At 50.4% G+C, this 60,948-nt stretch overlaps 7 non-coding genes and 4 pseudogenes across 7 annotated transcripts; 8 read left to right on the top strand and 3 right to left on the bottom strand.

Moving 5' to 3' along the window:
* Positions 1-295: 295 nt before the first annotated feature.
* On the top strand, positions 296-470 carry LOC119955350 (annotated as a pseudogene).
* Positions 471-3,481: 3,011 nt separating this feature from the next.
* On the top strand, positions 3,482-3,672 carry LOC119955335. The gene has a single exon (XR_005458436.1). It is a non-coding gene; the product is annotated as a U2 spliceosomal RNA (small nuclear RNA).
* Positions 3,673-7,575: 3,903 nt separating this feature from the next.
* LOC119955334 lies at positions 7,576-7,766 on the top strand. Its single transcript, XR_005458435.1, has one exon. It is a non-coding gene; the product is annotated as a U2 spliceosomal RNA (small nuclear RNA).
* A 3,893-nt stretch (positions 7,767-11,659) lies between these two features.
* On the top strand, positions 11,660-11,850 carry LOC119955333. Its single transcript, XR_005458434.1, has one exon. It is a non-coding gene; the product is annotated as a U2 spliceosomal RNA (small nuclear RNA).
* Positions 11,851-15,742: 3,892 nt separating this feature from the next.
* LOC119955337 lies at positions 15,743-15,933 on the top strand. The gene has a single exon (XR_005458438.1). It is a non-coding gene; the product is annotated as a U2 spliceosomal RNA (small nuclear RNA).
* A 9,382-nt stretch (positions 15,934-25,315) lies between these two features.
* On the top strand, positions 25,316-25,490 carry LOC119955352 (annotated as a pseudogene).
* A 3,022-nt stretch (positions 25,491-28,512) lies between these two features.
* On the top strand, positions 28,513-28,703 carry LOC119955346. Its single transcript, XR_005458448.1, has one exon. It is a non-coding gene; the product is annotated as a U2 spliceosomal RNA (small nuclear RNA).
* Positions 28,704-33,908: 5,205 nt separating this feature from the next.
* LOC119955348 lies at positions 33,909-34,085 on the top strand (annotated as a pseudogene).
* Positions 34,086-36,117: 2,032 nt separating this feature from the next.
* LOC119955364 lies at positions 36,118-36,308 on the bottom strand. Its single transcript, XR_005458453.1, has one exon. It is a non-coding gene; the product is annotated as a U2 spliceosomal RNA (small nuclear RNA).
* A 13,351-nt stretch (positions 36,309-49,659) lies between these two features.
* On the bottom strand, positions 49,660-49,840 carry LOC119955354 (annotated as a pseudogene).
* A 6,598-nt stretch (positions 49,841-56,438) lies between these two features.
* Positions 56,439-56,629, bottom strand: LOC119955338. The gene has a single exon (XR_005458439.1). It is a non-coding gene; the product is annotated as a U2 spliceosomal RNA (small nuclear RNA).
* Between the last annotated feature and the right edge of the window lie 4,319 nt (positions 56,630-60,948).

Raw genomic sequence — 60,948 nt, 5'->3', positions numbered from 1 at the left:
TGCCGCCAAGGCGCAATGGGGAAAGACCACTGTGTAAGGTCTTACCAGCAAATGTACACCGAGGGGTTGGTAACAGTGTAAAGCCCCTCGACCCGGATCTTCAATACCACAATTTATGAAAGAAACAAAGCAATGTAAATAATTAAGAAAGAACTGTAAATTAAAGTAGGATATGTGTGTAACGTTATCCCAAATGAATTGAAGAAAGACAAATGAATGTAACTCAGATGGAAATGAACAGACAAGACAATTTGAAATGTTCTGTAAAGTTTATGATAAATTTTATGAATAAAGTATATTATTTGGAAAAAAAAAACTCTGTTCTTTTCAGTTTAATATCTGGAATGTCCCTGATCTGGGGACCATATATTAAATTGATTTTTAGAGCAGGGAAATGGAATAGGGGCTTGCTCCGTCCATTCCACGCATCAACCTGGTATTGCAGTACCTCCTCGAATGGTGCACACCACCCCTCCATGGGGAATTTCAAACTCAAAAAATAGATTGCACATATCAGTTGGAACTTTGTCTTTTTTCACTTATGCTCCCATTGGTGCATCTCTATGCTGCTCTCAGCTTCTGCTTTACGCCTAACGCCAGTATACTTTACGCTCAACCTTTCACCTATGGCTGCAGCGGCATCCCCACCACCAGGCCACCAACTGGCAATCACAGTCCCACTTACACTCAACAAGTCGCAATGACACTCGCCTGTCCACAATTTCTTCCAACCTCTGATCGATGGGAATAGCAATGTGACCAACGGCCACCAAATGCCGCGTATTGAAAACAAGGTCACAGTCCAGCCAAAGAAACAAAGAAGCAGCAACAACACAAGCGGAAACCGGCCTGCAACCCCAACACACACTGACCGCCACGACGGTCAGCAGGGCTACAATACCGCCCCCCCCCCCCCCCCCCCCAATGCACATCCATCAAGTTCACGGGCACACTGTGGACCAGGACAGCTTCCTCAGCCCTGCAACTGTGCAAAAGTTTGCGAGCACCACCGCATGCTGGCGAACATTGAACAGCTCGAACACCCAACTGTATAGACTCTGGACTCTGAGACTGGTAAATCTACCTTTTTAAAATGGGATTTTAAATTGCAGCCATTAATCTGCGAAGCATTAAAGATACTTTGCGGTGGGTAGCCACACTCGGCTACTTAGCAAATGTGAGAACCGTCCTACTGTTCCTGCAGGAGTGTGGGATTCTACACCTCAGCAACTACAGGCGCTGGTTGAGCTGGTAGTCCCATGGGCCATCCAGCTGGTCAGGAGGAAACAATTGTCGTTCCTCTGGCCTGGGTAGTCTGCTGCGGGAGGCAACTTCACCATCTCCGGCGTTAAGGAGGTGGTGGGCGGACGCCTCCTCGTAGAAGACATCAACTACAAAAACGCCCCACTCAGACTCATTAATGTGTATGCCCCAGCCGTAAAGAGTGAGCGGCTGGCAGTACTTCAGCAACTCCCACTGCTGTTGGCCACTTCCAAGCCGGTCATTCTGGGTGGTGACTTCAACTGGATCATCGATGCAGCTGGATGATCTGGCAGAGCCAACAGCAAACTAGACGCTACGTGCAGACTCCTGATGGAAACGGTAAAAGACGACAAGCTGCTCGACGTCTTCAGCAATCCTGCAGACGGAGCGCAGCGTAGCTACACATGGTCCGCTCCAGGGTAGACTTCTTCTTTGTGTCCTGTGCTTTCACGGTCAGGTCCACCGATGTCAAGCCGGTGTTCTTCTCTGACCACTGTCTCCTACTGGCCGACTGCCACCTGCAGAAAAGTCAGGCGCGGTCAGGGGGACATGGAAGCTTAATGTGAAACTGTTGACTCCAGAGAACCTCGAGGAACTGAAAGAAAAGTATGGAGAATTTGCTCCGCTGCAGTCGATGGGGGTTGATGTCAAGGAGGATCTCCAAGAGGTTAAGAGCCAGCGAGCCTTGCTCTATACCTCAGAGGCCTGCAAGGTTATCTTCCGTTCCAGAGTCTGCTCCGCGCTTGCTCTTCTTTTTCCAAAAGGTGCACAGAGAGACCTCTGTGATCAGCAGCCTGAAGGAAGAAGATGGCTCTGTAAAGTCATCGGCAGTCTGGCATCCTGAGGATCAGCAAATTATTTTCTGCCGGACTGTATGAAGAATTGGAGTTCATGTGACCCTTCTACAGAACTGACGAGGGATAGAAATGTAATAATTATATAGTTGCAGAGGTGGGTGGGGCAGAATGGAAGGTCAGGGGTAGGCAGAGCTAAGGAGAGATTGACAAAGATGTCATGGTCATGAGACAAGTGGGGTGTTCATGGTGCCATCGAGGACTGGGGAAGTGTTTTAGCTGTACAAAGTTGAGAGATATCAGAATGTATCAATAGGAGAACAGAGGTCAGTGCTCAGTGAGAGCACTGTGGGAGAGGGGTGGGGTTGTATTGGGACAAGTAAAGGGAACCAAGAAAACACAAAAAACGTATTTTGAAAAGTTGGGAGGAAGTGATATTTGTGAATGGCAGGCACGCATCATCATCAGGGAAAAGGCATGCAAAGTAATTGAGAGAGGTAGAAAAAAATCAGTCAAAAGAAGGACATGAAATAAACATTCCAGAATGGAGGTGCAGGAAACAGACAAAGTAGAAATAAAGAGAAAATAACTTGGTAGAATTCTGAATGATCAGAGAAAATGCTGGAAACACACAGCAGACGCAAAAGGAACAAAACAACCCACACTCTGCAGTGTCCCTATACCTCCATTCCTCCTTCCAGAAGCTGGCAGGACTGCCAAATACATCCCCAGCACTCCTATTTTTAAGAGCACAGCACGTGTGGCTAGAATCTGCAATGCACTGCCTGAGAGTTTCAACAATAAGAAGTCTTCCAACACCAGGTTAAAGTCCAACAGGTTTGTTTCAAATGACTAGCTTTCGGAACACTGCTCCTTCCTAAGATGCTCCGAAAGCTCGTGGTTTGAAACAAACCTATTGGATTTGAACCTGGTGTTGTAATACTTCTTACTGTGCTCACCCCGGTTCAACGCCCGCATCTCCACATCATGAGAGAGTTTCAAGCCGGCCTTTCAAAAGACAATGGGATAATTATCAGAAGGGAAAATATTTGCAGGGCTATGGGAAAAGGCAGGGCGAGTGGCACCAGGCGAGTTGGTTGCTGCTGCTGCTGCAGGCAAGTGTTTTCAAAAGCTTGCTCAGCAGCAACCGCCTGTGACAGTGACGTGCCTGTGGCTAGGCTCCGCCCTCTCCCATCTGATTGGTGGCGACCTGGTCATCTACATAACTGTCATGTAGTCGGGCTGAAAAAGGAGGAGAGAGACAAGTTCTGTCAATATGAATCGCGTGTCCCAATAAGAACGGCCAAGAGCAATAATTCAAGAGTGAAAGTGTCAGTGTTTACATCGAAAAGGCTTTGAATGGCGTCAGCCTGCTGTAAAAGAGGGAAGGCATACGGCACTTGGGCAACTCAAAACTATAGGGCATCGCTTCTCGGCCTTTTGGCTAAGATCAAGTGTAGTTTCTGTTCTTTTCAGTTTAATATCTGGAATGTCCCTGATCTGGGGACCATATATTAAATTGATTTTTAGAGCAGGGAAATGGAATAGGGGCTTGCTCCGTCCATTCCACGCATCAACCTGGTATTGCAGTACCTCCTCGAATGGTGCACATCACCCCTTCATGGGCAATTTCAAAATCAAAAAGTAGATTGCACAAACCAATTCCCATTTTGGACTGCTACCTTTTTTTGCACTTATCCTCCCATTGCTGCATCTCTATGCTGCTGTAAGTCTCTACTTTACGCCTAACGCCAGTACGCTTTACGCTCAACCTTTCACCTATGGCTGCAGCGGCATCCCCACCACCAGGCCACAAACTGACAAACACTGTCCCACTTACACTCATCAAGTCACAACCCCCACGTCCCCGTGTCTGATGTGCTTACGTACCTCGCCAGGTACGTCGACTTGAAAAGTGACAGCATACAACTAAAGGACACCTTTGGCATCTGGACATGCGAGCACCAGGTCAAGGTAATCCTGAGAAAGAACGCCAATGGAACCATCTTGCACCCACCCTCCAGTTTCGCCATTGGAGGAAACCGAGGCTTCCTCTACTACGGGGGGCAGCCACGAGTATGTCACACCTGTGGCAAAGCGGGGCATATGGCCGCCAACTGCAACGTCACCTTCTGCAAAAACTGCAAGCAGGAGGGGCACATGACAAAGGACTGTAAGCAAGACAAGAACTGCAACCTGTGTGGGGAGGCCGGCCATCTTTACAGGGACTGCCCAAAACGTGGGGCAACCTATGCGCAAATCATCAGCGGAGGAGTCAAAAAGGCAACCACACAGGAGGTACAGGCACCCTCCATCGACAAAGACACCACACCACAGAATGCCGAAACTCTACAGCAAGGCCCTCAACAGAATGTGGAGGCCCCAGCACAGCCTGACAAAACAACCCCACTCCCATCTGGTGAGGAACACGAGACAACCGAGGATGGGACAAAGAGTGAAGAGCGCTGGGAAACGGCAGGCACAAGAAAAGCAAAGAGGAAAATGAAAAATGAAACAAAGAAACCCCTGACGGTGAATAGTAAAAAGCGGCAACTCAATAGTGCCGACAACTCCTGCGATGAAGGCGAACAATCAAAGAATAGGCCTCAATTAAAGAGGCAAAGCACCAATGTGGAAGGGGATGCACAGAACCCCCAGACCACAGACAGGAACGAAAACAAAACTCGCCCAGAGCACCAACCTCTGGACGATGGGAACCGGCCTGCAACCCCAACACCCGCTGACTGCCACGCCGGGCACAACGGCTACACCCCCACCCCCTCTACAATGCACATCCATCAGGTTCAAGGCCACACTGAGGACAATGGCAGCTTCCTAAACCATGAAACGGTGAAGCATTTTGAGAACACCACCGGCATGACGGGGAACTTTGAACAGCTGGAACAACCAACTGGAATGGACTCTAAAATCTGAGACTGGTAAATCTACTCTTTTTAAAATGGGTTTTAAAATTGCATTAATTAATGTGCGAAGTATTAAAGATACTTCGCGGTGTGTAGCCACACTCGGCTACTTAGAAAATGTAAGAGCCGACCTACTGTTCCTGCAGGAGTGTGGAATTCTACACCTCAGCAACTACAGGCGCTGGTCGAGCTGGTGGTCCCACGGGCCATCCATCTGGTCAGGAGGAAACGACTGTTGTTCCTCCGGCCTGGGTATTCTGCTACGGGGAGGCAATTTCACCATCTCCGACGTTAAGGAGGTGGTGGGGGGACGCCTCCTAGTAGCAGACGTAAAATACAAAAACACCCCTATCAGACTTATTAACGTGTATGCCCCAGCCGTAAAAACTGAGCGACTGGCTGTCCTTCAGCAACTACCACTGCTGTTGGCCACCTCCAAGCCGGTCATCCTGGGCGGTGACTTCAACTGCATCATCGATGCGGATGGACGATCCGGCAGAGCAGGCAGCAAACTAGACGCTACGTCCAGACTCCTGATGGAAATGGTAAAAGACGCAAAGCTGCTCGACGTCTTCAGCAACCCTGCAGACGGAGCGCAGCGTAGATACACATGGTCACGGCCAGATGGGTCCGTCCGTTCCAGAATAGATTTCTTTTTTGTGTCCCGTGCTTTCACGGTCAGGCCCACCGACGTCAAGCCGGTGTTCTTCTCTGACCACTGCCTCCTACTGGCTGACTGCCACCTGCAGGAAAACCAGGGGTTGGGCAGGGGGACATGGAAGCTAAATGTAAAGCTGTTGACCCCAGAGAACCTCCAGGAACTCAAAAGGGATTACAAAGGTTGGAGAACCGTGAAACCCCTCTTTGAGTCTCCACATCTCTGGTGGGAAGCAATCAAGGGGAACATCAAAAGGTTCTTCATCCTCAAGGGCGTACAAAAGATGAGAGAGAGACGAGCGGTCACAACCAGGCTCCAGAAAAGTATGCAAAACTTGCTCCAGCTGCAGTCGAAGGGGGTTGATGTCAAGGAGGATCTCCAAGAGGTTAAGAGCCAGCGAGCCTCGCTCTATACCTCAGAGGCCTGCAAGGTTATCTTCCGTTCCAGAGTCTGCTCCGCGCTTGCTCTTCTTTTTCCAAAAGGTGCACAGAGAGACCTCTGTGATCAGCAGCCTGAAGGAAGAAGATGGCTCTGTAAAGTCATCGGCAGTCTGGCATCCTGAGGATCAGCAAATTATTTTCTGCCGGACTGTATGAAGAATTGGAGTTCATGTGACCCTTCTACAGAACTGACGAGGGATAGAAATGTAATAATTATATAGTTGCAGAGGTGGGTGGGGCAGAATGGAAGGTCAGGGGTAGGCAGAGCTAAGGAGAGATTGACAAAGATGTCATGGTCATGAGACAAGTGGGGTGTTCATGGTGCCATCGAGGACTGGGGAAGTGTTTTAGCTGTACAAAGTTGAGAGATATCAGAATGTATTAATAGGAGAACAGAGGTCAGTGCTCAGTGAGAGCACTGTGGGAGAGGGGTGGGGTTGTATTGGGACAAGTAAAGGGAACCAAGAAAACACAAAAAACGTATTTTGAAAAGTTGGGAGGAAGTGATATTTGTGAATGGCAGGCACGCATCATCATCAGGGAAAAGGCATGCAAAGTAATTGAGAGAGGTAGAAAAAAATCAGTCAAAAGAAGGACATGAAATAAACATTCCAGAATGGAGGTGCAGGAAACAGACAAAGTAGAAATAAAGAGAAAATAACTTGGTAGAATTCTGAATGATCAGAGAAAATGCTGGAAACACACAGCAGACGCAAAAGGAACAAAACAACCCACACTCTGCAGTGTCCCTATACCTCCATTCCTCCTTCCAGAAGCTGGCAGGACTGCCAAATACATCCCCAGCACTCCTATTTTTAAGAGCACAGCACGTGTGGCTAGAATCTGCAATGCACTGCCTGAGAGTTTCAACAATAAGAAGTCTTCCAACACCAGGTTAAAGTCCAACAGGTTTGTTTCAAATGACTAGCTTTCGGAACACTGCTCCTTCCTAAGATGCTCCGAAAGCTCGTGGTTTGAAACAAACCTATTGGATTTGAACCTGGTGTTGTAATACTTCTTACTGTGCTCACCCCGGTTCAACGCCCGCATCTCCACATCATGAGAGAGTTTCAAGCCGGCCTTTCAAAAGACAATGGGATAATTATCAGAAGGGAAAATATTTGCAGGGCTATGGGAAAAGGCAGGGCGAGTGGCACCAGGCGAGTTGGTTGCTGCTGCTGCTGCAGGCAAGTGTTTTCAAAAGCTTGCTCAGCAGCAACCGCCTGTGACAGTGACGTGCATGTGGCTAGGCTCCGCCCTCTCCCATCTGATTGGTGGCGACCTGCTCATCTACATAACTGTCATGTAGTCGGGCTGAAAAAGGAGGAGAGAGACAAGTTCTGTCAATATGAATCACGTGTCCCAATAAGAACGGCCAAGAGCAATAATTCAAGAGTGAAAGTGTCAGTGTTTACATCGAAAAGGCTTTGAATGGCGTCAGCCTGCTGTAAAAGAGGGAAGGCATACGGCACTTGGGCAACTCAAAACTATAGGGCATCGCTTCTCGGCCTTTTGGCTAAGATCAAGTGTAGTTTCTGTTCTTTTCAGTTTAATATCTGGAATGTCCCTGATCTGGGGACCATATATTAAATTGATTTTTAGAGCAGGGAAATGGAATAGGGGCTTGCTCCGTCCATTCCACGCATCAACCTGGTATTGCAGTACCTCCTCGAATGGTGCACATCACCCCTTCATGGGGAATTTCAAAATCAAAAAGTAGATTGCACAAACCAATTCCCATTTTGGACTGCTACCTTTTTTTGCACTTATCCTCCCATTGCTGCATCTCTATGCTGCTGTAAGTCTCTACTTTACGCCTAATGCCAGTACGCTTTACGCTCAACCTTTCACCTATGGCTGCAGCGGCATCCCCACCACCAGGCCACCAACTGACAAACACTGTCCCACTTACACTCATCAAGTCACAACCCCCACGTCCCCGTGTCTGATGTGCTTACGTTCCTCGCCAGGTACGTCGACTTGAAAAGTGACAGCATACAACTAAAGGACACCTTTGGCATCTGGACATGCGAGCACCAGGTCAAGGTAATCCTGAGAAAGAACGCCAATGGAACCATCTTGCACCCACCCTCCAGTTTCGCCATTGGAGGAAACCGAGGCTTCCTCTACTACGGGGGGCAGCCACAAGTATGTCACACCTGTGGCAAAGCGGCGCACATGGCCGCCAACTGCAACGTCACCTTCTGCAAAAACTGCAAGCAGGAGGGGCACATGACAAAGGACTGTAAGCAAGACAAGAACTGCAACCTGTGTGGGGAGGCCGGCCATCTTTACAGGGACTGCCCAAAACGTGGGGCAACCTATGCGCAAATCATCAGCGGTGGAGTCAAAAAGCAACCACACAGGAGGTACAGGCACCCTCCATCGACAAAGACACCACACCACAGAATGCCGAAACTCTACAGCAAGGCCCTCAACAGAATGTGGAGGCCCCAGCACAGCCTGACAAAACAACCCCACTCCCATCTGGTGAGGAACACGAGACAACCGAGGATGGGACAAAGAGTGAAGAGCGCTGGGAAACGGCAGGCACAAGAAAAGCAAAGAGGAAAATGAAAAATGAAACAAAGAAACCCCTGACGGTGAATAGTAAAAAGTGGCAACTCAATAGTGCCGACAACTCCTGCGATGAAGGCGAACGATCAAAGAATAGGCCTCAATTAAAGAGGCAAAGCACCAATGTGGAAGGGGATGCACAGAACCCCCAGACCACAGACAGGAACGAAAACAAAACTCGCCCAGAGCACCAACCTCTGGACGATGGGAACCGGCCTGCAACCCCAACACCCGCTGACTGCCACGCCGGGCACAACGGCTACACCCCCACCCCCTCTACAATGCACATCCATCAGGTTCAAGGCCACACTGAGGACAATGGCAGCTTCCTAAACCATGAAACGGTGAAGCATTTTGAGAACACCACCGGCATGACGGGGAACTTTGAACAGCTGGAACAACCAACTGGAATGGACTCTGAAATCTGAGACTGGTAAATCTACTCTTTTTAAAATGGGTTTTAAAATTGCATCAATTAATGTGCGAAGTATTAAAGATACTTCACGGTGTGTAGCCACACTCGGCTACTTAGAAAATGTAAGAGCCGACCTACTGTTCCTGCAGGAGTGTGGAATTCTACACCTCAGCAACTACAGGCGCTGGTCGAGCTGGTGGTCCCACGGGCCATCCATCTGGTCAGGAGGAAACGACTGTCGTTCCTCCGGCCTGGGTATTCTGCTACGGGGAGGCAATTTCACCATCTCCGACGTTAAGGAGGTGGTGGGGGGACGCCTCCTAGTAGCAGACGTCAAATACAAAAACACCCCTATCAGACTTATTAACGTGTATGCCCCAGCCGTAAAAACTGAGCGACTGGCTGTCCTTCAGCAACTACCACTGCTGTTGGCCACCTCCAAGCCGGTCATCCTGGGCGGTGACTTCAACTGCATCATCGATGCGGATGGACGATCCGGCAGAGCAGGCAGCAAACTAGACGCTACGTCCAGACTCCTGATGGAAATGGTAAAAGACGCAAAGCTGCTCGACGTCTTCAGCAACCCTGCAGACGGAGCGCAGCGTAGATACACATGGTCACGGCCAGATGGGTCCGTCCGTTCCAGAATAGATTTCTTTTTTGTGTCCCGTGCTTTCACGGTCAGGCCCACCGACGTCAAGCCGGTGTTCTTCTCTGACCACTGCCTCCTACTGGCTGACTGCCACCTGCAGGAAAACCAGGGGTTGGGCAGGGGGACATGGAAGCTAAATGTAAAGCTGTTGACCCCAGAGAACCTCCAGGAACTCAAAAGGGATTACAAAGGTTGGAGAACCGTGAAACCCCTCTTTGAGTCTCCACATCTCTGGTGGGAAGCAATCAAGGGGAACATCAAAAGGTTCTTCATCCTCAAGGGCGTACAAAAGATGAGAGAGAGACGAGCGGTCACAACCAGGCTCCAGAAAAGTATGCAAAACTTGCTCCAGCTGCAGTCGAAGGGGGTTGATGTCAAGGAGGATCTCCAAGAGGTTAAGAGCCAGCGAGCCTCGCTCTATACCTCAGAGGCCTGCAAGGTTATCTTCCGTTCCAGAGTCTGCTCCGCGCTTGCTCTTCTTTTTCCAAAAGGTGCACAGAGAGACCTCTGTGATCAGCAGCCTGAAGGAAGAAGATGGCTCTGTAAAGTCATCGGCAGTCTGGCATCCTGAGGATCAGCAAATTATTTTCTGCCGGACTGTATGAAGAATTGGAGTTCATGTGACCCTTCTACAGAACTGACGAGGGATAGAAATGTAATAATTATATAGTTGCAGAGGTGGGTGGGGCAGAATGGAAGGTCAGGGGTAGGCAGAGCTAAGGAGAGATTGACAAAGATGTCATGGTCATGAGACAAGTGGGGTGTTCATGGTGCCATCGAGGACTGGGGAAGTGTTTTAGCTGTACAAAGTTGAGAGATATCAGAATGTATTAATAGGAGAACAGAGGTCAGTGCTCAGTGAGAGCCCTGTGGGAGAGGGGTGGGGTTGTATTGGGACAAGTAAAGGGAACCAAGAAAACACAAAAAACGTATTTTGAAAAGTTGGGAGGAAGTGATATTTGTGAATGGCAGGCACGCATCATCATCAGGGAAAAGGCATGCAAAGTAATTGAGAGAGGTAGAAAAAAATCAGTCAAAAGAAGGACATGAAATAAACATTCCAGAATGGAGGTGCAGGAAACAGACAAAGTAGAAATAAAGAGAAAATAACTTGGTAGAATTCTGAATGATCAGAGAAAATGCTGGAAACACACAGCAAAAGGAACAAAACAACCCACACTCTGCAGTGTCCCTATACCTCCATTCCTCCTTCCAGAAGCTGGCAGGACTGCCAAATACATCCCCAGCACTCCTATTTTTAAGAGCACAGCACGAGTGGCTAGAATCTGCAATGCACTGCCTGAGAGTTTCAACAATAAGAAGTCTTCCAACACCAGGTTAAAGTCCAACAGGTTTGTTTCAAATGACTAGCTTTCGGAACACTGCTCCTTCCTAAGATGCTCCGAAAGCTCGTGGTTTGAAACAAACCTATTGGATTTGAACCTGGTGTTGTAATACTTCTTACTGTGCTCACCCCGGTTCAACGCCCGCATCTCCACATCATGAGAGAGTTTCAAGCCGGCCTTTCAAAAGACAATGGGATAATTATCAGAAGGGAAAATATTTGCAGGGCTATGGGAAAAGGCAGGGCGAGTGGCACCAGGCGAGTTGGTTGCTGCTGCTGCAGGCAAGTGTTTTCAAAAGCTTGCTCAGCAGCAACCGCCTGTGACAGTGACGTGCATGTGGCTAGGCTCCGCCCTCTCCCATCTGATTGGTGGCGACCTGGTCATCTACATAACTGTCATGTAGTCGGGCTGAAAAAGGAGGAGAGAGACAAGTTCTGTCAATATGAATCGCGTGTCCCAATAAGAACGGCCAAGAGCAATAATTCAAGAGTGAAAGTGTCAGTGTTTACATCGAAAAGGCTTTGAATGGCGTCAGCCTGCTGTAAAAGAGGGAAGGCATACGGCACTTGGGCAACTCAAAACTATAGGGCATCGCTTCTCGGCCTTTTGGCTAAGATCAAGTGTAGTTTCTGTTCTTTTCAGTTTAATATCTGGAATGTCCCTGATCTGGGGACCATATATTAAATTGATTTTTAGAGCAGGGAAATGGAATAGGGGCTTGCTCCGTCCATTCCACGCATCAACCTGGTATTGCAGTACCTCCTCGAATGGTGCACATCACCCCTTCATGGGGAATTTCAAAATCAAAAAGTAGATTGCACAAACCAATTCCCATTTTGGACTGCTACCTTTTTTTGCACTTATGCTCCCATTGCTGCATCTCTATGCTGCTGTAAGTCTCTACTTTACGCCTAACGCCAGTATGCTTTACGCTCAACCTTTCACCTATGGCTGCAGCGGCATCCCCACCACCAGGCCACAAACTGACAAACACTGTCCCACTTACACTCATCAAGTCACAACCCCCACGTCCCCGTGTCTGATGTGCTTACGTACCTCGCCAGGTACGTCGACTTGAAAAGTGACAGCATACAACTAAAGGACACCTTTGGCATCTGGACATGCGAGCACCAGGTCAAGGTAATCCTGAGAAAGAACGCCAATGGAACCATCTTGCACCCACCCTCCAGTTTCGCCATTGGAGGAAACCGAGGCTTCCTCTACTACGGGGGGCAGCCACGAGTATGTCACACCTGTGGCAAAGCGGGGCATATGGCCGCCAACTGCAACGTCACCTTCTGCAAAAACTGCAAGCAGGAGGGGCACATGACAAAGGACTGTAAGCAAGACAAGAACTGCAACCTGTGTGGGGAGGCCGGCCATCTTTACAGGGACTGCCCAAAACGTGGGGCAACCTATGCGCAAATCATCAGCGGTGGAGTCAAAAAGCAACCACACAGGAGGTACAGGCACCCTCCATCGACAAAGACACCACACCACAGAATGCCGAAACTCTACAGCAAGGCCCTCAACAGAATGTGGAGGCCCCAGCACAGCCTGACAAAACAACCCCACTCCCATCTGGTGAGGAACACGAGACAACCGAGGATGGGACAAAGAGTGAAGAGCGCTGGGAAACGGCAGGCACAAGAAAAGCAAAGAGGAAAATGAAAAATGAAACAAAGAAACCCCTGACGGTGAATAGTAAAAAGCGGCAACTCAATAGTGCCGACAACTCCTGCGATGAAGGCGAACAATCAAAGAATAGGCCTCAATTAAAGAGGCAAAGCACCAATGTGGAAGGGGATGCACAGAACCCCCAGACCACAGACAGGAACGAAAACAAAACTCGCCCAGAGCACCAACCTCTGGACGATGGGAACCGGCCTGCAACCCCAACACCCGCTGACTGCCACGCCGGGCACAATGGCTACACCCCCACCCCCTCTACAATGCACATCCATCAGGTTCAAGGCCACACTGAGGACAATGGCAGCTTCCTAAACCATGAAACGGTGAAGCATTTTGAGAACACCACCGGCATGACGGGGAACTTTGAACAGCTGGAACAACCAACTGGAATGGACTCTGAAATCTGAGACTGGTAAATCTACTCTTTTTAAAATGGGTTTTAAAATTGCATCAATTAATGTGCGAAGTATTAAAGATACTTCGCGGTGTGTAGCCACACTCGGCTACTTAGAAAATGTAAGAGCCGACCTACTGTTCCTGCAGGAGTGTGGAATTCCACACCTCAGCAACTACAGGCGCTGGTCGAGCTGGTGGTCCCACGGGCCATCCATCTGGTCAGGAGGAAACGACTGTCGTTCCTCCGGCCTGGGTATTCTGCTACGGGGAGGCAATTTCACCATCTCCGACGTTAAGGAGGTGGTGGGGGGACGCCTCCTAGTAGCAGACGTCAAATACAAAACACCCCTATCAGACTTATTAACGTGTATGCCCCAGCCGTAAAAACTGAGCGACTGGCTGTCCTTCAGCAACTACCACTGCTGTTGGCCACCTCCAAGCCGGTCATCCTGGGCGGTGACTTCAACTGCATCATCGATGCGGATGGACGATCCGGCAGAGCAGGCAGCAAACTAGACGCTACGTCCAGACTCCTGATGGAAATGGTAAAAGACGCAAAGCTGCTCGACGTCTTCAGCAACCCTGCAGACGGAGCGCAGCGTAGATACACATGGTCACGGCCAGATGGGTCCGTCCGTTCCAGAATAGATTTCTTTTTTGTGTCCCATGCTTTCACGGTCAGGCCCACCGACGTCAAGCCGGTGTTCTTCTCTGACCACTGCCTCCTACTGGCTGACTGCCACCTGCAGGAAAACCAGGGGTTGGGCAGGGGGACATGGAAGCTAAATGTAAAGCTGTTGACCCCAGAGAACCTCCAGGAACTCAAAAGGGATTACAAAGGTTGGAGAACCGTGAAACCCCTCTTTGAGTCTCCACATCTCTGGTGGGAAGCAATCAAGGGGAACATCAAAAGGTTCTTCATCCTCAAGGGCGTACAAAAGATGAGAGAGAGACGAGCGGTCACAACCAGGCTCCAGAAAAGTATGCAAAACTTGCTCCAGCTGCAGTCGAAGGGGGTTGATGTCAAGGAGGATCTCCAAGAGGTTAAGAGCCAGCGAGCCTCGCTCTATACCTCAGAGGCCGGCAAGGTTATCTTCCGTTCCAGAGTCTGCTCCGTGCTTGCTCTTCTTTTTCCAAAAGGTGCACAGAGAGACCTCTGTGATCAGCAGCCTGAAGGAAGAAGATGGCTCTGTAAAGTCATCGGCAGTCTGGCATCCTGAGGATCAGCAAATTATTTTCTGCCGGACTGTATGAAGAATTGGAGTTCATGTGACCCTTCTACAGAACTGACGAGGGATAGAAATGTAATAATTATATAGTTGCAGAGGTGGGTGGGGCAGAATGGAAGGTCAGGGGTAGGCAGAGCTAAGGAGAGATTGACAAAGATGTCATGGTCATGAGAGAAGTGGGGTGTTCATGGTGCCATCGAGGACTGGGGAAGTGTTTTAGCTGTACAAAGTTGAGAGATATCAGAATGTATTAATAGGAGAACAGAGGTCAGTGCTCAGTGAGAGCACTGTGGGAGAGGGGTGGGGTTGTATTGGGACAAGTAAAGGGAACCAAGAAAACACAAAAAACGTATTTTGAAAAGTTGGGAGGAAGTGATATTTGTGAATGGCAGGCACGCATCATCATCAGGGAAAAGGCATGCAAAGTAATTGAGAGAGGTAGAAAAAAATCAGTCAGAAGAAGGACATGAAATAAACATTCCAGAATGGAGGTGCAGGAAACAGACAAAGTAGAAATAAAGAGAAAATAACTTGGTAGAATTCTGAATGATCAGAGAAAATGCTGGAAACACACAGCAAAAGGAACAAAACAACCCACACTCTGCAGTGTCCCTATACCTCCATTCCTCCTTCCAGAAGCTGGCAGGACTGCCAAATACATCCCCAGCACTCCTATTTTTAAGAGCACAGCACGAGTGGCTAGAATCTGCAATGCACTGCCTGAGAGTTTCAACAATAAGAAGTCTTCCAACACCAGGTTAAAGTCCAACAGGTTTGTTTCAAATGACTAGCTTTCGGAACACTGCTCCTTCCTAAGATGCTCCGAAAGCTCGTGGTTTGAAACAAACCTATTGGATTTGAACCTGGTGTTGTAATACTTCTTACTGTGCTCACCCCGGTTCAACGCCCGCATCTCCACATCATGAGAGAGTTTCAAGCCGGCCTTTCAAAAGACAATGGGATAATTATCAGAAGGGAAAATATTTGCAGGGCTATGGGAAAAGGCAGGGCGAGTGGCACCAGGCGAGTTGGTTGCTGCTGCTGCAGGCAAGTGTTTTCAAAAGCTTGCTCAGCAGCAACCGCCTGTGACAGTGACGTGCCTGTGGCTAGGCTCCGCCCTCTCCCATCTGATTGGTGGCGACCTGCTCATCTACATAACTGTCATGTAGTCGGGCTGAAAAAGGAGGAGAGAGACAAGTTCTGTCAATATGAATCGCGTGTCCCAATAAGAACGGCCAAGAGCAATAATTCAAGAGTGAAAGTGTCAGTGTTTACATCGAAAAGGCTTTGAATGGCGTCAGCCTGCTGTAAAAGAGGGAAGGCATACGGCACTTGGGCAACTCAAAACTATAGGGCATCGCTTCTCGGCCTTTTGGCTAAGATCAAGTGTAGTTTCTGTTCTTTTCAGTTTAATATCTGGAATGTCCCTGATCTGGGGACCATATATTAAATTGATTTTTAGAGCAGGGAAATGGAATAGGGGCTTGCTCCGTCCATTCCACGCATCAACCTGGTATTGCAGTATCTCCTCGAATGGTGCACATCACCCCTTCATGGGGAATTTCAAAATCAAAAAGTAGATTGCACAAACCAATTCCCATTTTGGACTGCTACCTTTTTTTGCACTTATGCTCCCATTGCTGCATCTCTATGCTGCTGTAAGTCTCTACTTTACGCCTAATGCCAGTACGCTTTACGCTCAACCTTTCACCTATGGCTGCAGCGGCATCCCCACCACCAGGCCACCAACTGACAAACACTGTCCCACTTACACTCATCAAGTCACAACCCCCACGTCCCCGTGTCTGATGTGCTTACGTTCCTCGCCAGGTACGTCAACTTGAAAAGTGACAGCATACAACTAAAGGACACCTTTGGCATCTGGACATGCGAGCACCAGGTCAAGGTAATCCTGAGAAAGAACGCCAATGGAACCATCTTGCACCCACCCTCCAGTTTCGCCATTGGAGGAAACCGAGGCTTCCTCTACTACGGGGGGCAGCCACGAGTATGTCACACCTGTGGCAAAGCGGGGCACATGGCCGCCAACTGCAACGTCACCTTCTGCAAAAACTGCAAGCAGGAGGGGCACATGACAAAGGACTGTAAGCAAGACAAGAACTGCAACCTGTGTGGGGAGGCCGGCAATCTTTACAGGGACTGCCCAAAACGTGGGGCAACCTATGCGCAAATCATCAGCGGTGGAGTCAAAAAGGCAACCATACAGGAGGTACAGGCACCCTCCATCGACAAAGACACCACACCACAGAATGCCGAAACTCTACAGCAAGGCCCTCAACAGAATGTGGAGGCCCCAGCACAGCCTGACAAAACAACCCCACTCCCATCTGGTGAGGAACACGAGACAACCGAGGATGGAACAAAGAGTGAAGAGTGCTGGGAAACGGCAGGCACAAGAAAAGCAAAGAGGAAAATGAAAAATGAAACAAAGAAACCCCCGACGGGGAATGGTAAAAAGCAGCAACTCAACAGCGCCGACAACTCCTGCGATGAAGGCGAGCAATCAAAGAATAGGCCTCAATTAAAGAGGCAAAGCACCAATGTGGAAGGGGATGCACAGAACCCCCAGACCACAGACAGGAAGGAAAACAAAACTCGCCCAGACCACCAACCTCTGGACGATGGGAACCGGCCTGCAACCCCAACACCCGCTGACTGCCACGCCGGGCACAACGGCTACACCCCCACCCCCTCTACAATGCACATCCATCAGGTTCAAGGCCACACTGAGGACAATGGCAGCTTCCTAAACCATGAAACGGTGAAGAATTTTGAGAACACCACCAGCATGACGGGGAACTTTGAACTGCTGGAACAACCAACTGGAATGGACTCTGAAATCTGAGACTGGTAAATCTACTCTTTTTAAAATGGGTTTTAAAATTGCATCAATTAATGTGCGAAGTATTAAAGATACTTCGCGGTGTGTTACCACACTCGGCTACTTAGAAAATGTAAGAGCCGACCTACTGTTCCTGCAGGAGTGTGGAATTCCACACCTCAGCAACTACAGGCGCTGGTCGAGCTGGTGGTCCCACGGGCCATCCATCTGGTCAGGAGGAAACGACTGTCGTTCCTCCGGCCTGGGTATTCTGCTACGGGGAGGCAATTTCACCATCTCCGACGTTAAGGAGGTGGTGGGGGGACGCCTCCTAGTAGCAGACGTCAAATACAAAGTAAGAAGTCTTACAACACCAGGTTAAATTCCAACAGGTTTGTTTCAAACACGAGCTTTCGGAGCACGGCTCCTTCTTCAGGTGAATGGAAAGGCTTGTTCCAGAAATGTTTATATAGACACAGTCAGAGATGCCCCGGAATGCGAGCACCTGCAGGCAATCAAATCATCAAAGATGCAGAGAGAGGTAACTCCAGGTTAAAGAGGTGTGAATTGTCCCAAGCCAGTTCAGTCGGTAGGCCTCTGCAAGTCCAGGCTTGTTGGTGGGGGCCGAATGTAATGCGACATGAATCCCAGATCCCGGTTGAGTCCGCATTCATGCGTGCGGAACTTAGCTATAAGTTTTTGCTCAGCAATTTTGCGTTGTCGCGTCTCCTGAAGGCCTCCTTGTAGAATGCTGACCCGGAGATCAGAGGCTGAATGTCCTTGACTGCTGAAGTGTTCCCCAACTGGAAGGGAACAGTCCTGCCTGTTGATAGTCGCACGATGCCCGTTTATTCGTTGTCGCAGTGTCTGCATGGTCTCGCCAATGTACCACGCTTCGGGACATCCTTTCCTGCAGCGTATGAGGTAGACTACATTGGTCGAGTCGCACGAGTATGCGCCGCGTACCTGGTGGGTGGTGTTTCCACGTGTAATGGTGGTGTCCATGTCGATGATCTGGCATGTCTTGCAGAGATTACCCTGGCAGGGTTTTGTGGTGTTGTGGTTGCTGTTCTGAAGGCTGGGTAATTTGCTGCAAACAATGGTTTGTTTGAGGTTGCGCGGTTGTTTGAAGGCCAGTAGTGGGGGTGTGGGGATGACCTTGGCAAGATGTCCATCCTCGCTGATGATGTGTTGGAGGCTGCGAAGAAGATGTCGTAGTTTCTCCGCCCCAGGAAAGTACTGGACGACGAAGGGTACTCTGTCAGTGGTGTCCCGTGTTTGTCTTCTGAGGAGGTCGGTGCGGTTTTTTGCTGTGGCGCGGTGGAACTGTCGATCAATGAGTCGAGCGCCATATCCCGTTCGTACGAGGGCATCTTTCAGCATCTGTAGGTGTCTGTTGCGCTCCTCCTTGTCTGAGCAGATCCTGTGTATACGGAGGGCTTGTCCATAGGGGATGGCTTCTTTAATGTGTTTCGGGTGAAAGCTGGAGAAGTGGAGCATCGTGAGATTATCTGTGGGCTTGCGGTAAAGCGAGGTGCTGAGGTGACCGTCCTTGATGGAGACGAGTGTGTCCAAGAATGGAACTGAATTTGGAGAATAGTCCATGGTGAGTTTGATGGTGGGATGGAACTTATTGATGTCATCGTGTAGTCGTTTCAGTGATGTCTCGCCGTGGGTCCAAAGGAAAAAAATGTCATCGATGTATCTGGTGTATAGCATCGGTTGAAAGTCCTGTGTGGTGAGGAAGTCCTGTTCAAACTTGTGCATGAAGATGTTGGCATATTGAGGTGCAAATTTGGTCCCCATGGCTGTTCTGTGCGTCTGGATGAAGAATTTGTTGTCGAAGGACTACAGATCAAAAACCCACTCAAGTCGACTTACAACACAGACTACGCTGAAAGACTCTGCCACCGCACCTCTGTCACACTCCTCAAACACCTCGTACACCAACTCTACAGCAGTCGACGCAACCTGGAAACCAAGAGAGAGGCCATATTCTCAACTTGCGCTCAGGACACAGCAGACCAGCTGCGGAACACCGCCAAACAGATGAGACAGCAATACTATGCCACCTACATGCACACCAAGAACAGGAAGCTTGAGAAACTTGGCATCACCACCAGCAGCAATCAAGCTTCTCCCGGTACAACAGTCGAAAACAATACAGGGAAATCCATTGTCAACTTGTCAGACAACACCCTTCAACCAGACAAAATCGAAGTCCTCAGCAGAGGGCTCAATTTCTGCACCACCACCAAAATGGACCCCATCAGTCTCGCGGCAGATACGGAGGAATTCATCAGGCGAATGAGGCTCCGGGAATTCTTCCACAGACCCCAAGAGGCCGACAGCGAACCCAGGGACACGACCAATGAACCGGAACAGCAGACCGCGAGATCTGCAGTGCAGCAACCGAAAAGGAAAGAGTCAAATTGGACCCCTCCGGAAGGCCGCTGCCCTAGACTCGACATGTATGCTCAAGCCGTCAGAAGTCGTGTCAATGCCAGATTCATCACTCGCAATCACAAGGCAGCCTCAAACGTCACCCAAGCACAACGCAACGCCATCCGCACTCTCAAGACCAACCGCAACATCGTCATCAAACCAGCAGACAAAGGAGGGGCCACCGTCATACTGAACAGAACAGACTACTGCAAAGAAGTATACCGACAACTCGACAACCAGGAACACTACAGGCAGTTACCCGCAGATCCAACCAAGGAACACATCCGCCAACTCAGCAGACTGATCAAGACCTTAGATCCAGACCTTCAGAACACCCTACGTGCTCTCATCCCACGTAATCCCCGCATTGGAGATCTCTACTGCCTCCCGAAAATACACAAGGCCAACACACCAGGCCGTCCTATCGTTTCAGGCAATGGGACCCTGTGTGAGAACCTCTCTGGCCACATCGAGGGCATCTTAAAACCCATCGTACAAGGTACACCCAGCTTCTGTCGCGACACGACGGACTTCCTACAGAAACTCAGCACCCATGGACCAGTTGAACCAGGAACATTCCTCGTCACAATGGATGTCTCGGCACTCTACACCAGCATCCCCCATGACGACGGCATTGCTGCAACAGCCTCAGTCCTCAACACCGACAACTGCCAATCTCCAGACGCAATTCTGCAACTCATCCGTTTCATTCTAGACCACAACGTCTTCACCTTCGACAACAAATTCTTCATCCAGACGCACGGAACAGCCATGGGGACCAAATTTGCACCTCAATATGCCAACATCTTCATGCACAAGTTTGAACAGGACTTCCTCACCACACAGGACTTTCAACCGATGCTATACACCAGATACATCGATGACATTTTTTTCCTTTGGACCCACGGCGAGACATCACTGAAACGACTACACGATGACATCAATAAGTTCCATCCCACCATCAAACTCACCATGGACTATTCTCCAAATTCAGTTCCATTCTTGGACACACTCGTCTCCATCAAGGACGGTCACCTCAGCACCTCGCTTTACCGCAAGCCCACAGATAATCTCACGATGCTCCACTTCTCCAGCTTTCACCCGAAACACATTAAAGAAGCCATCCCCTATGGACAAGCCCTCCGTATACACAGGATCTGCTCAGACAAGGAGGAGCGCAACAGACACCTACAGATGCTGAAAGATGCCCTCGTACGAACGGGATATGGCGCTCGACTCATTGATCGACAGTTCCACCGCGCCACAGCAAAAAACCGCACCGACCTCCTCAGAAGACAAACACGGGACACCACTGACAGAGTACCCTTCGTCGTCCAGTACTTTCCTGGGGCGGAGAAACTACGACATCTTCTTCGCAGCCTCCAACACATCATCAGCGAGGATGGACATCTTGCCAAGGTCATCCCCACACCCCCACTACTGGCCTTCAAACAACCGCGCAACCTCAAACAAACCATTGTTTGCAGCAAATTACCCAGCCTTCAGAACAGCAACCACAACACCACAAAACCCTGCCAGGGTAATCTCTGCAAGACATGCCAGATCATCGACATGGACACCACCATTACACGTGGAAACACCACCCACCAGGTACGCGGCGCATACTCGTGCGACTCGACCAATGTAGTCTACCTCATACGCTGCAGGAAAGGATGTCCCGAAGCGTGGTACATTGGCGAGACCATGCAGACACTGCGACAACGAATAAACGGGCATCGTGCGACTATCAACAGGCAGGACTGTTCCCTTCCAGTTGGGGAACACTTCAGCAGTCAAGGACATTCAGCCTCTGATCTCCGGGTCAGCATTCTACAAGGAGGCCTTCAGGAGACGCGACAACGCAAAATTGCTGAGCAAAAACTTATAGCTAAGTTCCGCACGCATGAATGCGGACTCAACCGGGATCTGGGATTCATGTCGCATTACATTCGGCCCCCACCAACAAGCCTGGACTTGCAGAGGCCTACCGACTGAACTGGCTTGGGACAATTCACACCTCTTTAACCTGGAGTTACCTCTCTCTCTGCATCTTTGATGATTTGATTGCCTGCAGGTGCTCGCATTCCGGGGCATCTCTGACTGTGTCTATATAAACATTTCTGGAACAAGCCTTTCCATTCACCTGAAGAAGGAGCCGTGCTCCGAAAGCTCGTGTTTGAAACAAACCTGTTGGACTTTACCCTGGTGTTGTAAGACTTCTTACTGTGCTCACCCCAGTCCAACGCCGGCATCTCCACATCATGTCAAATACAAAAACACCCCTATCAGACTTATTAACGTGTATGCCCCAGCCGTAAAAACTGAGCGACTGGCTGTCCTTCAGCAACTACCACTGCTGTTGGCCACCTCCAAGCCGGTCATACTGGGCGGTGACTTCAACTGCATCATCGATGCGGCTGGACGATCCGGCAGAGCCGGCAGCAAACTAGACGCTACATCCAGACTCCTGATGGAAATGGTAAAAGACGCAAAGCTGCTCGACGTCTTCAGCAACCCTGCAGACGGAGCGCAGCGTAGATACACATGGTCACGGCCCGATGGGTCCATCCGTTCCACAATAGATTTCTTTTTTGTGTCCCGTGCTTTCACGGTCAGGCCCACCGATGTCAAGCCGGTGTTCTTCTCTGACCACTGCCTACTACTGGCTGACTGCCACCTGCAGGAAGACCGGGGGTGGGCAGGGGGACATGGAAGCTAAATGTAAAGCTGTTGACCCCAGAGAACCTCCAGGAACTCAAAAGGGATTACAAAGGTTGGAGAACCGTGAAACCCCTTTTTGAGTCTCCACATCTCTGGTGGGAAGCAATCAAGGGGAACATCAAAAGGTTCTTCATCCTCAAGGGCGTACAAAAGATGAGAGAGAGAGGAGGGGTCACAACCAGGCTCCAGAAAAGTATGCAAAACTTGCTCCAGCTGCAGTCAATGGGGGTTGATGTCAAGGAGGATCTCCAAGAGGTGAAGAGCCTGCAAGCCTCGCTCTGCACCTCGGAGGCCTCCAAGGTCATCTTCCGGTCCAGAGTACGCTCTGTGGAGCAGGATGAAAAGTGCTCACTCTTCTTCTTCCAGAAGGTACACAGGGACACCTATGTGATCAGCAGCCTGAAGGAAGAAGATGGCTCTGTAAAGACATCGCAGTCTGACATGCTGAGGATCAGTCAATCCTTCTATGCCAGACTGTATGATCTGAAGCCAACAGACAGCACTGTTGCCCAGACCTTCCTGCCGTCTATCACGGAGGTCTTGGACGACAATGAGGGAGAAAACCTGGACAAACCATTAACTCTGGACGAGCTGACAAAGGCCGTCAAGTCCTTTGAGACGAGTAAAACTCCCGGAAGCGACGGCTTACCGGCTGAGTTGTATTTGGCTCTGTGGGACTGGATGGGCCCAGACCTGCTGGAAGTGTACGAGAGTATGCTTCTGGATGGCAGCATGTCAGAATCCATGAGAAAAGGCATCACCACCGTCATCTACAAGCGGAAGGGGGAAAGGGAAGAAATTCGAAATTGGTGACCCATTTCACTGTTAAATGTGGATTACAAAATCCTAGCCAAGGTCATCGCCAATCGAGTCAGGTCTGCTCTGGAGTCAGTGATCCACCCTGACCAGACCTGTGCTGTACCCGGCAGGAAGATCTCTGACAGCCTCGCGCTGCTCAGGGATACGATCGCCTACGTGCAGGACAGGAGGGTGGACACCTGCCTCATCAGCCTTGACCAGGAGAAGGCTTTTGACAGAATATCGCACTCCTACATGATGGATGTGCTCTCCAAAATGGGGTTTGGGGAGGGAATTCGCAGTTGAGTCAAACTGCTCTACACAAACATCTATAGCGCAGTCTCAATCAATGGGTGGGAATCAGAAAAGTTCCAGATCAAATCTGGAGTCAGGCAAGGCTGCCCTCTCTCCTCGGCCCTGTTTGTCTGCTGCATAGAACCTTTTGCCGAGTCCATCAGGAAGGATCCGGGTATGAGAGGGGTGACGATCCCAGGCAGTGGAGGTGTGCAAGTCAAGACCTCCCTGTACATGGACGACGTCGCCGTTTTCTGCTCGGATCCCGCGTCTGTACGCAGGCTCTTGGACACCTGCGACCAGTTTGAACTGGCCTCAGGAGCCAAGGTAAACCGCGGCAAGAGCGAGGCCATGTTCTTTGGGAACTGGGCCGACCGGTCCTTTGTCCCATTCACGGTCAGGTCAGATTACCTGAAGGTGCTGGGGATATGGTTCGGAGTGGCAGGGGCGTGCACCAAAAACTGGGAGGAGCGCATTGCTATAGCAAAACAAAAACTGGGCTGGCGGGAGCAACGCTCCCTCTCCATTGCGGCAAAACACTGGTCATCAGGTGTGAGGTACTCTCGGTGTTACTGTAAGTGGCGCAGGTCTGGCCCATCACTCGGACCTACGCCACAGCAGTCACCCGGGCCATCTTCAAATTCATTTGGAGATCCAAGGTGGACCGGGTCCGAAGAGACATAATGTACAAGCCTCTAGATAAAGGAGGGAGGAACGTACCCAACGCCGCCCTCATCCTGATGGCCACCTTTGTGTGTAACTGCATCAAGCTGTGCGTGGACCCCGGGTATGCAAACACCAAGTGTCACTACATACTGAGGTTCTACCTGTCCCCGGTGTTGCGAAGGATGGGCCTGGCCTCATTGCCGTGGAACGCTCCAAGCAGTTGGACCGTGCCGTACCACCTGTCCTTCGTGGAAAAGTTTTTGAAGAAAAACACCTTTGACCACAATGCAATGAAGCAGTGGTCAGCACGTAATGTCCTCGAGACCCTCAGAGAAAAGGAGACTGTGGAGGACGTTGGATGGTTCCCTGAGCAGACTGTCAGAGTCATCTGGCAGAACGCCTCATCACCAGAACTTTCAAACAAGCACCAAGACCTAGCTTGGCTGGTGGTGAGAAGGGCCCTCCCTGTCAGATTCTTCATGTACACCCGAAGGCTCAGCACCGTTGCACGCTGCCCTCGGAGTGGATGTGGGGAAGATGAGACAGTCACACACCTCCTTGTAGAATGTGCCTTTGCAAAGAAGGTCTGGAGTGAGATGCAGTGGTATCTGTCAAGGTTCATCCCGAGCAGCTCAGTAACACAGGACTCTGTGCTCTACGGACTGTTTCCAGGGACTCACACCGAGACAAATATCAACTGCTGCTGGAAGGTCATCAACTCGGTGAAAGACGCTCTTTGGTCTGCCCGAAACCTGCTGATCTTCCAGTGCAAAGAATTGTCCTCGACCGATTGTTGCCGACTGGCATATTCCAAGGTCTAGGACTACGTGCTGAGGGACGCACTCAAGCTTGGGGCAGCTGCCGCCAAGGCGCAATGGGGAAAGACCACTGTGTAAGGTCTTACCACCAAATGTACACCGAGGGGTTGGTAACAGTGTAAAACCCCTCGGTCCGGGGTTCTTTTTTCCATTACCACAATGTATGAAAGAAACAAAGTAATGTAAATGTAAATATTGAGGAAAGAACTGTAGCTTATAGTAGGATACGTGTGTAACGTCATCCCAACTGAACTGAAGACAAATGAATGTTACTCAGACGGAAATGTACAGACAAGGCACTTTGAAATGTTCTGTAAAGATTATGATAAATTTTATGAATAAAGTATATTTTTTGAAAAAAAAAAACTCTGTTCTTTTCAGTTTAATATCTGGAACGTCCCTGATCTGGGGACCGTATATTAAATTGATTTTTAGAGCAGGGAAATGGAATAGGGGCTTGCTCCGTCCATTCCACGCATCAACCTGGTATTGCAGTACCTACAAGAATGGTGCACACCACCCCTTCATGGGGAATTTCAAACTCAAAAAATAGATTGCACATATCAGTTGGAACTTGGTCTTTTTTCACTAATGCTCCCATTGGTGCATCTCTATGCTGCTCTCAGCTTCTGCTTTACGCCTAACGCCAGTATACTTTACGCTCAACCTTTCACCTATGGCTGCAGCGGCATCCCCACCACCAGGCCACCAACTGACAAACACTGTCCCACTTACACTCAACAAGTCGCAACCACACTCGCCTGTCCACAATTTCTTCCAACCTCTGATCGATGGGAATAGCAATGTCACCAACGGCCACCAAATGCCGCGTATTGAAAACAAGGTCACAATCCAGCCAAAGAAACAAAGAAGCAGCAACAACACAAGCGGGAACCGGCCTGCAACCCCAACACACACTGACCGCCACGACGGTCAGCAGGGCTACAATACTACCCCCCCCCCCCCCCAATGCACATCCATCAAGTTCACGGAAACACTGCGGACCAGGACAGCTTCCTCAGCCCTGCAACTGTGCAAAAGTTTGCGAGCACCACCGCATGCTGGCGAACATTGAACAGCTCGAACACCCAACTGTATAGACTCTGGACTCTGAGACTGGTAAATCTACCTTTTTAAAATGGGATTTTAAATTGCAGCCATTAATCTGCAAAGCATTAAAGATACTTTGCGGTGTGTAGCCACACTCGGCTACTTAGCAAATGTGAGAGCCGACCTACTGTTCCTGCAGGAGTGTGGGATTCTACACCTCAGCAACTACAGGCGCTGGTTGAGCTGGTAGTCCCATGGGCCATCCAGCTGGTCAGGAGGAAACGATTGTCGTTCCTCTGGCCTGGGTAGTCTGCTGCGGGAGGCAACTTCACCATCTCCGGCGTTAAGGAGGTGGTGGGCGGACGCCTCCTCGTAGAAGACATCAACTACAAAAACGCCCCACTCAGACTCATTAATGTGTATGCCCCGGCCGTAAAGAGTGAGCGGCTGGCAGTACTTCAGCAACTCCCACTGCTGTTGGCCACTTCCAAGCCGGTCATTCTGGGTGGTGACTTCAACTGGATCATCGATGCAGCTGGATGATCTGGCAGAGCCAACAGCAAACTAGACACTACGTGCAGAGTCCTGATGGAAACGGTAAAAGTCGACAAGCTGCTCGACGTCTTCAGCAATCCTGCAGACGGAGTGCAGCGTAGATACACATGGTCACGCCAGACGGTCCGTCCGCTCCAGGGTAGACTTCTTCTTTGTGTCCTGTGCTTTCACGGTCAGGTCCACCGATGTCAAGCCGGTGTTCTTCTCTGACCACTGTCTCCTACTGGCCGACTGCCACCTGCAGAAAAGTCAGGCGCGGTCAGGGGGACATGGAAGCTTAATGTGAAACTGTTGACTCCAGAGAACCTCGAGGAACTGAAAGAAAAGTATGCAGAATTTGCTCCAGCTGCAGTCGATGGGGGTTGATGTCAAGGAGGATCTCCAAGAGGTTAAGAGCCAGCGAGCCTCGCTCTATACCTCAGAGGCCTGCAAGGTTATCTTCCGTTCCAGAGTCTGCTCCGTGCTTGCTCTTCTTTTTCCAACAGGTGCACAGAGAGACCTCTGTGATCAGCAGCCTGAAGGAAGAAGATGGCTCTGTAAAGTCATCGGCAGTCTGGCATCCTGAGGATCAGCAAATTATTTTCTGCCGGACTGTATGAAGAATTGGAGTTCATGTGACCCTTCTACAGAACTGGCGAGGGATAGAAATGTAATAATTATATAGTTGCAGAGGTGGGTGGGGCAGAATGGAAGGTCAGGGGTAGGCAGAGCTAAGGAGAGATTGACAAAGATGTCATGGTCATGAGACAAGTGGCGTGTTCATGGTACCATCGAGGACTGGGGAAGTGTTTTAGCTGTACAAAGGTGAGAGATATCAGAATGTATCAATAGGAGGACAGAGGTCAGTGCTCAGTGAGAGCACTGTGGGAGAGGGGTGGGGTTGTATTGGGACAAGTAAAGGGAACCAAGAAAACAAAAAAAAGTATTTTGAAAAGTTGGGAGGAAGTGATATTTGTGAATGGCAGGCACGCATCATCATCAGGGAAAAGGCATGCAAAGTAATTGAGAGAGGTAGAAAAAAACCAGTCAGAAGAAGGACATGAAATAAACATTCCAGAATGGAGGTGCAGGAAACAGACAAAGTAGAAATAAAGAGAAAATAACTTGGTAGAATTCTGAATGATCAGAGAAAATGCTGGAAACACACAGCAGACGCAAAAGGAACAAAACAACCCACACTCTGCAGTGTCCCTATACCTCCATTCCTCCTTCCAGGAGCTGGCAGGACTGCCAAATACATCCCCAGCACTCCTATTTTTAAGAGCACAGCACGAGTGGTTAGAATCTGCAATGCACTGCCTGAGAGTTTCAACAATAAGAAGTCTTCCAACACCAGGTTAAAGTCCAACAGGTTTGTTTCAAATGACTAGCTTTCGGAACACTGCTCCTTCCTAAGATGCTCCGAAAGCTCGTGGTTTGAAACAAACCTATTGGATTTGAACCTGGTGTTGTAATACTTCTTACTGTGCTCACCCCGGTTCAACGCCCGCATCTCCACATCATGAGAGAGAGTTTCAAGCCGGCCTTTCAAAAGACAATGGGATAATTATCAGAAGGGAAAATATTTGCAGGGCTATGGGAAAAGGCAGGGCGAGTGGCACCAGGCGAGTTGGTTGCTGCTGCTGCAGGCAAGTGTTTTCAAAAGCTTGCTGTGCAGCAGCCGTCTGTGACAGTGACGTGCCTGTGGATAGGCTCCGCCCTCTCCCATCTGATTGGTGGCGACCTGGTCATCTACATAACTGTCATGCAGTCTGGCTGAAAAAGGAGGAGAGTGGCAAGTTCTGTCAACATGAATCTCCTGTCCCAATAAGAACGGCCAAGAGCAATAATTCAAGAGTGAAAGTGTCAGTGTTTACATCGAAAAGGCTTTGAATGTTGTCAGCCTGCTGTAAAAGAGGGAAGGCATACGGCACTTGGGCAACTCAAAACTCTAGGGCATTGCTTCTCTGCCTTTTGGCTAAGATCAAGTGTAGTTTCTGTTCGTTTCAGTTTAATATCTGGAACATCCCTGATCTGGGGACCATGTATTAAATTGATTTTTAGAGCAGTGAAATGGAATAGGGGCTTGCTCTGTCCATTCCACGCATCAACCTGGTATTGCAGTACCTCCATGAATGGTGCACACCACCCCTCCATGGGGAATTTCAAAATCAAAAAGTAGATTGCACAAACCAATTCCCATTTTGGACTGCTACCTTTTTTTGCACTTATGCTCCCATTGCTGCATCTCTATGCTGCTTTCAGCTTCTGCTTTCCGCCTAACGCCAGTATACTTTACGCTCAACCTTTCACCTATGGCTGCAGCGGCATCCCCACCACCAGGCCACCAACTGACAAACACTGTCCCACTTACACTCATCAAGTCACAACCCCCACGTCCCCGTGTCTGATGTGCTTACGTTCCTCGCCAGGTACGTCGACTTGAAAAGTGACAGCATACAACTAAAGGACACCTTTGGCATCTGGACATGCGAGCACCAGGTCAAGGTAATCCTGAGAAAGAACGCCAATGGAACCATCTTGCACCCACCCTCCAGTTTCGCCATTGGAGGAAACCGAGGCTTCCTCTACTACGGGGGGCAGCCACGAGTATGTCACACCTGTGGCAAAGCGGGGCACATGGCCGCCAACTGCAACGTCACCTTCTGCAAAAACTGCAAGCAGGAGGGGCACATGACAAAGGACTGTAAGCAAGACAAGAACTGCAACCTGTGTGGGGAGGCCGGCAATCTTTACAGGGACTGCCCAAAACGTGGGGCAACCTATGCGCAAATCATCAGCGGTGGAGTCAAAAAGGCAACCATACAGGAGGTACAGGCACCCTCCATCGACAAAGACACCACACCACAGAATGCCGAAACTCTACAGCAAGGCCCTCAACAGAATGTGGAGGCCCCAGCACAGCCTGACAAAACAACCCCACTCCCATCTGGTGAGGAACACGAGACAACCGAGGATGGAACAAAGAGTGAAGAGCGCTGGGAAACGGCAGGCACAAGAAAAGCAAAGAGGAAAATGAAAAATGAAACAAAGAAACCCCCGACGGGGAATGGTAAAAAGCAGCAACTCAACAGCGCCGACAACTCCTGCGATGAAGGCGAGCAATCAAAGAATAGGCCTCAATTAAAGAGGCAAAGCACCAATTTGGGAGGGGATGCACAGAACCCCCAGACCACAGACAGGAACGAAAACAAAACTCAACCAGAGCACCAACCTCTGGACGATGGGAATTGGGGTACAACCCCAACACCCGCTGACTGCCACGTCGGGCACAACGGCTACACCCCCACCCCCTCCACATTGCACATCCATCAGGTTCAAGGCCACACTGAGGATAATGGCAGCTTCCTAAACCATGAAACGGTAAAACATTTTGAGAACACCACCGGCATGACGGGGAATTTTGAACAGCTGGAACAACCAACTGAAATAGACTCTGAAACCTGAGACTGGTAAATCTACTCTTTTTAAAATGGGTTTTAAAATTGCATCAATTAATGTGAGAAGTATTAAAGATACTTCGCGGTGTGTAGCCACACTCGGCTACTTAGAAAATGTAAGAGCCGACCTACTGTTTCTGCAGGAGTGTGGGATTCCACACCTCAGCAACTACAGGCGCTGGTCGAGCTGGTGGTCCCACGGGCCATCCATCTGGTCAGGAGGAAACGACTGTCGTTCCTCCGGCCTGGGTATTCTGCTACGGGGAGGCAATTTCACCATCTCCGACGTTAAGGAGGTGGTGGGGGGATGCCTCCTAGTAGCAGACGTCAAATACAAAAACACACCTATCAGACTTATTAACGTGTATGCCCCAGCCGTAAAAACTGAGCGACTGGCTGTCCTTCAGCAACTACCACTGCTGTTGGCCACCTCCATGCCGGTCATCCTGGGCGGTGACTTCAACTGCATCATCGATGCGGATGGACGATCCGGCAGAGCCGGCAGCAAACTAGACGCTACGTCCAGACTCCTGATGGAAACGGTAAAAGACGCCAAGCTGCTCGACGTCTTCAGCAACCCTGCAGACGGAGTGCAGCGTAGATACACATGGTCACGGCCAGATGGGTCCGTCCGTTCCAGAATAGATTTCTTTTTTGTGTCCCATGCTTTCACGGTCAGGCCCACCGACGTCAAGCCGGTGTTCTTCTCTGACCACTGCCTCCTACTGGCTGACTGCCACCCGCAGGAAAACCAGGGGGTGGGCAGGGGGACATGGAAGCTAAATGTAAAACTGTTGACCCCAGAGAACCTCCAGGAACTCAAAAGGGATTACAAAGGTTGGAGAACCGTGAAACCCCTTTTTGAGTCTCCACATCTCTGGTGGGAAGCAATCAAGGGGAACATCAAAAGGTTCTTCATCCTCAAGGGCATACAGAAGGTGAGAGAGAGAGACGAGGGGTCACAATCAGGCTCCAGAAAAGCATGCAAAACTTACTCCAGCTGCAGTCGATGGGGGTTGATGTCAAGGAGGATCTCCAAGAGGTGAAGAGCCAGCAGGCCTCTCTCTACACCTCGGAGGCCTCCAAGGTCATCTTCCGGTCCAGAGTCCGCTCTGTGGAGCAGGATGAAAAGTGCTCACGCTTCTTCTTCCAAAAGGTACACAGGGACACCTCTGTGATCAGCAGCCTGAAGGAAGAAGATGGCTCTGTAAAGACATCACAGTCTGACATACTGAGGATCAGTCAATCCTTCTATGCCAGACTGTATGATCTGAAGCCAACAGACAGCACTGTTACCCAGACCTTCCTGTCGTCTATCACGGAGGTCTTGGACGACAACGAGGGGGAAAACCTGGACAAACCACTAACTCTGGACGAGCTGACAAAGGCCGTCAAGTCCTTTGAGACGAGTAAAACTCCCGGAAGCGACGGCTTACCGGCTTAGTTGTACTTGGCTCTGTGGGACTGGATGGGCCCAGACCTGCTGGAAGTGTACGAGAGTATGCTTCTGGATGGCAGCATGTCAGAATCCATGCGGAAAGGCATCATCACCCTCATCTACAAGCAGAAGGGGGAAAGGGAAGAAATTAGAAATTGGCGACCCATTTCACTGTTAAATGTGGATTACAAAATCTTAGCCAAAGTCATCGCAAATCGGGTCAAGTCTGCTCTGGAGTCGGTGATCCACCCCGACCAGACCTGTGCTGTACCCGGCAGGAAGATCTCTGACAGCCTCGCGCTGCTCAGGGATACGATCGCCTACGTGCAGGACAGGAGGGTGGACACCTGCCTCATCAGCCTTGACCAGGAGAAAGCTTTTGACAGAATATCGCACACCTACATGATGGATGTGCTCTCCAAAATGGGGTTTGGGGAGGGAATTCGCAATTGGATCAAACTGCTCTACACAAACATCTATAGCGCAGTCTCAATCAATGGGTGGGAATCAGAAAACTTCCTGATCAAATCTGGAGTCAGGCAGGGCTGCCCTCTCTCCTCGGCACTGTTTGTGTGCTGCATAGAACCTTTTGCCGAGTCCATCAGGAAGGATCCGGACATGAGAGGGGTGACGATCCCTGGCAGCGGAGGCACGCAAGTCAAGGCCTCCCTGTACATGGACGACGTCGCCGTCTTCTGCTCGGATCCCGCGTCTGTACGCAGGCTCTTGGACACCTGCGACCAGTTTGAACTGGCCTCAGGAGCCAAGGTAAACCGCGGCAAGAGCGAGGCCATGTTCTTTGGAAACTGGGCCGACCGGTCCTTTGTCCCCTTCACGATCAGGTCAGATTACCTGAAAGTGCTGGGGATATGGTTCGGAGCGGCTGGGGCATGCACCAAAAACTGGGAGGAACGAATTATCAAAGCAAAACAGAAACTGGGCTGGTGGGAGCAACGCTCCCTCTCCATTGCGGGCAAAACCCTGGTCATCAGGTGTGAGGTACTCTCGGTGTTACTGTACGTGGCGCAGGTCTGGCCCATCACTCGGACCTACGCCGCAGCAGTCACCCGGGCCATCTTCAAATTCATTTGGAGATCCAAGATGGACCGGGTCCGAAGAGACACAATGTACAAGCCTCTAGGTAAAGGAGGGAGGAACGTACCCAACGTCGCCCTCATCCTGATGGCCACTTTTGTGTGCAGCTGCATCAAGCTGTGCGTAGACCCCGGGTATACAAACACCAAGTGTCACTACATACTGAGGTTCTACCTGTCCCCGGTGTTACGAAGGATGGGCCTGGCCTCATTGCCGCGGAATGCTCCAAGTAGTTGGACCGTACCGTACCACCTATCCTTCGTGGAAAAATTTTTGAAGGAAAACACCTTTGACCACAAATCAATGAAGCAGTGGTCAGCACGTAATGTCCTCGAGACCAGGAGACTGTGGAGGACGTTGGATGGTTCCCTGAGCAGACTGTCAGAGCCATCTGGCAGAATGCCTCATCACCAGAACTTTCAAACAAGCACCAAGACCTCGCTTGGCTGGTGGTGAGAAGGGCCCTCCCTGTCAGATCCTTCATGCACACCCGAAGGCTCAGCATCAATGCACGCTGCCCTCGGAGAGGTTGTGGGTGAAATGAAACAGTCACACACCTCCTTGTGGAATGTGCCTTTGCAAAACAGGTCTGGAGTGAGATGCAGTGGTATCTGTCAAGGTTCATCCCGAGCAGCTCTGTGACACAGGACTCTGTGCTCTATGGACTGTTTCCAGGGACCCACACCGAGACAGATATCAACTGCTGCTGGAAGGTCATCAACTCGGTGAAAGATGCTCTTTGGTCTGCCCGAAACTTGCTGATCTTCCAGTGCAAAGAACTGTCCTCGACCGAGTGTTGCAGACTGGCACATTCCAAGGTCCAGGACTACGTGCTGAGGGACGCACTCAAGCTTGGGGCAGCTGCCGCCAAGGCGCAATGGGGGAAGACCACAGTGTAAGGTCTTACCAGCAAATGTACACCGAGGGGTTGGTAACAGTGTAAAACCCCTCGGTCCGGAGTTCCTTTTTTCCATTACCAGAATGTATGTATGAAAGAAACAAAATAATGTAAATATTGAAAAAAGAACTGTAACTTATAGTAGGATACGTGTGCAAAGTTATCCCAATGGAATTGACGACAAATGAATGTAACTGAGACGGAAATGTACAGTCAAGGCATTTTGGAATGTTCTGTAAAGATTATGATAAATTTTATGAATAAAGTATATTTTTTGAAAAAAAAAAAAAAATCTGTTCTTATCAGTTTAAAGAAACAAAGTAATGTAAATATTGAAAAAAGAACTGTAACTTATAGTAGGATACGTGTGCAACGTTATCCCAATGGAATTGACGACAAATGAATGTAACTGAGACGGAAATGTACAGTCAAGGCATTTTGAAATGTTCTGTAAAGATTATGATAAATTTTATGAATAAAATATATTCTGTTCTTTTCAGTTTAATATCTGGAACGTCCCTGATCTGGGGACCATATATTAAATTGATTTTTAGAGCAGGGAAATGGAATAGGGGCTTGCTCCGTCCATTCCACGCATCAACCTGGTATTGCAGTACCTCCACGAATGGTGCACACCACCCCTTCATGGGGAATTTCAAAATCAAAAAATAGAATGCAAATACCAATTCCCATTTTGGACTGCTACCTTTTTTTGCACTTATGCTCCCATTGCTGCATTTCTATGCTGCTCTAAGAGCCTCTACTTTATGCCTAACGCCAGTGCGCTTTAAGCTCAACCTTTCACCTATGGCTGCAGCGGCATCCCCACCACCAGGCCACAAACTGACAAACACTGTCCCACTTACACTCATCAAGTCACAACCACATTCGCCTCTCCACAATTTCTTCCTCAGGCGCCTGCTGCCACTTTCAAACAACACATTTCTTCTGCTTACAACACTTCCCCAACAATACATATTTTCACCTCACCTTCAACACTCTTGCAGCTTGCATCAAACTGTAACCGAGTGTTGCAGACTGCCACATTCCAAGGTTCAGGACTACGTGCTGAGGGACGCAGTTCTTGTCTTGCTTACAGTCCTTTGTCATGTGCCCCTCCTGCTTGCAGTTTTTGCAGAAGGTGACGTTGCATTTGGCGGCCTGGTGCCCCGCTTTGCCACAGGTGTGACATACTCGTGGCTGCCCCCCGTAGTAGAGGTAGCCTCGGTTTCATCCAATGGCGAAACTGGAGGGTGGGTGCAAGTTGGTTCCATTGGCGTTCGTTCTCAGGGTTACCTTGACCTGGTGCTCGCTTGTCCAGATGCCAAAGGTGTCCTTTAGTTGCATGCTGTCACTTTTCAAGTCGACGTGCCTGGCGAGGAACGTAAGCACATCAGACACGGGGACGTGGGGGTTGTACGTGTGCAGCGTAACAACCCGGTTTCTCTGCGACGGTAGCATGAACAGAAGCTCCGCAGTCAGGATAGACAGGTGGCTCTGGTTGCCTTTTTCTTTAAACACATCCAAGAACTTGATGCAATCAGCAACATTCCTGAAGGTGACATCGAAATAACCGTTGTTGGGGAAATCTTGCAAGCAGAAGATATCTGTTGCTTGAAACCCGCAGCAGTCAATCAGTACCCGCTTCACGAAGAAGATTCGATCCACAGACGACTTCCCTTCCGACTTCCTCACTGTGACTCGGACAGTGTTTCGCACTCCCCAGCCTGGGGGTCGGGGTGCAGCAGTGGTCATAGCTCAGACGTTGACTCTTGACTGTACCGGCGTTAGGCCTAAACCAAAGGTTTAGACCAGCATGAAGATCCACCAATAGCAGCCGAGCTCAAACGTTTCTTCAAAATCTCCAGCCTCTCAGTGTTGTCCAATCCACGATCAACATCGAAATCGAAATCCTTAGAAATCCAATCAAGTTTTTTTTCCAAAAAATATATTTTATTCATAAAATTTATCATAAACTTTACAGAACATTTCAAATTGTCTTGGCTGTACATTTCCATCTGAGTTACATTCATTTGTCTTTCTTCAATTCAATTGGGATAACGTTACACACGTATCCTACTATAAGTTACAGTTCTTTCTTAAATATTTACATTGCTTTGTTTCTTTCATACATTGTGGTATTGAAACCCCTCGGTGTATATTTGGTGGTAAGACCTTACACAGTGGTCTTTCCCCATTGCGCCTTGGCGGCAGCTGCCCCAAGCTTGAGTGCGTCCCTCAGCACGTAGTCCTGGACCTTGGAATGTGGCAGTCTGCAACAGTCGGTTGCAGTTTGATGCAAGCTGCAAGAGTGTTGAAGGTGAGGTGAAAATATGTATTGTTGGGGAAGTGTTGTAAGCAGAAGAAATGTGTTGTTTGAAAGTGGCAGCAGGCGCCTGAGGAAGAAATTGTGGAGAGGCGAATGTGGTTGTGACTTGATGAGTGTAAGTGGGACAGTGTTTGTCAGTTTGTGGCCTGGTGGTGGGGATGCCGCTGCAGCCATAGGTGAAAGGTTGAGCTTAAAGCGCACTGGCGTTAGGCATAAAGTAGAGGCTCTTAGAGCAGCATAGAAATGCAGCAATGGGAGCATAAGTGCAAAAAAAGGTAGCAGTCCAAAATGGGAATTGGTATTTGCATTCTATTTTTTGATTTTGAAATTCCCCATGAAGGGGTGGTGTGCACCATTCGTGGAGGTACTGCAATACCAGGTTGATGCATGGAATGGACGGAGCAAGCCCCTATTCCATTTCCCTGCTCTAAAAATCAATTTAATATATGGTCCCCAGATCAGGGACATTCCAGATATTAAACTGAAAAGAACAGAAACTACACTTGATCTTAGCCAAAAGGCCGAGAAGCGATGCCCTATAGTTTTGAGTTGCCCAAGTGCCATATGCCTTCCCTCTTTTACAGCAGGCTGACACCATTCAAAGCCTTTTCGATGTAAACACTGACACTTTCACTCTTGAATTATTGCTCTTGGCCGTTCTTATTGGAACACGAAATTCATAGTGACAGAACTTGCCTCTCTCCTCCTTTTTCAGCCACACTGCATGACAGTTATGTAGATGACCAGGTCGCCACCAATCAGATGGGAGAGGGCGGAGCCTATCCACAGGCACGTCACTGTCACAGACGGCTGCTGCAGAGCAAGCTTTTGAAAACACTTGCCTGCAGCAGCAGCAGCAACCAACTCGCCTGGTGCCACTCGCCCTGCATTTTCCCATAGCCCTGCAAATATTTTCCCTTCTGATAATTATCCCATTGTCTTTTGAAAGGCCGGCTTGAAACTCTCTCATGATGTGGAGATGCGGGCGTTGAACCGGGGTGAGCACAGTAAGAAGTATTACAACACCAGGTTCAAATCCACTAGGTTTGTTTCAAACCACGAGCTTTCGGAGCATCTTAGGAAGGAGCAGTGTTCCGAAAGCTAGTCATTTGAAACAAACCTGTTGGACTTTAACCTGGTGTTGGAAGACTTCTTATTGTTGAAACTCTCAGGCAGTGCATTGCAGATTCTAACCACTCGTGCTGTCCTCTTAAAAATAGGAGTGCTGGGGATGTATTTGGCAGTCCTGCCAGCTTCTGGAAGGAGGAATGGAGGTATAGGGACACTGCAGAGTGTGGGTTGTTTTGTTACTTTTGCGTCTGCTGTGTGTTTCCAGCATTTTCTCTGATCATTCAGAATTCTACCAAGATATTTTCTCTTTATTTCTACTTTGTCTGTTTCCTGCACCTCCATTCTGGAATGTTTATTTCATGTCCTTCTTCTGACTGATTTTTTTCAACCTCTCTCAATTACTTTGCATGCCTTTTCCCTGATGATGATGCGTGCCTTCCATTCACAGATATCACTTCCTCCCAACTTTCCAAATACTTTTTTGTTTTGTTTTCTTGGTTCCTTTTGCTTGTCCCATTACAACCCCACCCCTCAAAAAATATACTTTATTCATAAAATTTATCATAAACTTTACAGAACGCATTTCCGGTGTGCATCATGGAGTGAGTGATCACACAGAGGCAGCTCCTGCCTAAGGTTGCAGAAAAGAGCTATTTTTTGGGCAGCACGGGTTGGAATTTCGATGAAAAGGCGTGGGTGAATGTTCAAGGAGTATTTTCCCCCAGGAATAGGATGTTTCTTGGTTATCAGACCCTCAGAAACAGTGCAAGATTTGTCTGAAGCAGCAGCAAACACAAGCCTCTGCAAGCATGCTAGCAGGGGAAGGGCCAGCTTATAGATCTCAAGCTGACCTGAGGGCCTTTATGAAAGCTGAATTCTAGCAGCAGAGGGAAGAACTGTGAAAAGATCTCACCAAGGCCATTGAAGAAGCGGAGACGGACTTCTGGTAGCGGTGATGCGGAGCTAAGCCGCACGTTCAGTGGCTCCCACTATTTTCGGACTTTGGGGCTTTTTTAAGGGTTCATAGTAGTGCTGTTTGGACTTTTCCCCGTGTGGGAACACTCCTTCTCAGCTTCTCCACCAGTGGATGGTCTGGACTAGGAGTGGAGCGGTCAGAAAATCGGCTTTGCAGTTGCGGCAAAGCCAGCACCGCAGCTCCCGCTACTTAAGGACTTTTGGGCCGATTTGAGGGCCCCAAACGGCGCTGTCTCGACGAATCCCGGTGGGGGAAGGTGTCTAGAGGAGCATTCCCCATAATTTATGGTGCTCACCCGGAGTGGGGCAAAGGAAAAAGCTGCAGCAGCTCCCCAAGAAAAGCGGGGGAAGAAGGACAAAATGGCGGCCGGCGGAACACCTGAGGACTGGTGGAAGTGGGCGCAGGAGCAGCAGGCCTCTCTTCTGCGCTGTTTTGCGGAGCTGAAGGCTGAGTTGCTGGACTCCCTGAATGCGACTACCAACAAGCTGCTTGGGGCTCAGGCGGCCCAGGAGGTGTCTATCCGGGAGTTGCAGCAGCAGGCCGCTGAGCGGGAGGAGGAGGCCGTGGTCCTCATGGGGAAAGTGGAGTTGCACGAGGCACTTCACAAAAAGTGGCAAGACCGCTTGGAGGAGCTGGACGTTCGCACGAGGTGAAAGAATTTGAGGATCCTGGGCCTGGCGGAGGAGCTGGAGGGGTCAGATCTCCCGCCGTACGTGACCACGATGTTGAGCTCGTTGATGGGAGCGGGGTCCTTCCATTTGCCCCTGGAGCTTGAGGGAGTCCACAGAGTGCTGGCCAGGAGGCCTAAGGCAAATGAACCCCCGCGGGCGGTGCTGGTGCGGTTCCATCGATTTAGTGACTGGGAGTGTGTGCTGCGCTGGGCCAAGAAAGAGAGGAGCAGCAAGTGGGAGAATTCGGTTGTGCAAATCTACCAGGACTGGAGTGCGGAGGTGGCAAAGCGGAGGGCCGGGTTCAACCGGACGAAGGCGGTGCTGCATGCCAAGCAGGTCAGATTTGGAATGCTGCAGCCTGCGCGTCTGTGGGTGACATATAAGGACCGGCACCACTACTTCGAGTCCCCGGAGGAGGCATGGGCCTTTGTACAGGCGGAGAAGCTGGACTCGAACTAGGATCTGGGGACACACTATGGCCGTTGCTGTTTTCGCTGTTGCTGTTCTTCAATTTTGACACATGTTTTTTTTATGCTGCTTTTCTTTTTGCTCTGTTTCCAGGCGGGTTTGTCTGTTGGGTATGGGTGTGGGGTATGTGGGGAATGTTGGGGGTATGTGCTTTATATGTTTTCTTCTGTACGGGGCCGGGGGTTGGGGTGAAACTGGATTTTGAGGAGCTGAGTCAGAAGGGTGGGGTGTGGCAGTGTGAAAGCGCGGGCTTTCCTCTGGTTGTCCGCGCTGCGGGGCAGGGGGGCCGGAGCTGGAGGTGGGGGCGTGGCCTCTACTGGTTTTCTTTCCCGCGCTGAAGCGGTGCCAAGGAGGTGTGGCAAGAGGGGGATGACCCCATGCCGGGAGGAGATGGGTTTTGGCAGGAGCTGCCGGGTCAGCAGAAGTCAGCTGACTCACGGAAGTACCATGGAGGGTGCGTCGCGGCTAGGAGGGGTCCTAGCCTGGGGGGGTGGGGGGGGGATACCGGGTTGCTGTTGGAATGGCCAGGAAGGAGCTGGCGTGGGCCGGGGGGGGGGGTAGAGGAGAGGCGTTATCGCCATGGGGAACGGGTCAGGCGGGGCGAGCTGGCCTGGGGCGAGCAGTCGATAAGCTATGGCTAGCCGGCGGGGGAGAGGGGCAGGTTGCCCTCTGATTCGGCTGATTACCTGGAACGTGAGGGGGCCGAATGGGCCGGTTAAGAGAACTAGGGTATTTTCTCATCTGAAGGGGCTGAAGGAAGACGTGGCTATGCTCCAGGATGTTGTATTTTATATTTTCCCCGCGTCTTGACTGTGATAGAGAAATACAAACATGATTCATTAGGTAAGCAAAACTGAACTTTATTTCCGAATTTAGAACTGACTGCTAGCAGTATGGCTGAGATTTGGAGTCGGAAAGCAGTCAAATACAAACTGCGTAGTCCGTCCCAAGTCTGCGATATTACAGAAATATTACAGATTCTTATACATTATAGGATCAAGATAACATGAATACAGCTTGGTCAGGAATTTGATTGAAAGTAAAACATAAGTAATAATCGTTACAATGGCGTCACCTTGCTGACCTTTAGGGGACTTGAGTTTCATATCATTATCTTGTCTTTGTTTTAAGAAAGGGAAGAATTTGTTTAGGAACAGGAAGAAATAGTTGTTCAGCTTGTTATGTATTAAGACTACTTCTAGGTTCAAGCCTTATCTAGACTCTCAGTGTCACCCAGTTCTCAGGACATGCTATCTCTGTGTATTCTGTATCTGTGTCTTAGGTTAAATTCAATTGTACCAAGAAGACTTGACTAGTTTTCCCATCATGCCATTATTTGCTTCACACAATACCACACTCCCCCCTTTTGTCATATCATGACAACTAGCTAAATAGGTATATCCATGATTCGTTTGAAAATGCATTTACACAACCAGGCAAGCAATCCTATCCCTAATAGCATTAATAGCAGTAGAAAAAAGGCCTTAAAGATCCAGTCAAATAATCCATGACCCAACCACCCTAGCCAACCCTAGTCGTGAAATTCAGTGCCAATTTCTTGAATTTGAGCAGCCTGTCTCTTAATGTGGTCGGCCAGGTTAGTGATATTTTCAGAGTCATCTGGAATGTAAGTACAGCACTCTTGGCCTACGATAGCGCACGTTCCTCCCTGCGAGGCTAACAGATAATCCAAAGCCAGTCGATTTTGTAATGCCATGGTCCGGACAGTCACTAGCTCAGCTGAGACTGCGGCCAGTGCCTGTCCAGTGTCCCTGGCTTCTGTTGCCGTTACGTCTGCCAGATGTTCCAATGCTGAAGCCATGTAGATCCGTTCGTTTATGCCTTGCCCGTTCCGTTTTAGAAATTGTTCTTTTTGCTCGCGAGGGGGAGTGCTTAAGGGTGGATCGGTGACGCATTTGGGGTACGACATATCCCAAAAAGCAGGACCCTGTCCAATCAATGGGGAGCCACGGATATGCTTTAGTGCCGCATATGAAATAGGTTCCATTGTAGGCTGTAAAATCATCAGCTAATGTCATCCAGGGGATTGTATTGGTAGGTTGCACCTACTTTGCCCATTAACTTTCCTTTCCCTGATTTATTAAAACATATGGAACCTTGAACATTATACGAGTGGACAGTGAGGGAGGGTGGAGTTAAGGCATGATTATAGGTAGGTTGATACGAAGCTGAAAATTTAGTCATGTCATAGCCAGCAGACTTCCATATTTTCATATTCCCCCTATCTCCCCTGATGCCTGTTTGATTTTGTCGTAAAATCCATTCAACTGTTTCTGCGGTATGAAAGGGGAGGGATTGGAGAGGTGTTCCTTCCCTTGAATGGACGGGGATGTGGGTACAAACCCAACACTTGCTAATATTCAATTTTTCGGCATAAAGATATGACATAGGTATTGGAAAGCAGGTCTCGTTTAGTTCGCTTTTTTTTACTACCGAGTGGCCATCAAGGCTAAATAGTCCAGAAAGTCCAAAAATTATACTGAAGATCTTCATCCTGTGTTCTCGTCTGGGTTGGAGACTATCTTCTTGCAATCGGATAGATGTATCCAACTTGAACGTCCTTCAAGTTTGACCGAAGTTGGCGTCATCAGTAGTACGAGGAATGGTCCGCTCCAGCGTTGTCCTAGTTTCTTTCTGTCCCAGTTTTTTACCAACACGTGGTCTCCGGGTTTGACCACTGGATATCGAGGGACGGCTGTCCCTGTCGTTACTGGTAGATGTACCTGTTTTACCTGTGAGTGAAGAAACTTCAAAGAAAGTGTTAATTGCATCAAATAGTTCTGCATTTGTTCCCCCATCACGTGGAGGTCTACTCCCTCTAGGGGTTTTTCATGGGCATCCCAGGGAGTCCTCATTGGCCGACCATAGACTATCTCTGCAGCTGACAGTCCGGTCCGCGAATGGGGAGTCACTTGCATGTGAAACAGTGCCAAGGGTAATACTTTTAGCCAATTTAACCCAGTTTCTTCAGTTAATTTAGATAATTTTTCTTTTCAAGTCCCGTTGGCTCTTTCCAGAATTCCTGCTACCTGCGGGTGATATGTGCAGTGCAGTTGCTGTTTAATTACAAGTGCTTTGCACAATTCAGTATTGGTCCGAGCTACAACATGTGGTCCATTGTCTGAGCTCGCCATTTTGGGTACCCCAAAACAAGGAATGACTTCCGTTAACAACAACTTCACTACTGTATGTGCCGTACAATTAGTGGTGGGGAATGCTTCAATCCATTTACTAAACACATCAATTATTACTAAACAATATTTATAGCACTGTGCTTTTGGCAATTCAATAAAATCAAGCTGTATACAAGCAAAAGGATCATCTGGCAAGGGGGTGGTCCCCAGAGGGCATTTAATACCTTTACTCTTATTATGTTTCATGCAAATGACGCATCGACCAACTTCAAGGTGGCGGACCAGGTTCGTCTGAGGAAGGGGTGGGTGGGGCAGGTTTTTCACTCAGGATTGGACGCGAAGAACCGGGGGGTGGCGATCCTGGTGGGGAAGAGGGTGGCGTTCGAGGCGGCTGAGGTGGTGTCGGACAAGGAGGGCAGATATATTATGGTGAAGGGTAGGCTGCAGGGAGAGAAGGTGGTGCTGGTTAATGTATATGCCCCGAATTGGGATGATGCCGGCTTCATGAGGCGCTTGTTGGGCCGCATTCCGGACCTGGAGGCAGGGGGCCTGATCATGGGGGGAGACTTTAACACAGTGCTGGATCCCCCACTGGACCGGTCCAGTTCAAGGACGGGTAGGAGACCGGCGGCGGCCAGAGTGCTGAGGGGGTTTATGGACCAGATGGGAGGGGTGGATCCCTGGACGTTTGGGAGGCCGAGAGCGCGGGAGTATTCCTTTTTCTCCCATGTCCATAGGGTCTATTCCCGAATAGATTTTTTCATCCTGAGCAGGGGATTGATCCCGAAGGTGCAGGATGCAGAGTATTCGGCCATAGCGATTTCAGACCATGCTCCGCACTGGGTTGATCAGGAGATGGGGGAGGCGCGGGACCAGTGCCCGCTCTGGCGCCTGGATGTGGGGCTGCTGGCTGATGAGGAGGTGTGTAGGAGGGTCCGGGGAAGTATTGAGGGGTATCTTGATACCAATGAAACGGGGGAGGTCCGGTTGGGGATGGTCTGGGAGGCTCTGAAAGCAGTAATCCGGGGGAGCTGATCTCCATCCGGGCCCATAGGGAAAGGAGGGAGAGGAAGTAGAGGGAGAGACTGGTGGGGGAGCTCCTGGATGTGGACAGGAGATACGCGGAGGCAGCGGAGGAGGGGTTGCTGGGGGAACGGCGTAGTTTGCAGGCCAAATTTGACTTGTTGACCACCAGAAAGCCAGAGACACAGTGGAGGAGGTCGCAGGGCACGGTATATGAGTATGGGGAGAAGGCAAGCAGGATGTTGGCGCATCAGCTCCGCAGGCGAGATGCGGCTAGGGAAATTGGTGGAGTGACGGATAGGGGTGGGAATGTAGTGCAGAAGGGGACAGAAGTAAATGGGGTTTTTAGGGACTTCTACGAGGAACTGTACCGGTCAGAACCTCCGATGGGGAGAGGGGGGATGGAGAGCTTCATGAACAGGCTATGGTTCCCAAGGGTTCAAGAGGAGCTGGTAGAGGGGCTGGGGGCACTGATAGAGTTGGAGGAGCTAGTCAGGGGGATTGGACAAATGCAGTCAGGTAAGGCGCCGGGGCCGGACGGGTTCCCGGTGGAATTTTATAAAAAATATGCGGATCTGGTGGGCCCCCTGTTGGTGCGAGCTTTCAATGAGGCATGGATGTCGCGGGCACTGATCTCTCTGATCCTAAAGCGGGATAAGGACACCTTGCAGTGTGGATCATACAGGCCTATCTCGCTCCTCAATGTTGACGCTAAGTTGCTGGCGAAGATCCTGGCCACCAGAATAGAGGACTGTGTGCCAGGGGTGATACACGAGGATCAGACAGGATTTGTCAAGGGACGGCAGCTCAACACGAATGTGCGGAGACTGCTAAATGTTATTATGATGCCGGCAGTGGAGGGGGAGGCAGAGATAGTGGTGGCGCTGGATGCGGAGAAAGCGTTTGATAGAGTGGGGGTACCTGTGGGAGGTGCTGGAGCGGTTCGGATTCAGGGAGGGATTCATCAAATGGGTGAGGCTGCTCTACGCGGCTCCGATGGCAAGTGTAGTTACCAATGGAAGGAGATCGGAGTACTTTAGGCTCTACCGTGGGACCAGGCAGGGGTGCCCCCTGTCCCCCTTGCTCTTTGCACTGGCAATTGAACCTTTGGCTATGGAGTTGAGGGAGTCAGGGAGATGGAGGGGTCTGGTGCGGGGTGGGGAGGAACATCGTGTATCGCTGTATGCGGACGACCTGCTGTTGTATGTGGCGGATCCAGAAGGGGGAATGCCGGGGGTGATGGAGCTGTTAGCGGACTTTGGGGGCTTCTCGGGCTATAAGTTAAATTTAGGCAAGAGTGAGGTATTTGTAGTACACCCGGGTGATCAGGAGGAGGGAATTGGGAGACTCCCATTTAAGAGGGCGGTGAAGAGTTTCAGATACCTGGGGGTGCAGGTGGCCAGGAGTTGGGGACTCTCCATAAGCTTAATTTTACCAGGCTGGTGGAACAGATGGAGGAGGAATTTAAAAGGTGGGACATGGTGCCGCTATCGTTGGCGGGTAGAGGGCAGTCCGTCAAAATGACAGGTCTCCCGAGGTTCTTGTTCCATTCTCAGTGTTTGCCCATCTTTATCCCTAGGGCCTTTTTTAGAAGGGTTACTAGCAGCATCATGAGCTTTGTTTGGGCGCATGGGACCCCGAGGGTGAAGAGGGTCTTCTTGGAGCGGGGTAGAGATGGGGGGGGCTGGCGTTACCCAATCTCTCGGGGTATTATTGGGCGGCCAATGTGTCGATGGTGCGCAAGTGGGTAATGGAGGGGGAGGGGGCAGCATGGAAATGGATGGAGAGGGCGTCCTGTGGAGATACAAGCCTGGGGCCCTGGTAACGGCGCCGTGGCCGCTCCCTCCTACAAGGTATACCACGAGTCCGGTGGTGGCGGCTACCCTCAAGATTTGGGGGCAGTGGAGGCGACATAGGGGAGAAGTGGGGGGCTCGATGGAGGCTCCGTTAAGGGGGAACCATAGGTTCGTCCCGGGGAACATTGATGGGGAATTTCAGGGTTGGTACAGAGCGGGCATCAGACAGCTGAGAGACCTGTTTATTGATGGGAGGTTTGCGAGCCTGGGGGAGTTGGAGGAGAAATTTGGGCTCCCCCCGGGGAACATGTTCAGGTATCTGCAGGTAAAGGCATTTGCTAGGCGGCAGGTGGAGGGATTCCCTTCGCTTCCCGCGAGGGGGGTGAGCGACAGGGTGCTTTCGGGAGTCTGGGTCGGAGAGGGGAAGATATCTGATATCTACAAGGTTATGCAGGAGGCGGAGGAGGCGTCAGTAGAGGAGCTGAAAGCTAAGTGGGAGGGGGAACTGGGGGAACAGATCGAAGACGGGACATGGGCTGATGCCCTGGAGAGGGTTAATTCTTCCTCCTCGTGTGCGCGGCTTAGCCTCATCCAATTCAAGGTGCTGCACCGGGCCCACATGACTGGGACGAGAATGAGTAGGTTCTTTGGGGGTGAAGATAGGTGTGTTAGGTGCTCGGGGAGTCCAGCGAACCATGCCCATATGTTCTCGGCATGCCCGGCGCTGGAGGAGTTCTCGAAGGGGGTGGCGAGGACGGTGTCGAGGGTGGTGGGATCCGGGTCAAGCTAGGATGGGGACTCGTGATTTTTGGGGTTGGGGTGGAGCCGGGAGTGCAGGAGGTGAAAGAGGCCGGTGTGCTGGCCTTTGCGTCCCTAGTAGCCCGGCGAAGGATCTTGCTACAATGGAAGGATGCGAGGCCCCCAAGCGTGGAGACCTGGATCAATGACATGGCGGGTTTCATTAAGCTAGAGAAGGTCAAATTCGCCCTGAGAGGGTCGGTACAAGGGTTCTTTAGGTGGTGGCAACCATTTCTCGACTTTCTGGCTCAACGATAGGGTACGGGGACAGTAGCAGCAGCAACCCGGGGGGGAGGGGCGGAAGGGGGAGGGAAGTGGGGGGGGGGCGGACGATGACTATGTTTGTTTATTTAATTTAACTTTATTTTTAAGTTCTTTTGTTGTTCATTGGGGTTGGGGGGTGGGGGATGGGATACATGCGTCGATACGGTCTGGGGGTGGTACAGCTATTATGGGTTATTTTGTTGCATTTCATTGTTTGTCGTTATAGAACATAGAACATAGAACAGTACAGCACAGAAAAGGCCCTTCGGCCCTCGATGTTGTGCCGAGCAATGATCACCCTACTCAAACCCACGTATCCACCCTATACCTGTAACCCAACAACCCCCCCCCCCTTAACCTTACTATATTAGGACACTACGGGCAATTTAGCATGGCCAATCCACCTAACCCGCACATCTTTGGACTGTGGGAGGAAACCGGAGCACCCGGAGGAAACCCACGCACACACGGGGAGGACGTGCCGACTCCACACAGACAGTGACCCAGCCGGGAATCGAACCTGGGACCCTGGAGCTGTGAAGCATTTATGCTAACCACCATGCTACCCTGCTGCCCTTTAGGGCCAATTTAATATAATAGCAAATAATCTTTATTGTCACAAGTAGACTTACATTAACACTGCAATGAAGTTACTTAGTCACCGCACTCCGGTGCCTGTGCAGTGCTGAGAAACATCCCGTTATCCAACGGCCCTTTGCCATTTTCTATTGGCCTCGGGTGGGGGTGGTTCTAACTGCCGAGGCCGCACTTAAAGGGATTGCAGATCGGGCGTCATTTTATCCGGCAGCTCCAATCTTTCCGCAGTCCCCTTTTAGGTTCCACCCCACGATTTTGGCCCCCCCCTCCCAAACCTTGGGAAGGTCCTGGGAACCTCCCACACCCCTCACCCTCCTCTGCCTTGCAAGGAACACCCCTGGCCCAACCACTGGCATTGCCCTGGCATCTCGGCAGTACCACCTGGGCCCAGATATCAGGGGGAGTGCCCTGTCCTCGACCACCCCAGGGCCTCCACCCAATAACCCTGTCATCCCATCTAACCTTTTTGGACACTAAGGGCAAGTTATCACGGCCAAACCAACTCACCTGCACATCTTTGGACTGTGGGAGGAAACCGGAGCACCCGGAGGAAACACAAGCAGACATGGGGAGAACCTGCAGACCCCACACAGACAGTGACCCAAACCGGGAATTGAACCTGGAACCCTGGAGCTGTGTAGCAACTATGCTAACCACTGTGCTACCGTGCTGCCCTACTCCACTAGGTTCTCTGTCTCCCTCCTGAATTCTGACTCATCCTTTTTCGAGATCCGATACTACGGTTGTGTCGTCAGCAAACTTGTCAATGGAGTTGGAGCCAAATTTTGCCATGCAGTCGTGTGTGTATAGGGAGTATAGTTGGGGGCTAAGTATGCAGCCTTGCGGGGCCCCGGTATTGAGGACTTTCATGGAGGAGGTGTTGTTGTTTATTCTTACTGATTGTGGTCTATGGGTCAGAAAGTTGAGGATCCAGTTGCAGAGTGAGAAGCCAAGTCCTAGGTTTTGGAGCTTTGATATGAATTTGGCTGGGACTATGGTGTTGAAGACGGAGTTGTAGTCAATAAAGAAGAGTCTGATGTATTAGTCCTTGTTGTCGAGATGCTCCGGGGATGAATGTAGGGCCAGGGAGATGGCATCTGCTGTGGACCGGTTGCAGCGGTATGCGAATTGCAGTGGATCTAGGCATCCTTGGAGTATGGAATTGATGTGCCTCATGACTAACCTCTCGAAGCACTTCATCACGATCGATGTCAGAGCCACCGGACGGTAGTCACTGAGGCACGTTGCCTGGTTCTTCTTTGGCACCGTTATGATGGTGGTCTTCTTGAAGCAGATAGGGACCTCGGAATGGAATAGGGAGAGGTTGAAGGTGTCCGCGGACACATCTGCCAGCTGGTCTGCGCAGGCTATGGGTGCACGACCAGGGACTCCGTCCGATCCCGTCGCCTTCCGAGGGTTCACTTTCAGGAAGGGCGATCTGACTTCGGAAGCTGTGAGGGTGGATATGGGTGTGTCCGGGGCTGCTGCGGCAGATTGATGGTTTCCTGCTCGAACCGAGCATAGAACGCAATGACTTCATCGGGCAGGGGTGCGCTACTGCTGGAAATACTGCTCGACTTCGCTTTGTAGCCCTTTATGTTGTTTAGGCCTTGCCACAACCGCCGAGAGTCTGTAACGCTTGTCTGTGACTGCAGCTTGGTGTGATATTGTCTCTTGGCATGCCATATGGCTTTGCGGAGGTGGTAGCTGGATTTCTTGTATAGGTCAGGGTGGCGTGACTTGACCGCCTCAGACCTGGCCTTCAGTAGGGAGTAAATGTAACTAAGCGATGATTTCTGGTTGGGGAACGTATGGACATACGTTGGAGGGTGGTTTAGGAGTATGGTTCGAGCGGGGGGAGGGAGAAGAAGGTATTTTTGACGGTGTTAGTGGGTGTTGTCAGACTGCTGTATGTGGTGGGCAATGGAAGACTTTGCAAGAGTGAATAGGTGGGCCGGGTGGGAGGGAGTGGTGTCTGATAATGCTGGGCTCTGTAGTAATATACACAGGGCCTAGTTTTAAGGTTGATTAAATGGGATATCTTAAATTAAAGAATTGGGCACTTTAAAAACCACAGTCTGCAGAAGCCTGCAGAATCCGAATATACTCAGACAAGCTGCCGGGGGTACATCTGGAGCAGCCCCTGATAACCCATCAAGTAATTATCGCTCCTATTTGAGATGCATTGGCCCATTGTCCACAGTTCCTGATGATCCATCGCTCCTCCCAGAGTGGCCTGCTGTGCCCTGTCAACAGGTCATCAGCCAGACCATTGGGCACTGGGATCCTGCCTCCTGAGACTCCATTGGCTGAAGGCCAAAGGCAGGTGAAGAAAGGAGGTGGGTGGCAACAAGGGGATAAAAATAAGCATTCCATACATCTCGGAGCAACGACTCGAAGCAAACCACTCAAAATAAAGACTCGGAGCTTGGTGTGTGAGATGACCTTGACCTGACCAGAAGGAAGCAAGCAAGCAACAGCCAGCGAGAATCACATTTGCAAATTGGAACCAGAGGGACTCAGATCTACAGCTTACCAAACCACCTTTGCAGGTAGCATAGTCGAATCCTGTGTGTTTCTTGTATGTATAGTGCGTAATTTATGGGTTAACTATATTTAATAAAGTGTGTTGTATTTTATTTGTCTCTGTACTTTGTTCTACTCATAAGTAAAGACACCTGGGAAAAGTTTAATTCAGGAGCTGGTTGAAGTATCTGAACAGGCATAAATACAACAGCACTTTGGCAAGGCAGCAGGGGATGTAGGCAAGGTGTTGTGCAAAGCAAAGTGGTAAGGCAGAAACGAAAGAGAAAATGCTGGAAAATCTCAGCAAGTCTGGCAGCATCTGTAGGGAGAGAAAAGAGCTAACTTTTCGAGTCTGATGATTCTTTGTCGAAGCTAACAGAGTGGTGAGGCAGTGGAGGTAATTTAGTGTGTGGTATGTGGAGAATGGGCAGTAATTTTGTTTTGTGACTGAATGAGTGAAGAGGATGAAAAGAAAAGGATATGAAGTGCAGATTTGTATGTGCAATCAGTTTTTTGAGTTTGAAATTCCCCATGGAGGGGTGGTGTGCACCATTCGAGGAGGTACTGCAATACCGGGTTGATGCGTGAAATGGACGGAGCAAGCCCCTATTCCATCTCCCTGCTCTAAAAATCAATTTAATATATGGTCCCCAGATCAGGGACGTTCCAGATATTAAACTGAAAACAACAGAATTTTTTTTTCCAAAAAATAAATTTTATGAATAAAGTATATTTAAAAACCTTACAGAACATTTTAAATTGTCTTGACTGTACATTTCCAAAGTTACACATTCACTTGTCTTTCTTCAATTCAATTGGGATAACGTTACACACGTATCCTACTTTAAGTTACAATTTGTTCTTAAATATTTACATTGCTTTGTTTCTTTTATACATTGTGGTATTGAAGACCCGGACCGAGGGGCTTTACACTGTTACCAACCCCTCGGTGTACATTTGGTGGTAAGACCTTACACAGTGGTCTTTCCCCATTGCGCCTTGGCGGCAGCTGCCCCAAGCTTGAGTGCGTCCCTCAGCACGTAGTCCTGGACCTTGGAATGTGCCAGTCTGCAACAATCGGTCGAGGACAATTCTTTGCACTGGAAGATCAGCAAGTTTCGGGCAGACCAAAGAGCGTCTTTCACCGAGTTGATGACCTTCCAGCAGCAGTTGATGTTTGTCTCGGTGTGAGTCCCTGGAAACAGTCCATAGAGCACAGAGTCTTGTGTTACTGAGCTGCTCGGGATGAACCTTGACAGATACCACTGCATCTCACTCCAGACCTGCTTTGCAAAGGCACATTCTACAAGGAGGTGTGTGACTGTCTCATCTTCCCCACATCCACTCCGAGGGCAGCGTGCAACGGTGCTGAGCCTTCGGGTGTACATGAAGAATCTGACAGGGAGGGCCCTTCTCACCACCAGCCAAGCTAGGTCTTGGTGCTTGTTTGAAAGTTCTGGTGATGAGGCGTTCTGCCAGATGACTCTGACAGTCTGCTCAGGGAACCATCCAACGTCCTCCACAGTCTCCTTTTCTCTGAGGGTCTCGAGGACATTACGTGCTGACCACTGCTTCATTGCTTTGTGGTCAAAGGTGTTTTTCTTCAAAAACCTTTCCACGAAGGATAGGTGGTGCGGCACGGTCCAACTGCTTGGAGCGTTCCGCGGCAATGAGGCCAGGCCCATCCTTCGCAACACCGGGGACAGGTAGAACCTCAGTATGTAGTGACACTTGGTGTTTGCATACCCGGGGTCTACGCACAGCTTGATGCAGTTACACACAAAGGTGGCCATCAGGATGAGGGCGGCGTTGGGTACGTTCGTCCCTCCTTTATCTAGAGGCTTGTATATTATGTCTCTTCGGACCCGGTCCATCTTGGATCACCAAATGAATTTGAAGATGGCCCGGGTGACTGCTGCGGCGTAGGTCCGAGTGATGGGCCAGACCTGCGCCACGTACAGTAACACCGAGAGTACCTCACACCTGATGACCAGTGTTTTGCCCGCAATGGAGAGGGAGCGTTGCTCCCGCCAGCCCAGTTTTTGTTTTGCTTTTGCAATGCGCTCCTCCCAGTTTTTGGTGCACGCCCCAGCCACTCCGAACCATATCCCCAGCACCTTCAGGTAATCTGACCTGACCGTGAAGGGGACAAAGGACCGGTCGGCCCAGTTCCCAAAGAACATGGCCTCGCTCTTGCCGCGGTTTACCTTGGCTCCTGAGGCCAGTTCAAACTGGTCGCAGGTGTCCAAAAGCCTGCGTAAGACGCGGGATCCGAGCAGAAAACGGCGATGTCGTCCATGTACAGGGAGGTCTTGACTTGCACACCTCCACTGGCTGGGATCGTCACCCCTCTCATACCCGGATCCTTCCTGATGGACTCGGCAAAAGGTTCTATGCAGCAGACAAACAGGGCCGATGAGAGAGGGCAGCCTTGCCTGACTCCAGATTTGATCTGGGACTTTTCTGATTCCCACCCATTGATTGAGACTGCGCTATAGATGTTTGTGTAGAGCAGTTTGATCCAATTGCGAATTCCCTCCCCAAACCCCATTTTGGAGAGCACATCCATCATGTAGGTGTGCGATATTCTGTCAAAAGCCTTTTCCTGATCAAGGCTGATGAGGCAGGTGTCCACCCTCCTGTCCTGCACGTAGGCAATCGTATCCCTGAGCAGCGCGAGGCTGTCAGAGATCTTCCTGCCGGGTACAGCACAGGTCTGGTCAGGGTGGATCACCGACTCCAGAGCAGACCTGACCTGATTGGCGATGACTTTGGCTAGGATTTTGTAATCCACATTTAACAGTGAAATGGGTCGCCAATTTCCAATTTCTTCCCTTTCCCCCTTCTGCTTGTAGATGAGGGTGATGATGCCTCTTCTCATGGATTCTGACATGCTGCCATCCAGAAGCATACTCTCGTACACTTCCAGCAGGTCTGGGCCCATCCAGTCCCACAGAGCCAAATACAACTCAGCCGGTAAGCCGTCGCTTCCGGGAGTTTTACTCGTCTCAAAGGACATGACGGCCTTTGTCAGCTCGTCCAGAGTTAATGGTTTGTCCAGGTTTTCTCCCTCATTGTCGTCCAAGACCTCCGTGATAGACGACAGGAAGGTCAGGGCAACAGTGCTGTCTGTTGGCTTCAGATCATACAGTCTGGCATAGAAGGATTGACTGATCCTCAGTGTGTCAGACTGCGATGTCTTTACAGAGCCATCTTCTTCCTTCAGGCTGCTGATCACATAGGTGTCCCTGTGTACCTTCTGGAAGAAGAAGCGTGAGCACTTTTCATCCTGCTCCACGGAGCGGACTCTGGAGCGGAAGATAACCTTGGAGGCCTCCGAGGTGTAGAGCGAGGCTTGCTGGCTCTTCACCTCTTGGAGATCCTCCTTGACATCAACCCCCATCGACTGCACCTGGAGCAAGTTTTGCATGCTTTTCTGGAGCCTGGTTGTGATCCCTCGTCTCTCTCTCACCCTTTGTACGCCCTTGAGGATGAAGAACCTTTTGCTGTTCCCCTTGATTGCTTCCCACCAGAGATGTGGAGACTCAAAGAGGGGTTTCACGGTTCTCCAACCTTTGTAATCCCTTTTGAGTTCCTGGAGGTTCTCTGGGGTCAACAGCTTTACATTTAGCTTCCATGTCCCCCTGCCCACCCCCTGGTTTTCCTGCAGGTGGCAGTCAGCCAGTAGGAGGCAGTGGTCAGAGAAGAACACCGGCTTGACGTCGGTGGGCCTGACCGTGAAAGCATGGGACACCAAATAGAAATCTATTCTGGAACGGACGGACCCATCTGGCCGTGACCATGTGTATCTACGCTGCGCTCCGTCTGCAGGGTTGCTGAAGACGTCGAGCAGCTTTGCGTCTTTTACCGTTTCCATCAGGAGTCTGGACGTAGAGTCTAGTTTGCTGCCGGCTCTGCCGGATCATCCAGCCGCATCGATGATGCAGTTGAAGTCACCGCCCAGGATGACCGGCTTGGAGGTGGCCAACAGCAGTGGTCGTTGCTGAAGGACAGCCAGTCGCTCAGTTTTTACGGCTTGGGCATACACGTTAATACTGAGCGACTGGCTGTCCTTCAGCAACTACCACTGCTGTTGGCCACCTCCAAGCCGGTCATCCTGGGCGGTGACTTCAACTGCATCATCGATGCGGCTGGACGATCCGGCAGAGCCGGCAGCAAACTAGACGCTACGTCCAGACTCCTGATGGAAACGGTAAAAGACGCAAAGCTGCTCGACGTCTTCAGCAACCCTGCAGACGGAGCGCAGCGTAGATACACATGGTCACGGCCAGATGGGTCCGTCCGTTCCAGAATAGATTTCTTTTTTGTGTCCCGTGCTTGATGAGACACGTTAATAAGTCTGATAGGGGTGTTTTTATATTTGACGTCTGCTACTAGGAGGCGTCCCCCCATCACCTCCTTAACGTCGGAGATGGTGAAATTGCCTCCCCGTAGCAGAATACCCAGGACGGAGGAACGACAGTCGTTTCCTCCTGACCAGATGGATGGCCCGTGGGACCACCAGCTCGACCAGCGCCTGTAGTTGCTGAGGTGTGGAATTCCACACTCCTGCAGGAACAGTAGGTCGGCTCTTACATTTTCTAAGTAGCCGAGTGTGGCTACACACCGCAAAGTATCTTTAATACTTTGCACATTAATTGATGCAATTTTAAAACCCATTTTAAAAAGAGTAGATTTACCAGTCTCAGATTTCAGAGTCCATTCCAGTTGGTTGTTCCACCTGTTCAAAGTTCCCCGTCATGCCGGTGGTGTTCTCAAAATGCTTCACCGTTTCATGGTTTAGGAAGCTGCCATTGTCCTCAGTGTGGCCTTGAACCTGATGGATGTGTATTGTAGAGGGGGTGGGGGTGTAGCCGTTGTGCCCAGCGTGGCAGTCAGCGGGTGTTGGGGTTGTAGGCCGATTCCCATCGTCCAGAGGTTGGTGCTCTGGTCGAGTTTTGTTTTCCTTCCTGTCTGTGGTCTGGGGGTTCTGTGCATCCCCTCCCACATTGGTGCTTTGCCTCTATAATTGAGGCCTATTCTTAGATTGCTCGCCTTCATCGCAGGAGTTGTCAGCGCTGTTGAGTTGCCGCTTTTTACCATTCCCCGTCAGGAGTTTCTTTGTTTCATTTTTCATTTTCCTCTTTGCTTTTCTTGTGCCTGCCGTTTCCCAGCGCTCTTCACTCTTTGTTCCATCCTCGGCTGTCGCGTGTTCCTCGCCAGATGGGAGTGGGGTTGTTTTGTCAGGCTGTGCTGGGGCATCCACATTCTGTTGAGGGCCATTCTGTAGAATTTCGGCATTCTGTGGTGTGGTGTCTTTGTCGATGGAGGGTGCCTGAACCTCCTGTGTGGTTGCCTTTTTGACTCCACCGCTGATGATTTGCGCATAGGTTGCCCCACGTTATGGGCAGTCCCTGTAGAGATGGCCGGCCTCCCCACACAGGTTGCAGTTCTTGTCTTGCTTACAGTCCTTTCTCATGTGCCCCTCCTGCTTGCAGTTTTTGCAGAAGGTGACGTTGCAGTTGGCGGCCTGGTGCCCCGCTTTGCCACAGGTGTGACATACTCGTGGCTGCCCCCCATAGTAGATGTAGCCTCGGTTTCCTCCAATGGCGAAACTGGAGGGTGGGTGCAAGATGGTTCCATTGGCGTTCGTTCTCAGGGTTACCTTGACCTGGTGCTCGCTTGTCCAGATGCCAAAGGTGTCCTTTAGTTGCATGCTGTCACTTTTCAAGTCGACGTGCCTGGCGAGGAGCGTAAGCACATCAGACACGGGGACGTGGGGGTTGTACGTGTGCAGCGTACCAACCCGGTTTCTCTGCGACGGTAGCGTGAACAGAGGCTCCACAGTCAGGATAGACAGGTGGCTCTGGTTGCCTTTTTCTTTAAACACATCCAAGAACTTGATGCAATCAGCAACATTCCTGAAGGTGACATCGAAATAACCGTTGTTGGGGAAATCTTGCAAGCAGAAGATATCTGTTGCTTGAAATCCGCAGCAGTCGATCAGTACCCGCTTCACGAAGAAGATTCGATCCACAGGCGACTTCCCTTCCGACTTCCTCACTGTGACTTGGACAGTGTTTCGCACTCCCCAGCCTGGGGGTCGGGGTGCAGCAGTGATCATAGCTCAGACGTTGACTCTTGACTGTACCAGCGTTAGGCCTAAACCAAAGGTTTAGACCAGCATGAAGATCCACCAATAGCAGCCGAGCTCAAACGTTTCTTCAAAATCTCCAGTCTCTCCGTGTTGTCCAATCCACGATCAACATCGAAATCGAAATCCTTAGAAATCCAATCAAGTTTTTTTTTCCAAAAAATATACTTTATTCATAAAATTTATCATAAACTTTACAGAACATTTCAAATTGTCTTGGCTGTACATTTCCATCTGAGTTACATTCATTTGTCTTTCTTCAATTCAATTGGGATAACGTTACACACGTATCCTACTATAAGTTACAGTTCTTTCTTAAATATTTACATTGCTTTGTTTCTTTCATACATTGTGGTATTGAAGACCCGGACCGAGGGGTTTTACACTGTTACCAACCCCTCGGTGTACATTTGGTGGTAAGACCTTACACAGTGGTCTTTCCCCATTGCGCCTTGGCGGCAGCTGCCCCAAGCTTGAGTGCGTCCCTCAGCACGTAGTCCTGGACCTTGGAATGTGGCAGTCTGCAACACTCGGTTGCAGTTTGATGCAAGCTGCAAGAGTGTTGAAGGTGAGGTGAAAATATGTATTGTTGGGGAAGTGTTGTAAGCAGAAGAAATGTGTTGTTTGAAAGCGGCAGCAGGCGCTTGAGGAAGAAATTGTGGAGAAGCGAGTGTGGTTGTGACTTGATGAGTGTAAGTGGGACAGTGCTTGTCAGTTTGTGGCCTGGTGGTGGGGATGCCGCTGCAGCCATAGGTGAAAGGTTATTTTTTTTTATAAATTTAGATTAGCCAATTATTTTTTCCAATTAAGGGGCAATTTAGCGTGGCCAATCCACCTACTTTTTGCACACATTTTTGAGTTGTGGGGGTGAAACCCACGCAGACACGGGGAGAACATGCAAACTCCACACGGACAGTGACCCAGAGCCGGGATCGAACCTGGGACCATAGCGCCGTGAGGCGGTTGTGCTAACCACTAGGCCACCGTGCTGCCCATATAGGTGAAAGGTTGAGCGTAAAGCGTACTGGCGTTAGGCGTAAAGTAGAGGTTAGAGCAGCATAGAGATGCAGCAATGGGAGCATAAGTGCAAAAAAATGGTCACAGTCCAAAATGGGAATTGGTATGTGCAATCTATTTTTTGATTTTGAAATTCCCCATGAAGGGGTGGTGTGCACCATTCAAGGAGGTACTGCAATACCAGGTTGATGCTTGGAATGGACAGAGCAAGCCCCTATTCCATTTCCCTGCTCTAAAAATCAATTTAATATATGGTCCCCAGATCAGGGACATTCCAGATATTAAACTGAAAAGAACAGAAACTACACTTGATCTTAGCCAAAAGGCCGAGAAGCGATGCCCTATAGTTTTGAGTTGCCCATGTGCCGTATGCCTTCCCTCTTTTACAGCAGGCTGACACCATTCAAAGCCTTTTCGATGTAAACACTGACACTTTCACTCTTGAATTATTGCTCTTGGCCGTTCTTATTGGGACACGAGATTCATATTGACAGAACTTGCCTCTCCCCTCCTTTTTCAGCCAGACTGCATGACAGTTATGTAGATGAGTAGGACGCCACCAATCAGATGGGAGAGGGCGGAGCCTATCCACATGCACGTCACTGTCACAGGCGTTTGCTGCTGAGCAAGCTTTTGAAAACACTTGCCTGCAGCAGCAGCAGCAACCAACTCGCCTGGTGCCACTCGCCCTGCCTTTTCCCATAGCCCTGCAAATATTTTCCCTTCTGATAATTATCCCATTGTCTTTTGAAAGGCCGGCTTGAAACTCTCTCTCATGATGTGGAGATGCGGGCGTTGAACCGGGGTGAGCACAGTAAGAAGTATTACAACACCAGGTTCAAATCCAATAGGTTTGTTTCAAACCACGAGCTCTCGGAGCATCTTAGGAAGGAGCAGTGTTCCGAAAGCTAGTCATTTGAAACAAACCTGTTGGACTTTAACCTGGTGTTGGAGACTTCTTATTGTTGAAACTCTCAGGCAGTGCATTGCAGATTCTAACCACTCGTGCTGTGCTCTTAAAAATAGGAGTGCTGGGGATGTATTTGGCAGTCCTGCCAGCTTCTGGAAGGAGGAATGGAGGTATAGGGACACTGCAGAGTGTGGATTGTTTTGTTCCTTTTGCGTCTGCTGTGTGTTTCCAGCATTTTCTCTGATCATTCAGAATTCTACCAAGTTATTTTCTCTTTATTTCTACTTTGTCTGTTTCCTGCACCACCATTCTGGAATGTTTATTTCATGTCCTTCTTCTGACTGATTTTTTTCTACCTCTCTCAATTACTTTGCATGCCTTTTCCCTGATGATGATGCGTGCCTGCCATTCACAACTATCACTTCCTCCCAACTTTTCAAAATACTTCTTTTTGTTTTCTTGGTTCCCTTTACTTGTCCCAATACAACCCCACCCCTCTCCCACAGTGCTCTCACTGAGCACTGACCTCTGTTCTCCTATTAATACATTCTGATATCGGACTTCCGGTGGCGGCGATGTCCGAGTGAGCCGCACATTCGGTGGGCTCTCACTCCGGCGGGGCGGAACAGCTGATTCCCCGCGATAGCGGGACCACGGGGGCGGCAGAAAAACTGCCGTGAAAGAAGAGGAGAGCGAGCTGCAGCAAATGGAAGTGTGGGAGGCCAGCAGGTGAGGAAGAAAGAGAGAGAGACGGAGGCAAGGAGGAAGCTGACCTGAAGGGTAAGATGGCGGACCCACGGACCTTCCTTCCTCCAGGACAAAGGGAAAAAAAAGTTTGGAGTTGCTGAGGAGGGACAGCTTGGACCCACTTCAGATGCCCAGGAGGGGAAAAATTTAAGGAGCTGGGCAAAGGAAAGCGGCAGCGAAGGTGCTGAGGAGCGGGCTGCGGCACATGGAACAGCGGGATTCCAGAAGGCAGAAGAAGAAGGAGAAAAAGGGACAGAGACAAGGACCTGAAGGAAATTACCTGGGACCTAAGATGGCGGACACACGGACCCCGGACTCAGCAATCCAGCTGGCGCTGAATAACATGCTCCAGGTAATGAAGTCCAGTTTTGAAGCGCTGAAGCTTGGACCCAATCCAGAAAGCGGTGGATCAGCTGAACCAGAGGCTGGACGCCCAGGATGTTAAAGTTAAGGAGCTGGGAGAGGCGGTGGAGGAGCAGGCGGATGCGCAAACGGTTGCAGCGCTAGAAGTGGACGGCCTGAAAGAGCGGCAGAGAAGACTGCTGGACAGAGTGGAGGAGCTGGAGAATAGAGTCCGCAGGAACAATCTGAGGATGGTCGGCCTCCCGGAGGGGGCGGAGGGAGCTGATGCTGCAGCGTTTGTAGCAGACCTGCTGAAGCAGCTGATGGGGGCCGAAGCCTTTCCGCGACCGCTGGAGCTGGAGGGGGCACACAGAGTGCAGGCAAGGCAGGGGCGGCCGGGCGGACCCCCCCGCCCGATGGTGATTAGGTTCCACAGGTTCGTGTACAAGGAGCGGGTGCTGCAGTGGGCAAAGAGCGCCAGGAGCAGCACGTGGAACAACAGTGTTCTCCGCATTTATCAGGACCTAAGCCAGGAGGTGGCTCGGCGGCGAGCAGCCTTTAAGAATGTCAAGGAGGTGCTGTTCAAGAAGCACGTGAAGTTTGGTCTGCTGTTCCCAGCTCGGCTATGGGTCACGCACCAGGGTCAACACCACTACTTCTCCGAGCCCGAAGAAGCGATGGATTTTGTGAGGGACCTGGGGCTGGTCCCGAAAGGAGGCCCCAAGGACGCGAGTTAGGGTCCGAGGATTTCTGTGGGAAGGAACGCCGAATGTGCCTGGACTGCTGCTCAACGGTTTGCTGGGCCAAAGGGGCCAAGCGGAACATTTGAGACTCTTTCCTTTGTTCATGGACATTTATGTGCTTTTTCTCTTTTTTCTGTGGTTTTTTTCTTTTTTATTCCTGTTTGGGCTTTTTGTGCAGCTCGCGGAAGACACTGGAGCCGGCTTGCCCCAGTGGGTGGGGAGGAGGACGGGGAAATAAGGGGAATGGGACAGGAAGGCGCCGGAGTGTTGAGTCACCGGGTTAGCAGATTGGCTAGTCAAGGAAGTCAGATGGGGCAGAAGTTACAGCCAGTAGATGGCAGGGGTGGGGGTATCGGGGGATGGGGTTAGGGGAGGGGGGGTTGTTCTGCTGACGGGAGAGGGACTTGAAATAGGCACTGGAAAGGAGGTCGAGGGTGGAGGCAGCCAAAGGGCGGGCCAGGAATGGCGCGACGCACGGGTCAGGGGCCGGCCCGAGAAAGGCTATGGCTGACCGGCGGGGTGGGGGGGGTGGGATGTGGCCCCCGACCAGGGTGATCACCTGGAACGTCAAGGGACTGAATGGGCCAGTTAAGAGGGCGCGGGTGTTCGCGCACTTGCGGGCCCTGAGGGCGGACGTAATTATGTTGCAGGAGACACATCTGAAAGTGTCAGACCAGACCAGGCTAAGGAAGGGCTGGATTAGCCAGGTCTTCCACTCGGACTTGGACTCGAAGTCCAGAGGGGTGGCAATCATGATCAACAAGCGGGTGCAATTTGAGGCAGAGGGCATATCCGCAGACAGTGGGGGCAGATACCTGATGGTACGGGGCAGACTGGAGGGGAGAAGAGTGGTGCTGGTGAATATATATGCCCCGAACTGGGATGACGTGGACTTCATTAAAAGAGTGCTGGGGAAGATCCCGGACTTGGATTCTCACATGCTAATAATGGGAGGGGACTTTAACATGGTCCTTGACCCGACTTTGGATCGGTCGTGTCCCAGAACGGGTAGACTCTCAGCAATGGCAAGGGAGCTGAAAGGGTTTATGGAGCAAATGGGGGCAGTGGACCCCTGGAGAGAGGGACAGCCAACAGGAAGGGGCTACTCGTTTTACTCGCACGTCCATAAAGTATATTCCAGGATAGATTTCTTTGTAATAAGCAGGGACTGTATGGGGGAATACTCAGCAATTACCATTTCAGATCATGCCCCGCATTGGGTGGACCTGCAGTTCGGGGGAGCAAGTTATCAACGCCCGCAATGGAGGCTAGATGTGGGACTGCTGTCGGAGGAGGGGATCTGCGAGAGGCTTCGGAAATGTATAAAAAATTACCTGCACGTGAATGACACGGGGGAGGTCTCAGCGGCGACCGTGTGGGAGGCGCTAAAGGCAGTAGTGCGGGGGGAGCTGATTTCAATTGGGGCCCACAGAGCCAAGGCAGACCGGGCAGAGATGGATAGATTGGTCAGGGAAATGGGTCGGATAGATGAAGAGCACGCGGAGTCCCCGGGGGAGGTTTTACTCAGGGAGAGGCAGAGGCTACAGGCGGAACTGGGGGCACTATCCACGAGCAGGGCCGTGGAACAGCTTAGGAAGGCGAGGGGAGTGGTGTACGAGTATGGGGAAAAGGCTAGCAGACTGTTAGCGCAGCAACTCAGGAGGAGGGAGGCGGCCAGATAAATAGGTAGAGTGAGGGACGAGGGGGGGCGCAAAGTGGAGGATCCGGCAGAATTGAATAGGGTATTCCGGGACTTCTATCGTAAGCTGTATACTTCGGAGCCGCCGGAAGAACCGGAGGGGATGAAAAGGTTTCTGGACGGGTTAACATTCCCAACAGTTGGGGGGGGGGGGGCGAGTGGAAGAGCTGGGGGCCCCGATTAGAGTAGAGGAGGTATTGGGGGGCCTAAAGGCCA

The sequence above is a fragment of the Scyliorhinus canicula genome, chromosome 20 (assembly GCF_902713615.1).
Source record: "Scyliorhinus canicula chromosome 20, sScyCan1.1, whole genome shotgun sequence".
NCBI lineage: Eukaryota > Metazoa > Chordata > Chondrichthyes > Carcharhiniformes > Scyliorhinidae > Scyliorhinus > Scyliorhinus canicula.
The sequence above is the reverse complement of the archived record's forward strand: the minus strand, read 5'-3'. Positions and strand labels throughout refer to the sequence as shown.